The sequence below is a fragment of the Papaver somniferum genome, chromosome 1 (assembly GCF_003573695.1).
Source record: "Papaver somniferum cultivar HN1 chromosome 1, ASM357369v1, whole genome shotgun sequence".
NCBI lineage: Eukaryota > Viridiplantae > Streptophyta > Magnoliopsida > Ranunculales > Papaveraceae > Papaver > Papaver somniferum.
The window spans coordinates 242,980,497-243,039,341 of record NC_039358.1 but is presented as its reverse complement, the minus strand read 5'-3'; the positions used below and the strand labels follow the sequence as shown (position 1 = coordinate 243,039,341).

The 58,845-nt window shown below is 37.5% G+C and overlaps 8 protein-coding genes across 8 annotated transcripts; 3 read left to right on the top strand and 5 right to left on the bottom strand.

Moving 5' to 3' along the window:
* The first annotated feature begins 12,275 nt into the window (after positions 1-12,275).
* LOC113275104 (putative uncharacterized protein DDB_G0271606) lies at positions 12,276-21,166 on the top strand. Its single transcript, XM_026524544.1, has 3 exons — positions 12,276-12,692; positions 18,270-18,632; positions 20,738-21,166. The coding sequence occupies exons 1-3, from the start codon at positions 12,276-12,278 to the stop codon at positions 21,164-21,166; spliced, it is 1,209 nt and encodes a 402-aa protein (XP_026380329.1).
* Positions 21,167-21,191: 25 nt separating this feature from the next.
* LOC113275094 lies at positions 21,192-21,812 on the top strand. Its single transcript, XM_026524534.1, has one exon. The coding sequence runs from the start codon at positions 21,192-21,194 to the stop codon at positions 21,810-21,812; it is 621 nt and encodes a 206-aa protein (XP_026380319.1).
* An 8,956-nt stretch (positions 21,813-30,768) lies between these two features.
* On the bottom strand, positions 30,769-31,244 carry LOC113275087 (major latex protein 15-like). Its single transcript, XM_026524526.1, has 2 exons — positions 31,059-31,244; positions 30,769-30,939 (listed from the first exon to the last, which is right to left on the bottom strand). Exons 1-2 carry the CDS (start codon positions 31,242-31,244, stop codon positions 30,769-30,771), a joined length of 357 nt encoding a protein of 118 aa, XP_026380311.1.
* Positions 31,245-32,127: 883 nt separating this feature from the next.
* On the bottom strand, positions 32,128-33,263 carry LOC113322264 (major latex protein 15-like). The gene is made up of 2 exons (XM_026570328.1): positions 32,940-33,263; positions 32,128-32,843 (listed from the first exon to the last, which is right to left on the bottom strand). The coding sequence occupies exons 1-2, from the start codon at positions 33,142-33,144 to the stop codon at positions 32,320-32,322; spliced, it is 729 nt and encodes a 242-aa protein (XP_026426113.1). The 5' UTR covers positions 33,145-33,263; the 3' UTR covers positions 32,128-32,319.
* Positions 33,264-33,626: 363 nt separating this feature from the next.
* Positions 33,627-34,946, bottom strand: LOC113322257 (major latex protein 15-like). Its single transcript, XM_026570317.1, has 2 exons — positions 34,554-34,946; positions 33,627-34,472 (listed from the first exon to the last, which is right to left on the bottom strand). Exons 1-2 carry the CDS (start codon positions 34,756-34,758, stop codon positions 33,904-33,906), a joined length of 774 nt encoding a protein of 257 aa, XP_026426102.1. The 5' UTR covers positions 34,759-34,946; the 3' UTR covers positions 33,627-33,903.
* A 7,455-nt stretch (positions 34,947-42,401) lies between these two features.
* LOC113339644 (major latex protein 15-like) lies at positions 42,402-43,270 on the bottom strand. The gene is made up of 2 exons (XM_026584886.1): positions 42,999-43,270; positions 42,402-42,903 (listed from the first exon to the last, which is right to left on the bottom strand). Exons 1-2 carry the CDS (start codon positions 43,201-43,203, stop codon positions 42,629-42,631), a joined length of 480 nt encoding a protein of 159 aa, XP_026440671.1. The 5' UTR covers positions 43,204-43,270; the 3' UTR covers positions 42,402-42,628.
* Positions 43,271-44,342: 1,072 nt separating this feature from the next.
* Positions 44,343-45,668, bottom strand: LOC113339636 (major latex protein 146-like). Its single transcript, XM_026584879.1, has 2 exons — positions 44,963-45,668; positions 44,343-44,842 (listed from the first exon to the last, which is right to left on the bottom strand). The coding sequence occupies exons 1-2, from the start codon at positions 45,165-45,167 to the stop codon at positions 44,568-44,570; spliced, it is 480 nt and encodes a 159-aa protein (XP_026440664.1). The 5' UTR covers positions 45,168-45,668; the 3' UTR covers positions 44,343-44,567.
* A 2,588-nt stretch (positions 45,669-48,256) lies between these two features.
* LOC113339628 (major latex protein 146-like) lies at positions 48,257-49,107 on the top strand. Its single transcript, XM_026584872.1, has 2 exons — positions 48,257-48,502; positions 48,629-49,107. Exons 1-2 carry the CDS (start codon positions 48,298-48,300, stop codon positions 48,901-48,903), a joined length of 480 nt encoding a protein of 159 aa, XP_026440657.1. The 5' UTR covers positions 48,257-48,297; the 3' UTR covers positions 48,904-49,107.
* The last annotated feature ends 9,738 nt before the right edge of the window (positions 49,108-58,845 follow it).

Genomic DNA, 58,845 nt, shown 5'->3' with positions numbered 1-58,845 from the left:
ATCAACAACACTGGATGATCTACAACGTGTCCGATTTTGATCACATACTCTGAGGAGTGTTTGCACGACATCTCAATTTTACCATTTGATTCCATTTTGATAGTTACATATGAGGGATGAGAATTCTTAACATGCGTGGGAGCAGGAGACTCGTAGTTAATTATTTAACCGATCGAGTGAAAATGCCAAATTAACACGATACAAAGTGATGTTTCGTATGGTTATCTTGCAGATCTTTTATCCCTAGTCGTTAATTTGAAGGGTCGCAATAGTATTCGGCACATGCACACACCAGTTTGCTATAGCTTTATGGGTTGGATGAGAACAAATATGGGACATATACAGTATCAAGGTGGGGTAAAGATGTAGTACTACGTACCACCTGAGTTAATCTATATGAAACAGGCAAAGGGTAAAGGATGCAAGCGATTAAGGGAAATATATCTAACAGTCAAACAGAAGCACAGGCGCGTTCATTTTTGTTAGCGCCATTTCCTTGTAGACTCGATACTTTTTGTACATCGACTTACGAGGAATACACGTCGGTGGTAGGTAGTATTAGAATTTTCCTGCATACATAACCTGGGCAACCTGTCGTTAATAGGCCATCTATTTCCAACTCAAGGCACCTGCACTTGCCCGCACAATCCCCATCAAATGTACTGGTAATTTAATGAGTGCATATCCAGCGTTAGCCAGATTTGCAGATGCAAACAGATCTTCGGTTCGAGAAGTGGTACTTGTATTCTCTTCGTTAATGCAAAAGCATGTTGAAAATACATCATTTTCTTATTAAGTCCTCTTCGAGAAGCTGATTATTCCTTGGGCGGGTTAAGACCATGGACTTGCTTACCCGTACCTGACCGGGTTAAAGTATATATTATGAGGAAGGGGATTGAGAAGAATTGAACCTTTGACCTTTGGGCTGGGGAAACCATAGCCCTTTCTGTGTGCCTCATTATGATATTGAAATTGTGGAAACAATAGCCCTTTCGTCGTGCCTCATTATGATATTGAATCATGTTAGCTAGCTTAAGTCATTATTATTTAGGAAAATGGTTCATTTGTCCAAATATATTTAAAACATGATTCAAATGGACGAGTAAAAATTTGTATGGGTGAAATGGACACACAAAAAAATAGCAAGGATAAAACTGAATTCATCCTGACTTAAACTTAAAAAATAGTAAGGATGAAACTGGATGCATCTTGATGTAAATTAAAAATAAGAAAAATATTTGAAAATGGGTAGGATAAAATTGTTTACATCCGGACTATTTTTAAATTTTTGTCCATTTAAACAGTATCAAAATCTAAATATCCTTTTCGTTTTCACCAAGAAATTGTTGATTTTGATCTTTTTATCCAATTTTATGTTATTATTTCCATTTTCGAATTGTAAAAACAGCAATGCAATTTTTAGTGCGTATTACTAATAAGATTTAAAGGAGTTCTTTTCCTTCTGGAGGCCTGTTGGTGATTGTGTCACACATGCATTGCACCCATTTGAACCTTAGCTATTTGTGTTGCATAAAAAACACAAAATGATACAATTTTTTTTTCTTTTGAACTACCTCTGGTAGTTGCTCCTGTAAATTCTTCTATTATCAAATACAATTTTCTCTTCTAAAAAAAAAGAAAGAAAGAAAAAGAAACACACAAAATGATTTCAAATTACGAACAGCTTTGGAATGGACTTAACTGAGCAATTACAAAGGCATATTGTTAGCGATATATCTGTAGTCTACTAGGTTTACTAGGTTTCCCTGTTTCCCAGTTTACTAGTTCTTTACTAGTTTTAGTCTTACGTAAATATAGTCATATTCCTAGAATATCTTTATTTGTTGTAACTTCTTAGTTAATTCCTATGTAACGTAATTCACTATATATATCAATGAGAATAAACAAAATATTCACAGTTGTGAATTCATTAAACTCTGTCTCCTAAAATCTAATATGGTATCTTCGTGCTAGGTATTTCTCTACAAACAAAAAAAACAAAAACAAAAAAAAACCGAGTTTTTTTTTTCTTTCCAGAAACAAGTTCTCTTCACAACTGCCGTGAAATTTCTTCTCCAGGGCTAAGACTCTCCCGGCATCAGCTGTCTTCCAAGCCGATATTGCTTCAACAACATCAATTGATTTTCTCTATTCATCGCTTCCAATGGGTGATATCTCTGATCCAACAGTAAACACCAACAACACAAACACTGGTATTGTTGATTCTAACCCTCACCTTCATCCTTCTAGTCCTTACTATGTTCATCCGGCAGACAATCCTACTACTATTCTCTATCAACCAGTTCTCACAAGTGAAAACTATGCCACTTGGGTTCGTGGTTTCCGTAAGGCTTTGAGTGCCAAGGCCAAACTAGGCTACATCGATGGCACAATTGTTAAGCCAGACATTCCAGCTGATATACCGTACTGGCAACGCTGTGATGATCTTGTTGGCAGTTGGGTTTGTAATTCCTGTGAACCAGAAATTGGTCGTAGTGTAATGTCTTTCGACACTGCTCATGAGATGTGGATGGACTTGAAGAGTCGTTTTGCTCAGTCCAATGCCACAAAATTATATACAATCAAGCAATCGATTTCCATCTTGAAACAAGAGCATCATTCGGTTGCTCAATACTACACCCAGCTCAAAACTCTTTGGGATCAATTGGATTCTTTTCGGCCTCCAACACCATGTATTTGCCATGCTGGTAAGTCTATTATTGAACACCATAATCAAGATCGTGCTATGGAGTTTTTACAGGGGATTCAAGATCGATTCTCTGCCTTGCGAAGCCAACTCCTAGTCACTGAACCATTGCCATCAGATGCTAAGTTGTACAACCTTGTACGCCAAGAAGAAGAGCAACAAGGAATAAATTCCGCTGCTGTTCCACTAATTGAATCGGATGCTTTGAATGCTTCTCACATAGACGCAAGACCACAGCGTCATTCCTCGCACTTCCGTCCAGTCCCTGGCAATCCATCCTATGGCAACAAACGACCTCGACCCTTTTGTGATCACTGTAATCGACATGGTCACACACGCCAGGTCTGTTGGAAGCTTCACGGCTATCCGAATGGCCCTTCCAACGCTGCTGCCCACAAATCTCACGTTGCTGCTGCTGTCCACACTGCTGCTCCCAATGCTCTAGCCTCCGTTGCTGTACCTTCCCAGCTTTCCATGGCCCCATCGATCACTCCTGAGTAGTACGCTCAGCTGCTTCACCTACTGAACCCGAAAAGCAACAGTGATGTGTCTTCTCCAGCAGCAAATTGTGCAGGTACGGTCTCTACTGCCCTGTTTCCTTCCTTCCCATGTGTGTTTACTTGTTCTTTGTCTACCTGGATTGTCGACAGTGGTGCTACGCACCATATATGCTCTTCTATATCATCTTTCACCACTTATGAGGTGGTTGATAAACTAATTGAAGTACAATTTCCAGATGGATCGTTTACCTCTGTGAGCCATATTGACAATATTGATTTATCCCCAACAATCAAAGTAGTTGATGTTCTTCATGTTCGCAGTTTTAAATTCAATCTCATATCGGTTAGTCAACTAACCAAAACAACCAAGTGTTGTATTAAATTTTCTCATGACTCATGTGTCTTCCAGGACCTTCAAACGAACAAGGAGATTGGATGGAGTAGGCGCATTGCGGGCCTATATCATTTTAGCTTCCGTCCTTCTGTTTTCTCTTTTATTGCAAATAAGAATCCAATGGATATATGGCATTGCCGATTAGGCCATCCCAGCGAGGATTGTTTTCGATTCTTATCTCGTACTTCTGATTGCATTGACTCCAAAAATACTCACTCTTGTATTGTGTGTCCCTTGTCTAAACAAACAAGGTTACCATTTAATAAAAGTAGTTCTACATCTTCTTATGCTTTCCAGCTAATTCATGCTGATATTTGGGGGCCATTTTCCGTAGCATCTTCTACGGGTGCCAGATATTTTCTCACTTTAGTTGATGATTACACTCGATGCACTTGGGTTTATCTCATGGTTGTAAAATCCGAGTCTCTCACATGTCTACAAATTTTTTTCCAATTTGGAATCCGACAATATGGACACAAGATTGCTACCATAACTTCTGGGAATCATACTACATTCATTCCTCAACTTCAAACTTTTCGTTCGGATAATGGTTCTGAATTTAAATTTGAAACACTACAATCTTGATCATCAGAATGGTATTTTGCATCAAACAAGTTGTGTCTACACGCCCCAACAAAATGGCATTGTCGAACGTAAACATAGACATCTTCTCAATGTAGCTCGTGCCTTACGTTTTCAGTCTAATGTTCCTTTGAGTTTTTGGGGTGAATGCATATTAACTGCGGCATATTTAATCAACAAAATGCCAACCCCAGTTTTATCACATAAATCTCCTCATGAAATGTTATTATCCACATTACCATCTTATTCTCATTTACGGATTTTTGGTTGTCTTTGTTTTGGACGCAACCCACGTCCATCTCACAAATTTGACGCTCGTGCTAGATCGGGCATTTTTGTTGGCTATCCTTATAATCAGAAAGGCTATAAAATATATGACCTTGAATCCAAGACAATTTACACATCCAGAGATGTTGTATTTCATGAAACTATTTTTCCATTTCATGATATCAGTTCTCTTCCGCAATCAACTATCACTCACCATGATCGCGACTCTGATATTGCTTTCTATGACTCCATTTTACTTACACATGGAGATAACTCTACACAACAATTTGTTATTTCAACGCCATCACCTGTCCCAATGGCACAGGATTCTTCTATAAATCCTCGGCCTATCTTCACTAATGTCGAGATGACATCCTCTCATTTGCAAACTGGAAATAATTCTTCTGACCTTTCCCATTGCACCTCATCTTCACCAATTTCCCTGCTACGGATATATCATCATCACGGCCAATTCGCACAAAGTCCACTCCTTCGTACTTGAAGGATTATCACTGCACTATTCCAAAATGCAATTCCACTTCAGTTTATCCAATGACTGAATATTTGTCATTTTGATTAATTTTCTCCTGCTCATAAAGCTTTCCTAGTTAATGTAATTCTTACGGAGGAACCCAAAACATACTCACAGGCAAAGCTATGCCCTAAAAGGAGAGCAGCTATGGCCAAAGAAATTCTTGCTCTACAAGCCAATGACACTTGGATTCAGGTTGATCTTCCACCGGGTAAAGTGGCAATAGGCTGTAAATGGGTGTTTAAAATTAAATTTAATGCAGATGGTTCAATAGAACGATATAAAGCTCGCTTAGTGGCAAAAGGATATACCCAACAAGAAGGAATTGATTTTTATGATACTTTTGCTCCTGTTGCTAAACTAGTCACAATGCGTGTGCTATTATCCATTGCTGCCATTCGAGCCTGGTCTCTGCATCAACTTGATGTCAATAATGCATTTCTTCAAGGAGATCTTGATGAAGAAATATACATGAAATTACCACCTGGTTTAGGTTCTGAGGGCCACTCCAAAGTTCTTTGATTAAAAAAATCTTTATATGGGATGAAGCAAGCTTCTAGGCGATGGTTTGCCAAATTTTCTTCGGTGTTACTTGCTGAAGGTTTTCAAAAATCATTATGTGATAATTCTCTCTTCACATATCATAAAGGCAACACATCCATTTTTGTCCTTATTTATGTATATGATATAATTATCACTGGTACTGATAATATTTTCATCACCTCTCTCAAATCAAGACTTGCGTCCTATTTCTCAACCAAAGATTTAGGAAAATTACAATACTTCTTGGGCATAGAAGTTTCTCGTTCTTTCAAAGGAATTTTCCTATGTCAAAGGAAGTACATTCTGGATATCCTAAAGGGTTCTGGACTCACTGGATCGCGCACCTCTTCGTTTCCTATGGATGCGCACCTGAAATTGACATCCGAGGCGGGTACACCTTTGCTAGATCCTAGTATTTATCGGAGCTTAATTGGTCGTCTATTATATCTTACAGTCACACGACCGGATATCACTTATGCAGTGAATTATTTAAGTCAATTTATACAACGTCCCCATTCTTCTCATCTGGATGCTGCTAATCATGTTTTACGATACCTTAAAGGTACTATTGGTCATTGAATTTTTTTGGCCTCTTCCACTCCCTTGATACTCAAAGGATATACCGACTCTGATTGGGCAGGATGTCCAATGACCCGACGATCCACTACTGGCTATCTTGTTACTATAGGTAACAGCCCAGTTTCCTGGAAATCTAAAAAGCAACCAACTGTTGCTCGTTCCTCTGCTGAGGCTGAATATCGGGCCCTTGCACATTTAACTGCAGAACTACAATGGCTTCGTTATTTGTTTCAGGATTTAAGAATTCCTTGCATTCTTCCTATAATTGTTTCCTGTGACAGTCAAGCAGCTATTCACATTGCTCAAAATCCAACGTTCCACGAGCGGACGAAGCACATCGAAATTGATTGTTATTTTGTCCGAGAAAAACTGCTCAACGGCTTAATCAAACCACAACATCTACAGTCTTCTGAACAGCTTGCAGATTTATTCATAAAACCTTTAGGTGTCAAGCAATTTCAGCATTTGGTTAGCAAGCTGGGTATTCGATGTGGATCGACTCCTCCAACTTGAGGGGGGGTGTTAGCGATATATCTGTAGTCTACTAGGTTTACTAGGGTTCCCAGTTTACTAGTTCTTTACTAGTTTTAGTCTTACGTAAATATAGTCATATTCCTAGAATATCTCTATTTGTTGTAACTTCTTAGTTAATTCCCATGTAACCTAATTCACTATATATATCAATGAGAATAAACAAAATATTCACAGTTGTGAATTCATTAAACTCTGTCTCCTAAAATCTAATACATATGATGGGAAGTTTTCAAGAAGAAAGAAGCGATCAAATGACTTACATACTTCACTTATTCATTCGTACCCCTTGATTATAATGAAACAACCCGCACATATACGCAAGTAATAAGTAAGCCTTCATTAGGTCGATTTTTTTTTATAGATTTTTGCAAGTCCACGTTTTACGTTTATATATAGTTTTATCATTGCACAAATACCGTACGCAAGACACTCAGATTGTCGTTGAATATATTCTATATATTATATTATATATATATATACTTCTTAATATGAAGGGGAATGATAATGCTGTGCCGCAACCAAATTCAATTTTGAGTTTTGTTAAAGTTTAGAAAGCCATGTGGCAGCATCGTCAGAAATTAACTGGCCAAAGGAATTGACGCGTGTTATCGTTACAGACTCATCGTTGCATAACTGAATATATGAAGAGATTCAACCATACGACTGTCAGTTTGCAGAGTGTATGGGAAGATGGGTTTTACCGACACGACTCTTCACGGTGGATAAATAAGTATGCGACCAAATTGATACCATCGCAAGAAAAAAAGAAGAAGCAGTTCTTCTTCACGTCCATAGTGGTTGAATAGAAAGTACTTAAATGAATTGTTTTGTCAATAACAATCAGTTGAAAAAACTAGGAGATAGAAATTCGACAATCAGTTGGTAGAAAAAAAGAAAAAGCTCCTTTGAAGCGGTGGCATTCCAAACACGGACATTTAAAGTCGTCAATAGAGTCAAGTCTCCTTTTGATCAGATTATTTTCTTACCCCAACTTTGGAAACCCGTTTGTTTTTTTCGCATTTCGTTTTTTCCTTTTCAGTCACACAATGATAAATTATCCATTGCCAAGATGAAACCCAAGTACGTGGTGCGAAACTAAAATGTTATTCTTCAATTTTGTAATTGTGATGATAATGTTGTAGTATTAATTTTGCGGTAAATAAGAATTCGTTGCTCGGACTTGAATAGATTTAAAAACAAAAATATATACAAAATTTTCACAGGATCAAGAGATACTAGGACTCAGGATTTCACCAATTCTTATACTCATGCGATTCATGTATTTATTCTAAACAGTTATAGCTTCTAAACATCGACTCTTTATTTGCCAAAATAGATTTTAAAAATATTAAGTGTAAATCTTAAGCATGGCCTATCAAAAGGATTAGTCCCAAGCATAAACCATCAAATGAAATCACAAATAATTAAGAAAAAATCATAATTCAATTCATAATAATGCAAATAGTCATAAAAGAATTAAATAAAAAATTATTCATGCATAAAGAATGGTTTCCTCCATCATCCCAGTATTGGGGTTTAGCTATTCATATCAATCACACACTCAACATATTAATTCAAAGCTCAAAGTGTGATTAGAAGAGTCAAAAGTTATAAAATAGTAGTTCCGAGGAACTCACAAAATTCGTCCAGAAAAAAACGATAGTACTCTGCTGCTGTTCTACAACGACAAATTGCTGTTGCTGCTTGCACTGTTGTTTTAAGACCTACAGAACAAGTCGTTGTCACTGTTGATAAACGACTGTCTTCTGGAGTCTGTTCTTCGTGTTCTTCGTGCTCTTTAATTGCAGCAGCAGCAGAACTCCTCCTTCCTGCAGCTCCCGTTCTTCGCTCCTCTAGCCTCTTTATGGTCTCTGATCGACCCCAAAACTCTTCATCCCCCTTCTCTGACATAAAACCAACTATTTATAGGCTTTAAATCCCCTTGAAACTCGATCAAACCCCTTGGAAATCTCCATTATTCTTTACGGGTTGTTTGAAGAATAATCTTCTTCTTGTTGCGTTACAGGCTGTTTCTAGCTATTCTCTCGTCTCAAATATCTTCTAGGACTTTTACCCAACTGTTTTGATGTATATCCCACGCAAGATATCCCATAAATCTCTCAAACTAATCTCAAACCCTAAACAGAAACCGTGTGCACTGTCTTGACTTTGTGTGGATTTTCTGACTTATCTAGCCCAATTAGATGGGTCTAATCGCTTCTAACAGGTCCCTTATGTCTTGTAGAGTCCGTGGGTACCAAATTTGCCCATTGAATCTCCTCCTAGGTCGCTCAAATCCTTGATCCAAAACTGTTGACGCTGCTGCCTTTTTTTCCGCCAAAATCCAGTTTTGAAACTTTGAAGATGACCTCCCCCTATCCAGTTCCGGTGTCCCTTTAGTACATGCCCTGAAATGGGGTGCCCCTTAGTAATTAGGTTACCCCTTATCCAAAGTGAGAGTCCGTATAGTAATTTTCTCCCACGAGCGCAAAAACCACTTTTTAGCCAATTTCGCCGCAAAAGCTTATTTCTCCAAAAACACCTATAAAGACATAAAATAACCAAATAAGTACAAAATCGAGCACTAACAATATAAACAATTGGGACAAATTAGACACATAAATGCGTCTATCAGATAACAAAGTAGAGAAATCCTAACCATGAAAAAAATCCGCTTCTCAGAAAAATCAAATTTGTATTTTTCATATTGTGTGTTTTGCATTTAATTCATAGCGTTCAATTTTAAAATGGTTTTAGCAACTATTGCTTTGTATCTAGAGAACAGTATTCTTTGTATAGCTTTACCAAACAAAATAAGATCGTCTTCTTTCATACGTTGGTATAAAGTTTTTGTTACTCGGTGAGAATTTGATTACATGTTTCTTACATATATGTTACAATTGCATGTGACGGTTATGGTGCGATTACTAATTTACGATGCATTTTTATGTTGTTTGTTGTGTTAGATTTTGCAAGAACCTTGGCCAGTACTTTGGATTTGGATCTGAAACACATGAACCACCACGCACGTCCCAGATCCTTATGGGATGGAGGTTGCAAATCCTCCAGAAATCCCTGATTGCTATGGGGAGAGATGGTTGTTAATTATGGTACCCGCCTACAGGCTATTGATACACGAAGGGTGGAAGATCGATTTGGATTCACGGAGTGTAAGTGTAATCTGTATAATGTTACAAAATACAAAGGATGAACGTTGAGGCTAGGTTATACTTGAGGCTTGAATTTCTTCTATGATGAGATGCAATGCAGAGTAGGAGAAGGCTTCAAAAGCATCAAAAGAGGCGCCTATCTTAGATATACAGTGAACTGAGTAGACCGGGAAGAAACTATTGTGCCTGTCAAAATTACGTTTTTGATGTCACCTATACTGCGAAAAGATGGAACGGTTCGGATAACTCCTGTAAAGGTAATGCATATACACTCTTATATTTGTTACAAAGTAGTATGTTTAACTTTGTATCCTATCGAAAACATTTAGCAAAATTAAACCAGAACATCAAAGATACTTTGCTTATGTATTGGGGGTTTCATGACCAGCACATTTTGGTAGTGCGGGTGTGTAAATAACAAAAAGACAAGTATGGTTCTGACCAATGGTGGTTATGTTATCTATGTTGATCATCAACACTATACTGGGATCGGTTCAACACTTTATAAAGAGGTAACTCTGACCATTTAGAACTCCGTTGATAATTCGCCAGTTTCTTCTACTTTATGTTATGTGCCTTCTGTGCTGTTCTCTGTTGATAATTCGTCAGTTATCTATGGTGTTGTTCAAGTCACCCACATATATTCTTTTGTGTACAGTTCATCCGGCATATATATCTCAATATGACTGCCTATGCCGAGGCCTCTCCCTACGATGTATTTAATCATAATCAACATACCATATTTTAGATTGAACGTGATCTTATATTGTTTATATGATTTTCATAATAGCATAGTTTATTTTTTAATTGCAACAATGATTGCCCCTCTTTTTGCTCATTTTTGTATGCAATTTTAAGTCTTATTTTATAAAGAGTCTTTCAACAAATCATTGGCAAATAATATAACGATGTAGAGATGCATTTCCGCAGGCGCAAGTAGCCAGCCACTGCCACACTTCTAATTTGTACGCTGCTAAAATCATTCGATTTTGGTATCTTCTCGCACTCGATGACAGTACCATGTATGAAGGAAACAATGTTCTTAGCCATCAAAGATGAATAAAGTACCCGAGGTTCGCAAGAGCATAAATAACAAAATATGCATTCGTTAACATCGAAATCTTGCTTTTGACTTTCAGCAATCTTGCTTTTACCTAATTGTTCATCGGGGCTTTCACCATGAGTAGTCAACATCGAATCCTGGCTCTATGTTATTGCGGTTAGGGGATATGTCCTTAGCTTATGTGTATGTATGTATGTATAAATGAGTCAACCCTTATGAATTACACTTATCACTTCTTCTATTTTTTGAGTTAGCTAATGAACTAGCCCGTGCATTTGCATTGGTTTACAGAATTTGTATATATATATATATCGACAATTTAATAAGAAGCACAGAAGTGAGAGTTGAAGTCTAGAATGATCCGATGGAAGAAAGCTAGATAAGAAACAGGAACTGGAGTATCCTTATTCATCTTCTCATAATTTATGATCCACATCACAGTGTTCCCATGAAAGGACGGAGCCACGTACGTAGGAACGGGTGGACTAAAATCTTGCCGACGCGTTTCACAGTCACAGCCGGCCAGGTTGTGCAAAATCGTCTTAAGGCTAAAATGATGCTTGCGATCATCCCGCTTACCAAAGCTAATATGAGTCTTGTGTGCCAGCTTATTAAGGCCGGAATGAGACTTATGGCCCAGCCTACAAAGGCTAGAATGATGGATGAGAGCCGGTTGTGGTGAGTGTAGGAGTAAAATATCGCACCTCTATTCGATATGCGAAGTAATGACCATCAAGACTGAGCGAAGATAACCGCATACATCATATCTGAAATGACGCATCAGATGACGTCAGCTTAATCACGAGTAAAGTGTGAAGAGCTATGCGATATTAAGAGAACGTGCGAGAAGAGTCAATGTAAGCGTGTGTTAATGACGCACGCCAAATCCGAAAATAAAGGCTTTATTAGCTGTCATCCACTATGTAAACTCCTATATAAGGAGTTAAGCGACCTTGTATGAAGGGAGATATTTTTTGGAGAGCTTAGACAGGATTTTAGGAGAGAGAAAGATTGTTTGGAGAGCAAGTTAGAATTCTTTATCTTTTGTATTCAATTTAAAGATTTTAATGAATGTTCTTGTGATTCTTATGGAGATTACTTAGATTGTTCTATACATTTCATCTAGGGTGTGGTTGTGAGATTTATCACAACTACATATTGGCGCTAGAAATCGGCTCGGAATGATATACCATGTTGGTGAATTTCTGTAGAAATAAGTTTTGGATTCTTCATACTTTATCAGTTTTTCTTTAGAAATCTTTGAGAGTTTTAGAAATTTAGATCTAAAGAGGTTCCACAAAAAGTTTTAATCTCAGAAAAATAATCTTCATCGGTCCAGTTTTTAGTTCTTTGAAGAGTAATTTTTATCTTCAAAAGGTGAAACAATTGTTATAAACTAACAAGATGGTGAGACAAACAAATGCAGCGGAAAAAACAATAACAGTCAGGAGGAGAAAAAGGATCGCTGAAAGAAGAAGAAGTGAAATCGTTGAATCCTCAAGGATGGGAGAAATAAACAATAAAGGAAATCAAGTTCAAACTCAGATCCAACAAGAACCAATGGAGAACAATACCATAGACTACGATAGAGTGAGTGTTCATACCGCAAATACAGATTCAACAGAAGAGGAAGACGAAAGAACCAGAGTTCCGGGATCAATAGAAGGGAATGAAGAAAACATGACAACCGAGGAACTCCGACAGAGGTTGATTGCAGAAAGAAGGAGGGAAGATGAAGAACATGCGAATTTGATGCGTCAGAATCATGAGTTGAGAGAGGAGAATATAAGATTACAAGAGCGGAGATCAAGAAGTACCATGGTAGGCTTTTAAGAGTGTAAAATAAGAGCAAGAAGAGAAGCCTACAGTTAACTGCAAGTGCACAGTTGTTGTTGTAGCTTGTGCAAGAACAGGTCGATCCACAGAGACCGGTGTGTGTGATTGAAGGTTTCCTAAGCTAATTTGAATAGAGAGAAACAACAAGGGTTTTGTTTTGTCGATATTGCTAGATGATGATAGTGACTGAAATAACAAAAGCGAAAGCAAAGAGTAACCTACAAGCAGATAGATAAGGTGCTGGGGAAGTCGAATCCACCGCTTAACCTATACTAAGTCAATTCAATCTCAATGATGTTCTTGTCCCTTGTATAGATATCAGTGAGCTTCTAGGCTCAACTGACTAACTAGATGTCAGTGGAGGTTCTATGCCTGCTGCTCATCAAAGGGTGGTTTCAGGAGGAAGGTTTAGTATCACTAAGATAACTATCTAATCCTAGTATTAGCTGCCCTTCTCACAAAACAACTAACCACAGATCAATTACTTAGGTGAGTAAACAATCCTAAGGGATATCCTTATCACATCTAAAATATCAATCCTAGGCACTAACTGTCTAGCTAAAGCACAATTAGTCAGAGAATTGGCAATGATCACTAAGGCATGAGCTGCAACACAATCACACAGTGGTGTTCTAACTACAATGCATACATGACATGCACTGTGAGAGCAAAATGTAAAGTGCTCAAGATAATTTATCCACAACATTATAGCACAACAAGACCAATATCAGAACTTAAATGAAACTTAGCAATAGATTAATGGTTTCATCTAAACCCTAACTATGAAATTAGAACATCATCATGAAGATAAAATCAAACATGAACTACTGCTTGGTGCACCGGCTAATCCGGGTATACCCTCTACAACACAACATACATCCTATTTATACCCAAATTTTAGGGTTTACAATTTTCCCCCAAATTGGCAGTTGAAATTAGGGTTCGACTTTACCTAATTTGATGGCACAATCTCTCCCCCATGCGTCGACCCATTCTTCCTCTGACTCTCCTGCTCCATTCCCATGTGTCAATTGCTACTCTAGACTCGCCTAATCGATTGATTTTTCTTCTAGGGTTTCAGAGAAAAGTGAGAAGAAATATCAATCAAATAGGGGGCTAGAAAGAGGTGGTGATGATGGTAGTGATGGGTTCTAGTGTTTGGGGATTTGACGGCTCGTGGAGGGGAGTGGTGGTGGTTGAGGCGACGGAGAGGATGGAGTTGGCAGGAGCAGAGCTCGACTGCTCGAAGGAGGAAGATGAGAATTTGGGTAAGGTGCGTTTGGCTGAAGGGTATAGGTGTTAGGTGTTTGGGTGTTGAGCGGATGCATCAAGTCTCGATGATTCGCAAAGTTGAGCCGTGGGATGCGGAAATGATAGATTGATCTAACGGCTACAAGTGAAGAGGATGGTATCGACCGTCGGATGCCTGATACAACGAAACTGACGGCTCAAGATGGAGTTAGGTGCTGTAGTGTTAGACAGGAGCTTCAGACTTTGATGTACTGGCGATGCTGCGACCATTGGATGCTGAGATGATCCAATCTGACGGCTAGAAAGGGAAACGGGTATGGATATAGGAAATGGATTTGGGTGAGGGTTTTGGGCCTTGGGTATGCCAAGCCCATATCTTCTTTAAGAAAAATTATTCCTCTTCAAGCCCACTTCTAGCCTTTTGGTCTTGTGCACAATATTCTTCGCGGCTTCCTTGCGTAACTCCTCCCGGCTTTTCACTACTTTTCTGCTCTTTTCGTTCCGCAATTCATCCAAACTTTATTTATTACCTAAAAATGCAAAATTAATTAAGAAAAATATTTATTCTTGAAAACAATGAAAATACAGAATATGGGATAAAATGTAGAATTAATGCACAAAAGATGAGTTAAATGCCAACAAAAATATATAGAAATATGCACTTTTTAGCACTCATCAAATACCCCCAAACCTGAATTTTACTTGTCCTCAAGTAAAACAAAAATAAGGAAATCCTACCTATACCACTGTCGTTGGTCTCTCGAATGCATTTAGCGTATGCACTAAGCCTTTTAAACCACTAAGTGTCCCTAGTGGACGAGTTGAAGTCTCGTGAAGGTTTGCTTAGAACGTACCTACAAAGTTCTAGGTCAAAATATAAGCTCAGATTCCATCAAATGTGACATGTGCAAGTCAGTTTAAGCTCACAGCAAAATGGAGATGTCAATCTAGCTATCAAAGGCACAATCCTAGCACTGATAACAAATAAAGACATGTGATAAGAGTGTAAAGTGTATCTACACATGTGTAAAGAAAGATCTGAAGTTATGACTACTAATCACCAAGAGATAGTTTCTCAGGCTAAGAACCAAGGTCGAAATCTAGCTAGCTGTCCGGACTTTACGAGAATTGTGAATGAGTTGGAGGTATTTCACAATTACTCGTGTTGTACATCAATGGCATACACCCTCCTTGCTTATTACAATGAGACAACAAAATGACTATTTACATGACTCTGATTTACATTGACTACTCTCTTTTTATTTTTGGAACAAGAGATGATGGAATTGATAAATACTTGATTTTTTTGTATTTTTCTGATATTTTTTTTTTCTGAATATATACATCGTTTTTTTTTTTTTTTTTTTTTTTTTTTTTTTCAAAAAGCGGGAGTTCTGTTTTCAATTATGGCATATTATCAAAGTATCTACTTTTACCCCCAAACCTAAACTAAACATTGTCCTCAATGTTTCAAAATATGAACAAAATTATAATACAACATATGAAGAGGGTCATGTTGAGTAGAGAAAAAGGAAAGAGAATACCCGATTTCGGCGAAAGCAATATTAGAACTCCGTTATTCAAGGCAAGAACAAAAAAGGTTTTTTAAGAAATTTTATGTACTGGATTATATACAAAAAACAAAAGGTAATTATCTACTGGATTATATACAAAAAATTCACCATACACTAACAATCTAAAGAGTTGAGGATCAACCCAAAAGACGAAGTGTAGACATTTCAACAGCTTCACACAATAATAATATGATAGAAACGCAAGTGAAACTGTGAAACAAAATGAGCTACCCCCAAACCTGGATTTTTCAACGGATAAAATTTTTGAAACAAAATCGCGCAGTTTCGGGGGTTCATCATGCACAAGGTCTAGCTCGAAATGAACTGTGCTAGGGACGGGCAAACATGCTAATTCCAACTGTGGTTCCTCAAATGTATTATACTTAGAAGCAAAATAGTCCAAGAGGACTTGGGAAGCACACAGTTCCAAACCTAGATTAGGGACTCTCAGAAAAGTCGGTTTGACAATATGGGTACAAACCAAATCTAGGTTGGGTGGAAGGCCATCAGATTGTGACTTATGTAGGACGATAGGCACATCATTATTAATCACATCAACATCTCCTAAGTCTTCTACACGTGTCACAACATGCTCACAATCATCAAACAAATTGGCAAGATCACAATCAGAGTCATCAACATCATTAACAAATTCATTCTCATGCATCGGCAAATCAGGAGAAATATCACAATGTGACCTAGGTAGAGAATCAGACACATCACTTATATTTTCATGCATAATAACATTAGTGTCTACAGAAGATTCAACTATTCCTATGTCATGCTCATCTTCACAGAATAATTGTACGAATCCCATGTCAATATCAAAATCATATGAATTACAATGAGTATTAGAAAAAACAACATTCATGAAGGTCGAGGGCGAGAAGCCATATGTTATTGAACCAACAGGTTCCACAATATTTTCATGTTCTTCTAACACATCATCATAATCATCATCATGGTAGCATGCATATTGGTCCTTATTAAAAGTGGTGGTGTCATTAGTCGATTCATGTTCCTCTAAATTAGGTTCGTATTCAACATTATTTACATGAATGGGACTAGACACTTCATTAGGGACAACATACATTTCCTCATGAATTTCCTCCTTTTGTAGGTGAAGCAAAATCTGATCTAAATATGCCTGAATTCGTGATGTAGATCTGTCGAAGTTTTGCTCACTGAGTCTGAAAGCTTCTGTGGTGGAGTCTAAATTCATGGGAGTACAAAATTCTTCATGTTCAAATTGTGGTGATTGGTACATGTGTGCATGGTCATTAGGGTTTATAAAAGATTGATCGCAACCCTCAAAGGATTGATTATGGTCCCAATGACTACCATTCTCACAATTTATGGGCATTTTGGATTTTCTCTAGATTTCCTAAAATTATGCAAAATATGACAATTCTCAACAGGTTGGTCTAAACTACCACATGCGGGACATGCATAGATTTCAGGTTGCCTAAGAAAATTAGATGTGACAGATTCCTCATGTGATTGCATTTCTAAAGCTGCGATTCGAGCTTCTAATTGATCCACAAGAGATGATTTTGTGAGTGAGGTATTAGCAAAATGTTCATTTTCACGTTGTGGCGAATGATGCATGTGTGAATAGTCATTAGGGTTCATGTATTGAGGCTCGGGACTTTGAAAATGTCCATAATAATTCCTATGACTATTGACATCATGGTTTATGGGAGGTTCATAACGTGGCACATGCCCATAAGCAAGTTCTCTAAGAGTTTTATTTCCATCCCCAGGAGCAGACCAAAATCCAGACATGATTGGCTCAAAAGCTAAGTAACTATGTTACAAAGCCCAAAATTTGGTTTTTAATGGGTTTGGATTTTTGGAAAAATTTGGTTTTTAGGGAAACATTTGGAAAACTTTGGTTTTTATGGGAAAAAACATTAATTCCTTGTTGTTTTTTGAATGGGAGACATTTTTTTGGTTTTTTAAAATTTGGGAGCAAGTTTGGTTTTAATGGGATAAAGAAGAAAAAAAAATTTGGTTGTTAAAATGGGAGCAAGTAAAATTTGGTTTTTGAATGGGAGAAAAGTAATTTTTTTTTTTTTTTTTTTTTTTTTTTTTTTTTTAAAGAAAATAAAATTTGGTTTTTGAATGGGAGCAAGCCCACTGTTGGTTTTGTGTTTGCTTTGGCTCAGCTGGTTTGAAAACGTTTGGTGAAACTGAGTCCAAAATCTCGGCCTAGAATTTGGGTACTCGGCCCACTAACGAGTTAACCTAGCGTGATCGGTTACAAGCTCAGCTGGGTTTAAAAACCCAGAATACAAAATACAAGTCCAAATTAAACAAGCTCACAAAAATTAAATACAAGCCCACAAATTAAACAAACAAGCCCACAAAAATTAAATACAAACCCAACAGAAAATAAAAAGCCCAAAAATTGGCTTTAATATTACAAGCCCACAATTAAAAATGGAAGCCCACAGGTTGGGTTCTCTTAATGAGTTTAGGCTTACTTGCTTAAGCACAGCCCAGCTGCTCAGTTAGGTTGCAAAAGCCCAGTTGGGCTTTGGATCATCCTAAGCTTTGGCTTTTCTGAGGCCCAGTTGGGTATTTCAGTTACAAAGCCCAGTTGGGCTTTGTTCTTTTTCAGGTGCTTGGAATCAGCACAGTTGGGCTTTGATGGCTCAATTTAACCACAAGGAAGCAGGGGTTGTAGCAGATTTGGCCTGGCACCAGCAGGAGCAGCACCACAACACAGCAACAGCAACAGCAACAACAAAAACACAGCACAGCTCCAGCAACAGAAGCAGCACTAGCAGCAGTTCAGTTCAGCAGCAGAGCAACAGGAACAACTTCAGCAACAGCAGCCCAGCAGCTCCAGCAAGGGCAGCTGCAACAACAGCAGGGGAAACAGCTTCAGCAACAGCAGCTGCACCAGGGTCAGGCAGCTTCTCCTAGCACCAGCTCCAACAGCACCTGCAAGCAAGAGAAACAACACCAGTTCAGTGCAGCAACAATGCCTAACAGTAACAGCCCAACAGGAGTTTCAGCAAGCAGCAAGGCAGTGCACCTGTTGGTTTCAGAAGAGAAGAATCAACAAGCAAGAGCAAAAGCAAAGAAAGAAAAAGCAATTTCGCCGCTACCGAGTCCCCGGCAGCGGCGCCAAAAACTTGGTAGGCTTTTAAGAGTGTAAAATAAGAGCAAGAAGAGAAGCCTACAGTTAACTGCAATTGCACAGTTTTTGTTGTAGCTTGTGCAAGAACAGGTCGATCCACAGAGACCGGTGTGTGTGATTGAAGGTTTCCTAAGCTAATTTGAATAGAGAGAAACAACAAGGGTTTTGTTTTGTCGATATTGCTAGATGATGATAGTGACTGAAATAACAAAAGCGAAAGCAAAGAGTAACCTACAAGCAGATAGATAAGGTGCTGGGGAAGTCGAATCCACCGCTTAACCTATACTAAGTCAATTCAATCTCAATGATGTTCTTGTCCCTTGTATAGATATCAGTGAGCTTCTAGGCTCAGCTGACTAACTAGATGGCAGTGGAGGTTCTATGCCTGCTGCTCATCAAAGGGTGGTTTCAGGAGGAAGGTTTAGTATCACTAAGATAACTATCTAATCCTAGTATTAGCTGCCCTTCTCACAAAACAACTAACCACAGATCAATTACTTAGGTGAGTAAACAATCCTAAGGGATATCCTTATCACAGCTAAAATATCAATCCTAGGCACTAACTGTCTAGCTAAAGCACAATTAGTCAGAGAATTGGCAATGATCACTAAGGCATGAGCTGCAGCACAATCACACAGTGCTGTTCTAACTACAATGCATACATGACATGCACTGTGAGATCAAAATGTAAAGTGCTCAAGATAATTTATCCACAACATTATAGCACAACAAGACCAATATCAGAACTTAAATGAAACTTAGCAATAGATTAATGGTTTCATCTAAACCCTAACTATGAAATTAGATCATCATGAAGATAAAATCAAACATGAACTACTGCTTGGTGCACCGGCTAATCCGGGCATACCCTCTACAACACAACATACATCCTATTTATACCCAAATTTTAGGGTTTACAATTTTCCCCCAAATTGGCAGTTGAAATTAGGGTTCGACTTTACCTAATTTGATGGAACAATCTCTCCCCCATGCGTCGACCCATTCTTCCTCTGACTCTCCTGCTCCATTCCCATGTGTCAATTGCTACTCTAGACTCGCCTAATCGATTGATTTTTCTTCTAGGGTTTCAGAGAAAAGTGAGAAGAAATATCAATCAAATAGGGGGCTAGAAAGAGGTGGTGATGATGGTAGTGATGGGTTCTAGTGTTTGGGGATTTGACGGCTCGTGGAGGGGAGTGGTGGTGGTTGAGGAGACGGAGAGGATGGAGTTAGCAGGAGCAGAGCTCGACTGCTCGAAGGAGGAAGATGAGAATTTGGGTAAGGTGCGTTTGGCTGAAGGGTATAGGTGTTAGGTGTTTGGGTGTTGAGAGGATGCATCAAGTCTCGATGGTTCGCAAAGTTGAGCCGTGGGATGCGGAAATGATAGATTGATCTAACGGCTACAAGTGAAGAGGATGGTATCGACCGTCGGATGCCTGATACAACGAAACTGACGGCTCAAGATGGAGTTAGGTGATGTAGTGTTAGACAGGAGCTTCAGACTTTGATGTACTGGCGATGCTGCGACCATAGGATGCTGAGATGATCCAATCTGACGGCTAGAAAGGGAAACGGGTATGGATATAGGAAATGGATTTGGGTGAGGGTTTTGGGCCTTGGGTATGCCAAGCCCATATCTTCTTTAAGAACAATTCTTCCTCTTCAAGCCCACTTCTAGCCTTTTGGTCTTGTGCACAACATTCTTCGCGTCTTCCTTGCGTAACTCCTCCCGGCTTTTCACTACTTTTCTGCTCTTTTCGTTCCGCAATTCATCCAAACTTTATTTATTACCTAAAAATACAAAATTAATTAAGAAAAATATTTATTCTTGAAAACAATGAAAATACAGAATATGGGATAAAATGTAGAATTAATGCACAAAAGATGAGTTAAATGCCAACAAAAATATATAGAAATATGCACTTTTTAGCACTCATCATACCACACGTGCAAGCTCAAGGTCAAGGACAATCAGGAGCTCGTCAAGACGTAGCCAATCTAGGCGAAGAGATGCCAGACGAGAACAACCTCTAGACAACATCGCTGAAAACTTTCAGATAGATGACAATTTACAAGATCAACGCGATAAAGAACGCATAGAGCAACAACCAGCTGATGACAAATACATACATCAACGCGAACATTATCGCATTCAAGAAGGTCAAAGAGGCAATAGATCTGAACAGGCAAACGAACATCATCACACACATCATGATTATGATAGTGAAGAAAATGAAGAACAAGGAAGAATTATATTCCAAGGTAGAGAAATGCTGAGAAATCAATACGACCGCGAAGAGGAAGCTGAAAGGCATAATGTCGCGCAGATATATGCAAGAGACGAAGAGAAAGACGCAAAAGAAGGAGAGAGGAGGTTGAAGAGAGAGAGATACAAGAGGTTGTGCGTCAAAACAGGGATGATACAGAGTAAGACAGACAAGGTTGAAAAGACCAATGCAGCAAGATGCAGACCAAATCATGAATAGAGACATACGCAGAGAACTAGCAGAGATGAGAGAAATGATGAAGGGGCGAAGAGATAGTGGTAGGCGACAACTGGATGAAGCAATAGGGGAAGCGGGAAGAACACCGTTTGCAAGACAGATACAACTAGCAGTAATACCACCTAAATGCAACCTGCCTGTATTCACTAACATCTTTAATGGAAGCACATGTGCAGTACACCATATAAGGGCATATAGCCGGTCTTTATTAAATTGGGAAGAAAATGATGCAGTGTTATGTAAATATTTCCCTGCAAGTCTGACAGGAGAAGCCTTGCAATGGTTTGAAGGATTTCCAGTAGGAACCATTCAATCATTTCATCACTTACAAAACATCTTCTTAGGACAGTACATCAGCAATAACATGCTCAGACCAGGTATTGAAAAAGTGTTCGGCTTACGTAGAAGAATCAATGAGACCTTGCGAAGTTTAACCAAGCGTTGGAGAAGCATGTGTACTGAGATGACAGGACGAGTAGATGAGAGAAATCTTATATTAGCCTTCATCAATGCACTTTTCCCTACATATTTATTGTATACACAGATCTTCAGAACAAAAGATACAATAACTATGGCGGAGTTACGTGAGTTTCAAGAAGAATACATAACTCTTGAAGAAAAACAATAACTATGGTGGAGTTACGTGAGTTTCAAGAAGAATACATAACTCTTGAAGAAATGGAGTCTTACCCAGTGGCGATAGAAAACGCAAATGAGCGGAATGCTAGCTTACTCCCAATGAAAACAAATATTGTTGCAAGTATTTCCCAAGGAAGTCACGGAAAGAAGGTAATGAAAGAAGGACAAAAGTTAGTATCCATGGGTAGTAGGGACCAAGAAGAGTTTGAAAGAGAATACCAAGAAAAGTAGTTCACCAATCATGGAGGAAATAATAAGATTCAAAGGATTGATAACCAACCAGAAGGTTATGGAGGGAAAAAGCAATATTACAACCAAGGACCAGGAGGTAGCAAAGTGGTTTGGGAGCAGATAAAGATGCCGCATCTGAATACTGCGAAGACAAAATTTGGGAAGCTATAATCTTAATGGAAGACATTACTGAGCCACCAAATGTGGGAAATGAACCACCACCAGGGATGAGAAGTGGAGAATTCTGTGCATATCACCGTTTCCATGGTCACACAACAAACAATTGTAGAAATGTGAAGAAAATCATACTAAAAACGATTGATCAGGGAAAACTCAGCCATTTCCAAGTACAGCATCCAAAGAATCTACCACTACCTTCACCAGAAGGACATGCACAAAGTACAGAGACATGAAGGAATATATATTTGATAAAGGTGGGAGCAAAGGCGAAAATTTTATATTGTAATTCGATAATACACTCATTTAAAAGCATATAAGATTTTCACGATAATGTCCTGAGTCGAGTTTATGCAAGAGATAGTGATGGGAGAGAGATACTCAACCTTGCGAAGATATCACCATTGAAGGATTGACAGAAGCAACCTATTTCATTTAGCGCAGAAGAAGTACCAGGAGGAGGAGAACCGCACGAGAGCCCATTAGTGGTAAAGTTAGGAATCAATCCAAAAGCCAAAGCTGATGAAGATGAAGAGGATGACGCGAATACATGGGCAATAAATAGGATACTGATAGATCCTGGCAGTTCGGTTGATATTCTGTTTTATCACACATACAAGACTATGGGAGGCAAAGATGACGAACTTATTCCCTCAACTTATAAAATCTATGGTTTTAACGGAACATGCAACAAACCAAAGGGAGAAGTAACGATGTGAATTCATTTGAAGAGCATATCAATAGCAATAGTATTTTGCGTCATTGACGTAGAATCACCCTATAATGCTCTGATAGGAAGACCCTGGTTACATGGTATTCTAGGAGTGGTCTCAATTTTCCACCAATGCATCAAATTCCCTCTACCTCAGGGTGTTGGAATAATAAGAGGAGATCTGAATGAAGGTAAAACTTTTCAGGAGATTGATGTTGATAAGTGTGAAGAACGCTCAAGCAAGCGAACAAATTGGAAAAAGCAGATACAAGAAAGCCAGCGAGGTGAAAGATTAATGGTATATGTTGTACACAAGGAGAATCGAGTACAAAGAGATTCTTTAAAAGCGACAACAGTCGCACAAGAGAAAAAAATACAACAAATTCCTTAGCGAGAACGAATTCCAAGAAGGAGAATTGGTGTTAAGACAGAAAACGCACTATCAGAAAAATGGTAAAGGAAGCATGGAGAACATATGGGATGGGCCATATCATATCAAGAAGGTCGTTGGAAATAGAATGTATGAGATGGAAGATGAAAAAGAAGAACAACCATCTAATGAACTTTGGAACCAAATGTATCTGAGGAAATATACTCCATGCGACAGTCATAGCACATCAGAAGAAACAGAACGTTTGCGAGCACAAATATTGGAAAACATACGCGAACTCAATAAAGCATAGAAGGCGAAAGAAATAAACAAGTTATCTCAGATAAAAAATTCTTTAAGCGGTAGTTATTCTGTAGAAGAATAAATGAAACTAGAAGGCATCAGATTTGTACAAATCAAAAGTATGAATGAAAATTAGAAAGTTCTTCTTCTTTATCAAAATCAATCATTTCATATTAGAAAAAGGCAAAAGTAATACCTTACAATAAGACCTTAATAGAAGGCAACAGGAGTAAAGACTCCAACTAGGGAAGCTAGGCATCCAATTGTGGCGTGCACCCTTGTTCGCATATAGCAAGAGGCAATGATAAGATCTACCAAATGCACGTCATAATTGGGGAAAACCTGGTAGCATGACTTGGGGGAAGGCTACATCGACCCTGAAACCCGAGTCATGGAGATTTGGGGTGAAGTAAAAGCCCATCCAGGAGAGGAACCTATATCGAAATATTAAGGTGACAAGGTCTCTCCTAAGGAGTACAAAAACCCCACGAGTCGACAGTGCATGGGGCGTCTAGAGCGTACCTGGCCGCTCTTCACGAGTCTTGACTATGATGCACTCGGTCCGAATAAACCCCACATGGGGTGCGGTCTTGTAACCATAAGCCATATCGGCGGAGGGATACGAGGTCGCGAAAACAATTGATTGTTGCATCACTGGACGGGAAGATCCCTGATAGACACATTTTTGTGTCTAATTTGTCTCGATTCTATATACTGATAGTGCTCATTTTTGTACTTATTATGGTGTTTTATGTGTGTGTAGGTATTTTTGGCCAATAAACATTTTTGGAAAAATCGGCTCGAAAAGTTGCGCGGGGCACCCCGGAGGACACTTGCTATTCGGACCCCTCAAAAGGATAAGGGGAAGGTCATCTTCTTCATTTGAATTTTGAATTTTGGAGGGAAAATAGGCACCAAATTAGGGTTGAAGAATTGAAGCTGTTCTAGGGAGATTCAATGGCTGAAATCAAATGGGTTTATTCCTAAAGACTAAACAGGGCTGGTAATGGTCTTAGTTTCGCCCAGAATTGGTTGGATAATCGGCAAGAGATGAATCAAGTTTTATGGTTTTTGGCGGGAAAATTGTTCTTCACGTACAGAATTAGGGTTCGATTATTAAACGTGTTCCAGGGAGATTCAATCACCAGAATTACTTTGAACGGGCCTGTTTGGGATAAACAGGGATGGTATATGTCTTCTCATCGATCAGAATTGGCTGGATCATCGAGATGATGCAAAACAGGCCCATGGACTTTCATGGGAATTTCAGGCGAGACTAGGGCAAGTTTATGTCGGGTTTCTTCGTTGATTTGGAGTAGTAACAACCTGTTACGACAAAACAGGAGGGGTATATACATCAGAATCGAAAAGGGAAGGGTATTGATTGTTTTTCGATAAAACAGAGGAGGTGGAAACATTTTAGGGTCTGCTGATAACTTGGGAAGATACGTGAACTATTAAGAGAGTATATGGACGTCTAGGATCATCTCCTATATTTACTTAAGAGAGGTTTAATCAATACAGGGAAGACATATTCGGAAATATTCTATCTTAATTATGGAAGATACGTGACCAACATGAAGGAAAATATCTCTTTGCAGATTTACTATATCAATGAGAGAGATATCTACAGCAACAAACGGACGGACAGCAAGGTAAGAAGTTATCCCAGAGAGTTATTTTACGTGGAAAAGAAGAAAAATATCCCGTGGATTGTGGGTGAAGAAAACGGAGATTAACTCGAGTGATTTGGGGAACTGTTGAGTATATAAGGAGTTGGGATAGGTCGGAGAAGGGGTCGAGAGTTTGGTAACCTGAGGAGGGCCAGAGAAGAAGAAATCATAGTTCGATCAAACTCTGTTTCTGCTGCTGCTGAAGAACACGAAGAACGGACGTCTGAAGACAGTCGTTCTTCAACAGTGTTTACGACAAAGTTGTGGGGGTCGCAGCTGCAGTCTCAACAACACTTCATATATATCGTTCTTCTTGTAACAGTGAAAAACGCCTTTGCAATAGTTATTTCTGTTGCGATTTTTCTGTTCAATTGTTTTACTCCCTTTTAATCAACTTTTGAGCTTTATACATGTATTTTGAGATCATGATTAATATAAGGAGCTAAACCCCAACACTGGGATGACGGAGGAAACCCTATTTCACGCATGTGGTAATTTTAATAATTCTTTATGACTTTTTGCACTTATTTTAATTGATTCATGATTTTCACTAATTAGTTGTGATTTCGTTTGATGGTGTATGCTTAGACGTAAGAGCTTTTGATACACCATGCTTGTGATTTACATCTAAAGTTTTAAAAATCTATTTTTGGCAAAGAATAAGAGTCCATATTTTTAATATTTGAGCTATAATTGATTGGAGTTATTAATTGAGTCACATGAATGGAATTTGGTGGAATCTTGAATCTCAGTACCTCTCGATACTATGACAGCTTTCCTTGTACATATTATATTAAGTCTAAAATCGAATCTCAACAAGTCCGAGAAACGAACCACTTTTATCACTATCTACAATCACATCAATCCCACCCCAACCCGGTAGGGGTAAGTTTTCTTGAAGGGGCAGTCAGGGGGGATATAATCACGACACCCTCCATTAGGGAGCTGAATTGTGTCAAAAGACACAAATATCATGAGGATTTTTACTCATGGGAGTATTAAGACTTGTCGTATTTGTGCAACAATAAAACCTACAGAGGCAATAATACAAGAAGATGATAAGGCGAGATCAATGGGTCATTACATGAAAATTCGAGGACTTCCTGCGATCTCGTCGCACAGAAACAAAGTCATATACCAGGAAAAATAAGACCTTTAATTAGGAAGGCTAAATAAGACCTCATGAGAAAAATAAAATAGAAGTTAACAATGTTTTGCAGGAAATATTGAGACAGCATATAACTTGTGAATATAATCGCACCATGAAAAGACAAAGGATATTTCTCACAATAAGAAATAAATAGATGCATAGAATCAAAGCAACAAAAAAAAACATAACTGACGCAGAAAACAAAGAAATCTTCGTAAGGTAAGGTAAGGTAAGGAAGCAATTTGGATATCATATTATTATGATTTAGTTATATAATCGGCATATGTGAATAAATACACCATATATCATGGCATAAAGAAATATTACACAAGTTAGATACACGCATGAATGATAGCATCACATTTATCAATTCCCATCTATTAATTCCCATTTACTACATAATATTTGCATAACTCAATCATCTTGTGACGACTAACAGAGGCAAGTATGGGAATGCAATCATATAGAAGAGTGTTACTCGCCCCCATATGATAGACTCATGCACATGTTATACAATCAAATATATGTTATTATCATTAGATTGACTCCAATTGTTGTAAAGAGCAATATTTTTCCTTTTATAGATGCAGGTATATACCAAGGAGAATTTACATTAAAGAAACCTCAAATATTTGAAGAATTTACATTGAAGAAGAAATTTCAAAGACTATGAAGTATCTGATATACAAAAGGTTGAAAAGGGATTTATAAGCGAGAAGAATAACTAATTTCCGCCCATATCATCTTCATTGTCATCATCAGCTTCAGAATTACCAACTTCTTCTTCAATCTCCTCATATTCTTCATATTCTCATTCGCTATCAGAGATATCAGATTCTTCTTCGTTAGGAGAAACTTCAGCAAGATTATAGTTTGATAGAGGAATGCTATTATCAACACAAATTTTCTTAATTTCCGCATCACGAATACGAATAACATCCTTACTATTATTGGAAACAGTGACAGTCATCTTTTTCTTGAGTCTGCGATATTTAGAGTAACGAGCGGATAAGTTCGCCTCTAGATTCTCAATTTTCTCAAGATATTTCTTGTCATCCTTTGCGAAAGAAAATCAGAAGGTTAATGCCGCATAAAGGTATTTTTCAAAAAATAACAAGTACAAAAGAATTATAAACAACCTTCTTTTTTAGAAATAACATCCCTAACGGCATGATCATATTCAAGGCTAACATTCAAAGCTAAATGTTTTGTAGCATTATCTAATACCCTAGCAGCCCAATCAAATTCAATATCATTTTCTATAAGAAGACGAGAACGAATCAAGTTCCCATGATTAATAAGTGTGTTCTTTTCGCTCAAAGCTAGATCTCGTTCAATTTGTGGAGGATAGTTTCTTGAAACTCTTTTAAAGCTTTAGCACCCTTGAGAGCAACCTGATCCTTCTCATTGATAAGAGAGCTAATTCTTGCTTCTAAAAACTTAATCCTTTCTTTGGATTCACAAAATTTGCGTCTAAAGCTATTTACGGTAGATAATGCACTCCTATGATCACGATTGAGAAGTTGATATTTCATCTTGAGTTCCTTCAAAGAAAAGTTTCTTAATTTGTCATCAGAAATATTATTTAGGGAAATATTAAGATGCTCAAGGAGAGAATCATCATCGACAGGAGGATGAAGGGACCGAAATAGAGAAGCTACTTCGTCAGATAGATTGTAAATTTCTGCAAGAATATGCAATTAAAAGGGAGCGAAAAACAAGCAAACAAGAAGGCGGAAGAAATACAAAATTAACGCACCATCTAGTTGATTATTTTTCTTGCGAAGCCTAGAAATATCATCCTCATAAGTGAAAACTTGGGTCTTGAGTTTATTATTCTCTGCATTAAACTTCTGAAGTCTTCTTCGATAGTCTGAAGAAACAACATAAGACATACGAGCCATCTGCGAAGAAAAGAAGGGAATATTAATCATATTCAAAATATAAGCATTAAAGACATCGAAGCATCATCATTAAAGATAAGAGAGCGAAAGTATAGAGATTACCAAAGAGCCAAGTGAAAATTGAAAACTTGGACTTAACGCTGAGGCAACTCCGCGAAGGGACTCATGATCTAGAGAAACGGCATCGCGTATCTTCGAAATCGTTCCACAAGTACGAGTTAATTCCGCATCACCATCTGCTGACATGGAGTCAGAGAAGATACTAGATAACTGCCCCATGGAAGATGTGATTGAGGGGTCTTCAGTGAGAAGAATGTCATCATCACTGGAGTGCGAACTTTAAGAAGAGGGATAAAATTCCTTTCGCTTCTTGGATAGACTCTTGGGAGAGGATTTAGAAGCGGTTTTCTTATATCTGAGCTTACCCTTACCCTTGCCTTTAGTACCCACATCTTCCACCTACGCGAATAACGAGAGATAAGAAACATAGGCAAAAATATTGTTAAAATTAAACAAAGAGTATTTCTTACTTCATTATCGTGCGACAACAATATTGTTAAAATTATACAAAGAGTATTTCTTACTTCATTATTGTGTGAAGGTGACATATGAGGCAAGTTTCTAGCCTTCTTTGCCTGTTGGGAAATCTGAAACCAAGGGAAGTAATAAGAGAAATGAAAGAGAAAATAATTAAAAAAAAAGGAAGAGAAAGAGATGAAGGTAACATACCACTTTAGCTTCTTCGGGCCATCTGAATACCCAAGGATCATAAGAAGGAAATCCCGCAGGAAGGGGAAGAGTTGAGCCATCTTCACTTCTTCCAGTTATGTAGGGGCCCACTAAAATGATGGGGAAATCCAACCATCGCGTATCATTTGACATACGAGCGGTGTTATTCGTAGTGTCATGTAAGTCAACATCTCGCATGATTCTTTCATCTTCCGAGAGACCATCTTTTCTTGACAAGCTAACGCCCCACTTAGATGACCCATTCTTCATAATAACAACATCATAGTTCTTGAATTTTTTTTCAAGAGTATAATCAGCAGGATTGATTTGCTTGTGCGCATGTTCTGGTTTTCGCATATCTACTGGATAAAGAGATTTTAATCCTGCCGCGCGACGAGCATATTCCATGGCTATTCTAATGCAGTCACCACTCAATTGAAAGATACGTCGCGAGAACTTCGCATGTGATAAAATTTCATAAAACAAGGGAATCCGAGGATTATAAAGGGGAATAGGAAGAACAACGAGAAGTTGTCCTACTGAAATGATGATCTTCTGGTCATTCCATTCTTCAAGAAAAAACCATTCAGGCCCGAGCGTAGACCAAGGTTTTGATCCAAGAGGGACAGATAGTGAGAAACCTCTTTCACCAAATTCTCTTTTCAATCTTTTAAACTCTTTTTCGTTCTTCCAACCGGCTGGAGGCATTTTTAGTATGGGAATGAGGAATGATGGAAAAATAATCACAGAGGCTGATCAGGATGATGATGGAAAAATAATCACAGAGGATGATCTGGATGATCAATTTACGAGAAATAAGAAATAAAACGCGAGGAAAGAAGGATGAGAATGATGAAACAGGAGAGAATGATAATCAACCTGAAGATTTGATCAAATCAGAGGAACCATAGTAGAAGAAAATAAGAATAAGGAGAGAGAGTAAAAAGAGAAAAGGAGAAGACGATCGAGAGTAAATAAAAGATTTACTCCTGATTCCCAAGATAATTACCCCATTAATGCGATGATTGAAAGTGAACGGATAAGAAGAGGCGGCTACGAAAGACATGTCAGATAATGAATGGTTGAGAAGACGCGTGTAAGTTGTCATGCCTAAATCAGGAGAATATGTCGGCAGAAAAGAATACGAAAAGGTGAACGGGTGAAAAAGAATAGATCAGGGTTTCTCATATCGCTGTTTCTCTAAAAATAACGGTATGAGAAGAGGTAAAATGTAGGAGTAAATATTGCATCCCTATTCGATATGCGAAGTAATGACCATCAAGACTGAGCGAAGATAACCGCATACAACATATCTGAAATGACGCATCAGATGACGTCAGCTTAATCACGAGTAAAGTGTGAAGAGCTGTGCGGTATTAAGAGAACGTGCGAGAAGAGTCAATGTAAGCGTGCGTTAATGATGCACGCCAAATCCGAAAATAAAGGCTTTATTAGCTATCATCCACTAAATAAACTCCTATAAAAGGAGTTAAGCGACCTCGTATGAAGGGAGAAATCTTTTGGAGAGCTTAGACAAGATTTTAGGAGAGAAAGATTGTTTGGATAGCAAGTTAGAATTCTTTATTTTTTTGTATTCAATTTAAAGATTTTAATGAATGTTCTTATGATTCTTATGGAAATTACTTAGATTGTTGTATACATTTCATATATGGTGTGGTTGTGAGATTTCTCACAACTACAGTGGGTGGGCAATTACAGCCACTTGACTACTAAAGTTTCCCTTAACCAGAAGTGTGGCATTGAATATCTTGTAATGATTTGCAATATCTCCTCCTACAACGCTGTGACATATCATCCTTGTTTCATCGTTATATGTCGTGCTCTCCTTGAGAATCAGTGTTTTACCCTCTAGATGCACAAAAACATAATATTTAAGGTTACAACATGAAGAGATTTAAGAATTTAAAGAAGACAATTTTTGCGTATAGCTATATTTAAGATGTAAGCATACAATGAATATAGCACCTTCTTACAACCGGAAGTCTTTCCATGTCCCTCAAGAACTTTTGTGCTCCTGTAAATATGAGGTATTGCTCTTGAAACCTCTTCCCGGTTCTTAAATATTTGGTAATACTTGTCGGCGTTGTAGGTAACCTCCAACTCAGTAACAAGTTTCCTAACTAGACATGAAGTGGTATGGCCATGTGCCATTGATGGTAGTTGATTCTGATTCTGACGAAAATTGATTTTAGCTAAATGAGTTTATATAGAAACAATTAGCAGCAACTACAAGATTAATGAATTGATTAAAGGGTGATGACTCGATAATGAGCTGATTTTGGGGCAAGCCAGAGTATCTAAGGGGTAATTCTAATATGTGTTTGTGCTATGGTGGTGATAAGACAAAGTTAGTGGGTTATACATATTCATATTGGCCAGGTGTTCAAGACAATCTCAAATCTACATCGAGTTACTTATTTACCTATGCAGGGGGGTGTGTTTTGGCAGTCCAAGTTACATAGATGTGTGGCATTGTCTACTACAGAGGAAGAATACATTGCCGCTACGGAGAGTTGCAAGGAGATGATATGGATGAAGAGGCTTGTTACAGAACTCGGTGTGAAGCAAAAAAGGTTCATCGTTTATTGTGTCAACCAGAGTGCCATTCATCTCATCAAGAATTCGATTTTTCACTCGAGGACCGAGCACATCAATATTAGGTATCCGTGGATACAACGTGTTTTGTTAGCATGTTGTGCCGTGCTGTACCACGTGATGTGTTGTGCCACTGTGCTGATTATCCAGGCCCAGCACAACACATTAAGCTAACATGCTGTGCCGTGCTGGGAAAATTCACATGTTATGCTTATGCCCGTGCTGGCACAACCCAATTTATCTGCATTTTTTTTTTTTTTAGAATTCTGAAGCAGAATTATATTGCTTTGAGCCTATCGGGAATGTACACTGCACCCATTGAACCTTAGCTATTCTTTTTGCATAAAAAACACAAAATGATTAAAATGAAGAACACCTTTGGAATGTGCGGAACTGATCAATTACGAAAGGAATACATACTATGAGAATTTATAAACAGAAAGAAAGGATCCAAATGACTTGTACGGTTTACTTATTCATATTTCTTAATTATTTTGTAAACAAACCACACATACACGTGCAATAAGTAAGCCCTCATTAGGCAGAAAATAGATTTTTTGCCAAGTCCACATTTATATATAGTTTTTATATATATATAACCGCACAAATACCATACGCAAGACAGTGATAATTAACCATAAGCACAGAAGTGAGAGTTCAAGTCTAGAATGATCCGATGGAAGAAAGCTAGATAAGAAACAGGAACTGGTGTATCCTTATTCATCTTCTCATAATCTATGATCCACATCACAGTGTTTCCATGAAAGGACGGAGCCACGTACGTAGGAACGGGTGGACTAAACTCTTGCCTTCGCGTGTCACAGTCACAGCCGGCCAGGTTGTGCAAAATCGGCTTAAGGCTAAAATGATGCTTGTGCTCCCGCTTGCCAAAGCTAAGATGAGACTTCTCAGCCAGCTTACTAAGGCTAACGTGAGACTTATGAGCCAGCCTACAAAGGCTAGAATGATGGATGAGAGTCGGCTGGGGTGGGTGGGCAATTGCAACAACTTGACTACTAAAATTTCCCTTAACCAGAAGTGTTGCATTGAACATCTTGTAATCATTTGCAATATCTCCTCCTACAACGCTGTGACATATCATCCTTGTTTCATCGTTATATGTTGTGCTCTCCTTGAGAATCAGTGTTTTACCCTCTGGATGCACACAGACATAATATTTAAGGTTACGATATGAAGAGATTTATGAAATTAAAGAATTTTGTGTAGCTAGTGATTAAGATGTAAGCATACCATGAATATAGCACCATTCCTTGATACAACCGGAAGTCTTTCCATGTCCCTCAAGAACTTTTATGCTCCTGTAAATATGAGGTATTGCTCTTGAAACCTCTTCATGGTTCTTAAATATTTGGTAATACTTGTCGGCGTTGTAGTTAACATCCAACTCAGTAACAAGTTTCCCAACTAAACATGAAGTGCTATGGCCATGTGCCATTGATGGTAGCTGATGCTGATTCTGATGAAAATGGATCTTAGCTAATTGAGTTTATATAGAAAAAATTAGCAGCAACTACAAGATCAATGGATTGATTAAAGGGTGATGACTCGATAATGAGCTGTGTTTGGGGCAACGATCATTCAACTGGATCTATCGAGAAGAAATAAGAGATAGAATCATAGAAAAGATTTTGTGCCGACACTGTAGTTATAAATTGACCTAGAACCACTAGTATTGTGATGACTATCCCGAAAATGTCTGTTTTGAGGACCTTTTGAGCCAAATCAAAGCTACACAAGTACTGTTCAGTTAGCGGCTTTATTTTTTTAATCACAAATTTTTTATTAATAAGAAAAAGGAAAATGAAACGTGGATAAATCTAGAATCTCTTGAAGAGAAAAGATAGAGAAAGAAGTACAACTTTTTGATCTAACAGTCGTACTTAGTGATGCACTGTCGCGGCCCATACGATGCCGACATTATTCTGAATGTTTGTTTTTTATCTTATTATAACATGAAAGAATCAATCCAAATGACTTACATAATTCATTCACTTATTCATATGCCCTAGTATTATGAAACAAACCACTCATACACATGCAATAAGTAAAGCCTTGATTAGGCCGAAAATAGATTTTTGGCATGTCCACGTTTATATATAGTTTTTTATTTCCACACATATATCGTACACAAGACACTGTGATTGTCGTTGCATACATATATATAAATCCGTGGGCATGCATATCTATCCATAATTTAATAAGAAGCGGAGAAGTGAGAGTTCAAGTCTACAATGATCTGATGGAAGAAAGCCAGATAAGGAACGGGGATTGGAGAATCCTTATTGATCTTCTCATAATCTATAATCCACATCACAGTGCTTCCATGCATGGGCGGAGCCACGTATGTAGGAACTGGCGGAGCCACGTAGGTAGGAGCAGGTGGGGAAGAATCTTGCACACCCAAGACACGGCCGGTCAGTGGGCAGTGTGAAATGGTCTTGCAAAGGTTTAAATGAGGCCTATGAAGACTAAGATGATGCTTGGAATCTGGCTGTGCTGGTTGGTTTAAATGAGGCCTATGAAGGCTAAAATGATGATGCTTGGATGCCGGCTGGGCTGGTTGGCTAAAATGTTGCTTGGGAGCTGGCTGCGCTGGCGGAGCCAGGTACGTAGTTCCATGACCCATAGGCTTAACCTTAACCAGAAGTGTCGCACTGAAGTTCTTGTAATCATTCAACAAGTCACCTCCTATAACGCTGTGACATATCGTCCTTTCTTCATCGTTATATGTCGTGGTCTCCTTGAATTTGAGTGCTTTGCCCTCTGGATGCACAGACATAAATATAAACTTAAATAAAATTTTAGCCTACGATATCAAGACATTCAGAAATAACACATGCATACCATGAAGATAGTGCCATTCCTTGATACAACCGGAAGTAAGTCCATGTCCCTCAAGAACTTTCATGCTCGTAAAAATATGAGGTATTGCTTTTGGAACGCCTTCATGCTGCTTAAATATTTGGTAATAGTTTTCGGCGTTGCAGTTAACCTCCATTTCAGTAACAAGTTTCCCAACTAGACCTGAAGTGGAATTGTGATGTGCCATTGCTGATAGTTGATACTGATTCTTGCCTTAGATGAATACTGATATTTCATGAGCTTATATAGAATTAAACAACCTGCAACTACAGGAATGAATTGATGAAATTGTGCTGAACTACTGATGACTCAATAGTGAGCTGTAATTGGCGGCAACGATCGTTCAACTAGATATATCCAGAAGAAATAAGATATTTTGAGACAAGAAAGTCATAAATTGACCTTTGAACCACTAGTATTGCGATAAGATATACAAGGCCCAAAACGTCTATTTTGAGGACTCCTTGATCTAACAGTCGTACTTTCTGAATCCCCTTTAGGAGAATCCTATCAACAGTCTTATTCACAATTTTCACCTGGAATACACTGTCCTGACCTATACGATGCGACATTTGGAAACACGGTTGAAGTTTTGAATGGATCACTGATTATTCTTAAAGCGGAGACGTGAATTTCTGATTTCAAGGATGAAAGTGAGGTTTGATTGCACTTCCTACGTCGAATAGTTGGTAACACCCTCAGCATGTATCTCTCTGCTGAATTTTCTTCTTTAAGGTGGAAATGTAACTTGCATGTTTTGATACGGCACAGTTGGATCCAACTCTCCTCCGCAGAAACAGTGACGAAACAGCTCCCTGCTGATAGTTAATACTGATTGTGATGAAAAATTATCTTGTGTGAATGAGTTTATATAGAAACAACCAGCAACTACAGGAATGAATTCATTAAAGGATTATGTCCCAAGGATTATGTCCTAATAATGAGTTCTGTATTTGGGGCAACGATCATTCAACTAAATCTATCCGGAAAAGAATAAGAGATTTTGAGACAAGAATAGATTTTGTGACGTTGTAGTTATAAATTGACCTTTAACCACTAGTATTGTGATGTGATACTAGGCTGAAAATGTTGAAATTAATTACGAAAGCATGTTGAAATTAAATACATCATTTAACTTATCCTTGAAGCCTAACAGGAACATTAGCCCATACGTCGTACCTCAATATGATATTGATGTTAGCTAGCTTGAGTCATGATTATAATTTCCGTTTTCAAATCGATGTCATTGTTGAGGTTTACCAGTGAAAACAGTTCAATTCGTGGGCAATTTTTAGTTGCTTACTTCAAAGCGAGCTCGAGTTCAACTTTCAGGGAGTTCTTTTTCTTCTATCGTGAATACAGATACAAAGTATGTTTAAATGAAGAGGTTTATCACTTTTTCATTATGTACAGGGAGAACGAGCCTAGCCAATTATAGATAGTAGTATCAATCCAAATGACTTAATTAGAAATTACAGAAACTGGGTAGACGAAAAACACTCAATGAAAAGAGATGAAACAAACCTACGTGCAAGTAAGCACGCATTTAATAAGTTGAAAATAGGTCTAGCCATTTACAAAACGTTGGATATGTTTCCGGTTTACATATCCATTAATAATTTAATCAGAAGCGCAGAGGTGAGACTTGAAGTCTTCAATTGTCTGATGGGACAAAGCTAGATAAGGAATGGGAACTGGAGGATCCTCATTAATCTTCCATGACCACTAGGCTTTGGATTAACTATCCTTTTGTAATCATTGGGAATGTTTTGCTCCTCCTACTACGCTATGACTTATCGTCCTTGCTTCATTGTTATATGTCGTTTTCTCCTTGACAGTCATTTCTTTACCCTCTGGATGCACACAAAAATAAATTGATGTAATAAGAACATAAATAAAATAATTTTGTGTATTGGCTAAGGAATATGCCTACCACACAGCTGTCTGATCAAACAAAAAAAAAAGCCTACCATGTTGATACCCGGAAGTAATTCCATGTCCCTCAATAAAATTCATGCTCTTTATGGTGCTTATATATTTTGTAATACTTGTAGCCGTTGCAGTTAACCTCCAATCCAACTAGACATCAAATACCATGAAGATAGCCCCATTCCTTGATACACCTTCACGCTCGTGTAAATATGAGGCGTCGCTTTGGGAGTTCGTCTATTTGGTGCTTATATATCATGTGATACTTTTAGGCGTTGCAGTTAACCTCCGATTAAGTAATAACCAGTTTTCCCGACTAGACCTCGAATACCAGGAGGATGAGGCATTGCTGACAGTTGATAATTTTCTTTGCCTTAGGGCTTGATTTTAGGGTGAATGTGATGAAAATTGATGTGAGCTAATGAGTTTATTATATAGAAACAACCAGCAAGCACTAATGAATTGATTGAAAAGGGTTCTGATGACTCAATAATGAGCTGTATTTACTATTTTTGGCAACTATCATTCAACTAGATCTAACCGGAAAGAATAATAGATTTTGAGACAAGAAAAGATTTTGTGGGATAATTAATAGTAGAATGGACAACCCTTCTAATCTACCGCGAGTCCAATTCTGTGGACATTCTTTAACATGTGTTCGTGTAAAATCTCAATTTACAGGATGTATAGTAAATAAAACCGTAGATGATCGATATGCATCAACACTGAATAAACCTTAACATGAATTTGCGAGAGAAATGATAAGTAATTTGTAGGATCGAGCAAGAGAGAGCACACGGGAAGCAATAAAATGATAACATTGATAGTTAGTTTGGTGTATAATTCTTATGGCTCAATAGTCTATTTATAGTCTCACAAACTTGACGATCACTCAAAGTACTTACCTAATAAAAACAAACTCTAAATAAAGCACACTTCTAGAAACACAAAGAAACTCTAAACATAGTAAAACTCTAAACACAGCAACATCATATGTTGATCCAACTTGACTGCGTCAACTGCAGCAGTTGATCCACTTGGACTGGATCAACATCATATGTTGATCCACAAACCAAATCACCATATCTTGGTTTAACTTCCAACATCCTCCCTTAAATCAAGATATCATTTAACGAGAATTCCATAACCTTCTTCTTCCATTGATCGATGTTTGCACGTCCTTGTCTTTTCTCATTTTACATTCCTCTTCTTTCATTGATAAACGTCAACACGTTCTTGTCTTTTCTCATACCGGAATTCCGTCATCACTATAAGATCAGCGAATAAAAATTCACAAACCTCTTTTCTTCCTTCACATTCTTCTGCATCGCAGCGGAACACAAAAACAAATTTTGTTAACTTATCACCGAGCATTGTAGACCATCTTCATCTCTTGATCTTCTCTTCACATGTTACTTTAACAAGAGTCAAAACTGTCAGTTAGTGATGTCTAGAACATATCTTCTCAAAGTTCACAAACCTTTCTTCTCTTCTAAAGTACACATGATGCCATATCTTCACGATCACAACCTTGTAAATTGTTGTGATGTTCTTCTAAACTCATAGGTATTATAACCTCCTTTTGTTGATCACCCTCTTCTCAAATTCCACACTGGAATTGCTTCACTTCTCTATTCAAATCCCCATTGGGATTGCTTCACACAACTCTAGCCAAATCCCCACACTGGGATTGCTTCACTTCTCACGATCACAACCTTGCGACGTCTCTTCTTTTCACTCTCTCATCACCTCATGGTGATTACTCCTCTCTTTCTTCACAACCAAACTGTTGTTTCTTCTTCTATTTTATTCTTTGTTCTAGTCACGCTTGATAGAGTCGAAACTTTCACACTTCTTTATTTCACAAGATTCTCTCACAATCTTTCTCTTGTTATGCCTCTGCCACAAGCAATAATTATCACAAAGTCTTCCACACTTTGTAAGATTTCCAAGTTTCTGCCACAAACTCTTCAACCACACCTTTGTTTCAACATGTTTGAGCTTAAACTCCAACATGTTGTCTTACTCCCTTAAGCTCAAACATCACCAACATTCCTTGTCATTCTAAGTCCTTGAATTTGATCACCTTAATCAAACTGTACGAATCCTTCTTGACTGCAATACCAACTTTGATCTTCTATTGAGTTTATTTCGAATCCATAACTTAACCCTTCTGAAACAACCACTCACCCAAAGCTTCTTCTTCTTCCAAAAAAAAAAAAAACTTTAATGCTCTGCCGCAGCAACCCAAGTTCACTTCACCATCAACAATAATCACATCATACTATCACCTTTCACAAAACTGCTTTTAGCAACCCCTGTTAAGACTGACACCTATTGTTTAACCTATCATCACACTTATTATCACAAACTGCGACCTTTTCTTCTGTCACGCTTCTGTTCAACTGTAACAATTCTTCTATAACAATTCTCTGAATGTTATTGTTCTTTGTAACACCTTATATATTGTTACTAACTTTCTATAATTCATTTTTTTTAACGTCGCTCACTTATTCCTGGTGAACAGCGTAATGTTGGGTTCTTCTTTTTACGTTACTAACAGAATCCACAGTTCTGTGATCAACACCAACTCGAACTCCACCTAGCAAAAACTCCTTGTTTTCTTCAACATTCCATCACCAACAGCGCCATCTGCTTCTCTATCTTCTCGGAAAAATTCAGAGATGTACCCCATCGAAATAGAACACACTACATCGTGATAAACCTGATGAACGTTTACCCAAACATTTTATAATTTTAATCTCCATCTTCCCTTCAGATCAGAGATAAAAATTCAGGTGTTTTCTCGGAACCCTTATCAAACTCGAGCTCAGATTCTCACAAACCCTAGTTTCCAAAGCTTCACTAATCAAACACCGATATTCCAACAAATCAACAGCAACAACTTAACCTTTATGGTATCTATCTTATACTTCTGTGAATGGATGAACACAAATACCAAAAACTCATATTCTTCTTGTCTTATACTTCATCTCGGGCTCTTTATCAGTCACCATCGCGATCACCACCAGCATACCATGTTTGCTTTCCAATCTCCAGTATTCTTTCTCTGACTCCATCATCGTTAACAACATCAACAGAAAAACAGTCACGTCTCTGTTTCCAAATCTAAGGAAGAAACATCTTTTCCTTCTTTATAAAATTCTTCATCTTGCTCCAAGTTCTTTCTCTGGCAGCAACAATCTTTTTCTTTTAACTCGTCAAATACTTTGCGCAACTACTTCTTTTAACAATTCTTTACCACCTGAAAAACTAAAAAAAAATCTTCTCGAACTCTATCTCCAACCAAACACAGCTTCAATCTTTCTTTCCTTCTCCTCTCCCTTCCTCTCACCTTGCTCTGATACCAAATGTAGGATCGAGCAAGAGATAGGAGAGCACACGCGGAAGCAATAAAACCATTACATTGATAATCAGTTTGGTGTACAATTCTTGTAGTTGCAGTAAATCCTACACTAAACCCATCATATGATTTCATTGTTAATCAACTCATTTTTAGGTTTACACTCTTAATTTTATTGATTAATCTTTGAAGGTTCTTACAAGAAAAGATAAAGAAATCAAGAATGATCTCTTCTCTGAACTTTCTCTCTCCTATTTACTTGTTTCTTACTCAAAAAATATCTCTCTCTTCTTTACAACTCGAACGACTATTTATAAGGAAATACGTAGTGGATAAGAGCTAATATGTCCTTTATTTTCGGGTATGGTATGCAACATTCTCGCAACCTTCCAAATGTTAATTTTGCAAACTCTCTAATTTTCGCAGGACTATCATATCTTTCTCGTGATCTTAGTTGACGTCATTTATTTTATCATTTCTGAAATTGTTCTGTGACGCTGTTGTGCTGTGTCATTGATAATTTCACTGAAACGTTGTCATTGCGAGATTCTGATCCTACATCTTTCCTCTTCTCATATCTTCTCTGCAAAGTAGAGAATGATGTGAGAAATTCCGCAGCTGCTTATCTTTTCATATTCTGCATTTATCACACTTTCTTCCATTTATTTCTCGACACGTCTTTTGTAACCGTTACTTTTTAACCTCTTATATCTTTCCGTATTAATCGTGTTTATTTTCTCGAGGAGAAATTCCCTCTATATATATTCCTTTTCATTCTCTTCTTCTTTCTTTTTATCTTCTCTGCAACTTCATCGTTCTTCTGCAAATTCCATTATTGCAAATCTTCATAGTTCACAATTTTCTTCGAAACAATCTCCCTGCTATTATCTTCCATGGATTCATCAAGGTTAGTTTTCTTTTTTCTTCTTTATGAGTTTTGCTGAAATTGATCTTGTTTATTGCCTTATTTGATGTTGTTTATGTGATTCCCATACTCTTGTTATTTCAGCAAAAGCGCTTCCAACACTAGATTTACAGTTCAGAACCCTAACATTCCCAAGTCGCAACATAAGGTTGTTGCGCATAAAAGAAAGTCTGCGAATGAGAAGGTAGTAAGAAACACTATCCTTTTATAATAACAATATTGTTGCCTTTGTTTCTTATCTGGATTATAATTCGCAGGGTGATAAAGATGTTAATAAACCAATCAAGAACCTTTATCTCCCAACGGTCCATTGCGTCATCAAATTTATCTCCACCTTAAAACTGTTCCAACTTTTGTTCCCTTCCACTTACTCATCTCTTCTAAATCTTCTGCGACATCTTCGCAAGATAAACCTTTATCTCCAATTCGCGAAAAAGCTGCCTCAGACTTCATTTCTTCAGCTGACCTCTCAATGATTGAAACTCCCCTTGTCGATCCTGCTGTGAATGAAACTTCTTCTCTTCCCATTGAGAATGTTTCTTAACCTTCTATCTCTACCAGTTCTTTACCTAAGTCTCTTCTTATTTCGAAAGAAAGTGGAAGGGATAGATATTGCCTTCAAAGTTTATCTGAAGTTCTGGATGATGTCAAGAAGTCTTCTATTGATCCTATCAAGTCTAATGTTTGCGAAATTCTGAGCAAGCATTTGGGTTCTGACAGAGCTGCTTCGCAGACAGCTTTAGAAAAAGAATGTAATGCTCTTCGTCTCGAAAATCAGAAGCTTCAGAATGATTTACTGGATCGTGAAAATTTTCGCAAGAAGAATGATGAATTAAGAGGTATAATTTACTTATCCGTGTCTTTAATTTGCCTTTTTAATGGTTTTATCCTTCCCATATTTAATTATCCTTGAAATCCCTCTTTCGCATGTTAAGCTTTAAACCAGAAACAAATAATGGAGAGATATCAATTTTAATCTGCTGTTGAAGAAGCCCATATTGATAAAGAAATCTTGATGGATCAATATAACCAATTAGATAACCTCTACTCATATTCTCTTGATCATATAATTAATCTTACCAATGAAAATAACCAATTAATTCAAAGATAAGATTTATTAAGTAATCAAGTATCTCGTCTTTCTTATTCTTTAACTAAAGCTAATTTAGGGATGGAAACTTTATCAGATGAGAATAAAACCTTGTCCCAAGAGAAGAGAACTTATTTAAACAAGATGGCGATATCTTCGCAACAACTTAGTATTCTTCAAAAAGTATGTGATGACCAAGAGCAATCTCTTCGATCTTTGAGAAATGAACTTAAAGAAGTAACAAAGTCATCTATCGCTGAAAGAGATACACCCATAAACCTTATAACATGAGCCATAAGAAAAAGTTTTTAGGTCTAACTGCAAGTCCAGGGAGACTAGAATAAGTGAGTATTAAAAGTGGTAGCATTCACATTGAAGCAAATACGTGAGCCGATCAAAAAAATAAGTGTCATGTGAACTGAACGGCGCTCACTTAACTGTGAATCCATACAGAACTTGCCACATGGCTTTCTTTTCTTTTGCAACAAATCATAAACCTTTTTCTTTCAAAAGAAACTTCTCTACAGGCCAATGATATGAAATTCATAGACAGTAGAAACAACCAAATGAATTTGATATGTATACCTTATTATTTATAACAAAAATAAAAATAAAATTAAAAACATTCGATATAATCCCTTCATGATACAGTCGACCATAGATTTTGGGCATGTCCAGGCTTATATTAGCTTATTACCAAACACGGTACGCAGTACATATACCGGTGGACATGCATAACCATCAATCAGTTAACCAGAAGCGCAGAGGTAAGCGTCCAAGCCTTCAATGACCCGAGAGAACATAGTTACATAATCAAAGGGAACCGGAGAATCCTTATTAATCAATTCATAATCCACAGTCCAGCTCACAATGCTTCCATAACCAATAGGCTTAACCTTAACCATAAGAGTTCCATTAAACCTCTTGTAAACATTCATCAAGTCTCCTTCTATAACGCTGTGACATATCGTTCTTGTTTCATCGGTATATGTCGTTGACTCCTTGGCAAACAGTTCTTTACCCTCTGAAAGCACACAAACATAAATATCACTGTAAGGTGCAGAGATTTGAAAATATAAATAAGACAATTTTTATGTAATGATTAAGATGTATGCATACCGCAATGAAAGCCCCATTCCTTGATACAACCGGATTTAGTACCATCTCCCTCAACAACTTTCACATACCTGAAAATATGAGGTATCGCTTTTGGAACATCTACATGCTGCTTATATATTTGGTAAAAGCTGTTGGCATCGCAGTCAACATGTGATTCAGTTGTAAGTTTCCCAGATAGAATTGAAATACCATGAGGATGAGCCATTGCTGATTGTTGCCTTAGCGCTGAATATTTTGTATGATTTTTATTGTGATGAAAATTGCTGTTAGCTGACTGAGTTTATATAGGAGAAACCAGCAAGTACAGGAATGAACAGCCATTAGGACAACAATCATTCAACTCATTATTGGTAGTTAAACTTTTTCATCTAACAGTCGTACTTAATACACAGTCGTACGTGGCCGATAGATGATGATGCGATCATGCGATATTAATCTGAGTGCTCTGCTTTCTTTTGTCTCTTTGTTGTTTGGAAAATCAGGAAGCAGTTGAAGTCTTGAAGAGATCACTAATCCGTAAAGCCGGGACGACTTCTAATCTTAAGATTAAACATTTGGAATTTTCTTGAAATAGAACTTCGCATGGTACTCCCTTCACGGGTGTCACTTTACCACACAGTGGTAAAGTCATTGGGTGATAATATTACAACTGACATGAATTCGAAACTCACCAGCACCAAATTTTTTACCGACCAAAAAACTTATACTTCCCTTCATTCCCAAATTAGTACTCATCTTTCTTTTTATTTTCGTCCCAAATTAAGTGATACTTTTCTAATATGCATTTAATGTCGCAACCCTTAGTGTGCACTTACTTTTCTGTTCTTTTTCTTTTTATTACAGTAATAAACTCTGATCTTCTAACTTCAAGAAAAAAATCAAGAACCAAGAATGCTTGAGCATAGCCAAAAAAATTCATAATCGTGCCGTCTCAAATGCATATATATCAACCCAAAATTGAAGTGTCCATGTTACTCAACATTGTCTAGGAGTATGCGCCCACATTCGTAGGACCGTGCATGCGCCCACATTCGTAGGACCGTAAGTTCTTTTGTTTTTGAACTCATAGGAGCCCGCCCAGCAACATCTCTTAATTTCTTATGAATCCCTTGTCTAAACAGTAAATTACGAGCTATTCTATCATTCTTTGGCGTCACAGAGTGGCACATTCAGAAATTGGCTGTGATTGATGTCACTCTCTTGAACTATGAATCTACCAGGAGCGTGTTGCATATTTTCTTTTCTTCTTTAATAAAATCATAAACCTTTCTCCCTTGGCAAATAAATTTCTTAAACGAGTTAATGATGAGAATTTAATAAACAAAAACAAACAATTCAAACGACTTAGATAAATCACTTGTTCATTATAAACAGTAGAAACACTCCAAACGACTTGGATAATTAACTTATTCATTTAATACGAAACAAACCACGCAGACATGCAATATGTAAGCCTTGATGATAAGGTAGAAGGTAGAATCTTGGCAAGTCCACGCTTATTTATAGTTTTATTACCATCTGCAGGACCCTAGGATTCTCCCATGATATATATGCAAACCCATCGATAATTTAAGCATAAGCGCAGAGGTAGGAGTCCAAGCCTTCAATGACCCGAGCGAACAGAGCTATATAAGGAATAGGAATTGGAGAATCCTTATTAATCTTCTCGTAATCAACAGTCCAACTCACAATGCTTCCATTACCACAAGGCTTTGGATTAACCACAAGAATTGCATAAAATTTCTTGTACTCATTTGCTATGTCTCCTCCTACTACGCAGTGACATATCGTCCTTGTTTCATCGGTGTATGTCGTTTTCTCCTTGACAATCAGTTCCTTACCCTCTGGGAGCGAACAGACATAAACATAATCGTAAGTAAAATTTAAGCTTACAATATCGAGAGATTAAGAATATTAATAAGACAATTTTTGTGTATTAATAATGAAGATTGATTTATGCATACCACAATGGTATCCCCATTCCTTGATACAACCGGAAGTAGTTCCATCTCCCTCAACAACTTTCACGCACTTGTAAATTTGAGGTATCGCTTTCGGAACATCTACATGCTGCTTAAAAATTGTGTAAAAATCGTTGGCACCGCAGTTAACATTTGATTTAGTCACAAGTTTCCCAGATAGACCTGAAATACATTGAGGCTGAGCCATTGCTGATAGTGATATAGTGATTGATACTGAATTATAATTGTTGGCTTAGCTAAATATTTGGATGATCGTGATTGTGATGAAAACTGATGTTATAGCTGAATGAGTTTATATAGAAACAACCAGCAACTACAGGAATGTATTGATTAATCGATGGACAAGACCCGTAAAGCACAGTATTAAGGACAACAATCGTTCAACTCATCAACTGTGTATCTGGAAAGAATAAGACAACCTTTTGAGACAAGAAAAGATTTTGTGAGATTGTACTAAGTGATGACTTTTACCCCCTAGTACTATGATGAGATATACTAGGATTAAGTGACCTAACATTACATAAAAGGATAGACAACGTAGTTCAGCTTTTTCATCTAACAGTCGTACTAGGAAAATCCTAAGAACAGTATCTTTAAAAACTCTCTCGTGAAGATAGACTGCTGCGCTCCATACGGTGATGCGACATTAATCCGTATGCTTAGCTTTTCTGCTTTCATGTTCTTCTAGAAACACTAGTGGAGATATGAAGAGATCACTAATTCTCAAAGCCCAGACTTGGAATTTCTGAAGTTGAACTTCTGATTTCAAGTAAGAAAGTCAGGTTTCTAGCTATCTTATTTAGCTAGACTGGCCGTGTCGGTTTGATTGAGCTTCCTATGTCTATCATCTTCAATTTAACGTGTGGAATTTTGTTAGATTGTTAAACATAGGGATATATAGAAAAAAAAATCATCATCTTTTATGTTTTCTAAATTCTTGTTTCCTTAAGAATTGTGCAATATGAAAAAACTCATTAATTTGCGGACGAAGGGAGTACTGCATACGTCAGGGTAAAGGTGTAACCTGGGACGGCCAGCACGTTCACAACACGGCACAACACGTGATCGGCCCAGTACGGGCACAACACGTTTGTTTAATATGTTGTGTTGTGCCATACATATAGGCATATCAGCAAGACACAACACGTGTGAGCACGCGGTACAGCACAGCACGCGAAGAAAGCACACCACATCATGCATAAAATACTACACAATACATCACATTTGATGCAGATTTCACAAAATAATCTTTATTTTAGCCAATTTTTGACATTTTATTTTAGTTGTGCTAATTTATTTCTGTAATAATACATGTACTAACTAAAATATCTCAACAATATTTATTTTAGAAAACATAAAATAAGTGTGCTAGCTAGCACAACACAGCACGGCACAACATGTTTATTTTTATGGCACGACACATCACGTCTGAATCTCTGGCACACTCCAGCACAGCACGCAACACGTGACTTCGTGGGCAGGGCTGTGCGGGGCCCGCATGTTTTACACCTCTACTCAGGCTGTCGACCATTTTAAAAGATATATTTGTCTTGCACGACATACATCAAAATAACAAAATCCTACGTCTGAATTTTAGATACTAACACCAAAACTCTAGCCCTGAGATGAATGCAGGAAGCATGATGAGAAAGTGCAATAACAGCATCATATTGAAGAAGAAGAAACAGAAGAAACAAGATATAACAGTTTGTCCAGTTGCGAGTCGGTGAATACTACTCCTATATTTGTAGGGTGTTTGTGCGAAAACATATATAACCTTAACCCGCCAATTGGTTGGTGACGCTGTTACACGCACTTGCCATAAACTGTCTACACTCCTTATAAAATGATTAACCCCCACACTGGCTATTAAATCGTGCAAGATAGCATAATCGTCTGCTTATTTATTAAAGGTGATGCCAATATTGTCTAGGCAAGAGATGGAAGCAAAGACCCCACGTCAAGGCGTGCACAAATTCTCAAATTTACGTGTAACCGTGTACGAGGCTTTTTCATGGGCCAGCAAGTATCACGATGGAAGAGTCAGTGTCAGATACCTAAGCATATTATCACGATAAAGAGAGACAAAAAAAAAAAAATCTCCATTCTATGATCTTCAGAGCTGTCTTGTGTAGAAATTGAACATTTCATATATTAAATTTCTATTTTATTTTTATGTTGTCAATATAGCTTGAACAACCTTATTGAAAAGAAATCCCCTGATAGATATCTGAATAGACCATTTTTTTTTATAAAAAATATGAATGGGCCATGACTGTTGATAAGTTGGCTCTCCGGCTAAGTACAATTATCCTTTGACAATACAGATTGGTTGTTTTCCTTTGACAATTTGATGTGTGTTGTTTAACCCACTCTTGGGTCCTTGGACTGTTTGATGCAGACTACTCGACGACTAAGTACAATTATCCCCACTGTAGAAAAATCGAAAATGCTCCCATACGGGTCCAGGCAATTTGCCTAATTCTTAGATATAATTATATACTTGTCAATGCACTACAAAACAGGTGGCTTCTACGGTCATTTTTTCAAAACCGTCCCTAGAGACGGTTATTTGGGACGTTCATGGTCTGACCGTCCCTATAGGTCACGGGATAATTAATTTAAGGCTATTTTTAGGCCGTTTCTAAAAGAAAATATGACAAAAAAGTATTAGTGACGGTAGAATAGGGGACGGACACAAAACCGTCACAAATGCTTCTTGGGACGGGGTTTAGGGCTTCTTGGGACACTTTTTGGCCGTCCCAAGAGACCTTCTATTTTGTAGTGATGCTATGAGGATCCGTTGACATGTTTATCCTCACATCATTTCACGTTTTCGATGTCAATTTTCTAACATAACCAAACTATAGGAAACTTGAAAATAGTTTTTAAAACATGGTTAAAATGGACGAGTAAAAATTAGTATGAGTGAAATGGACACCAAAAATATAGTAATGAAGAAACTGGATTCGTCCTGGCTTAAACTTAAAAAATAGCGAGGATGAAACTGGATGCATCCTGATGTAAACTAAAAATAAGAAAAAATATTTGAAAAATGTGTAGATAGAAACTGTTTACATGCTGGCTATTTTTACATTTTTGTCCATTTAAACGGTATCAAAATCTAGATGTCTTTTTCACCCAAAAATTGTTGATTCTGATCTTTTTAACCAATTTTGTGTATTAATGAAGTCATCATTTTTAATCAATTTATTCCAACACTTAGTTTCCTATATAAACTTACTAAACTAAAATCAATTTTATCGAACAAGCTTAAGCGAGCTATCATTCAAGTGTAGCAACAAGCAAACTCAACAATGGCTCATCATCATACCATCTCAGGTCTAGTTGGGAAACTGGTGACCGAATTGGAGGTTAACTGCAACGCTGACAAATATTACACAATTTTTAAGCACCACGAAGACATTCCAGATGCAATATCTCATATTTACACAAGCGTCAAAGTTGTCGAGGGACATGGAATTACTTCTGGTTGTGTCAAGGAATGGGGTTATCTTCATGGTATGCATATACGTATAAATTGACACACAAAATAACCTCTTTGATTTATATTCATATTTTCACTTCAAATCATGCACTTAAATCCTGTTTAACGTATATTTAGTATGTTCTTGCTTGTGGTTTCAGAGGGTAAAGAACTGATTGTCAAGGAAACAACAACATACACTGATGAAACAAGGACAATACATCACAGCGTTGTAGGAGGAGATTTGGCTAATGATTACAAGAAATTTGATGCAACACTTGTAGTTAATCCAAAGCCTAGTGGTCAGGGAAGCATTGTGAGTTGGACTATTGATTATGAGAAGATTAACGAGGATTCTCCGGTTCCTATTCCATATCTAGCTTTGTTCCATCAAATCATTGAAGACCTGAACTCTCACCTTTGCGCTTCTGACTAAACTACCTTAATTGATGGCCCATTTCAGTGTTTGGTGTGATAATTATGGCAGTACTGCGCGTATGCATATAAATAAGCCAGTACTCAAGTCTTTTGAGTTGTTTGATTTGTGTGAAATATTTGTAAAAGAGTACTCATCATGAGCTATTCGTATAACAACCATTTTATGAGTGCAATTATATAAGAGCTTTGTGTTACTTCTTTACAGGATCATATCCAAATTCATGCTTTAAAAGACGCAAAGATGTTTTCTATAGTGCTTTTTCTGCATCGGGGTCTTGTTTGAAATGGAAGTTAGGAAAATAATGAAGGTGTAATACAGAAATTTTCGCTTAGTAATTGTTTTGGAGGGGCCAGATACACGAAGTTAGAAAATCTAAGATTGAGAGTATACGTGTGGACAGTGTAGTTGTATAAGGTTTTGAAAATCTTGGGGATGCCTTGGCCACCCCTAAGAAACATGTGGCTCGGCCACTTCTATGCTCTGGCTTTTGAGTTTGGCTCTGTTGTTTTGGGCATCCGAGATGCATACTGTTAATATTTGGAGATATGAATATTTGTACATATATTGTATACATGGTTAGGAAGTATGTTGGTTAGGAAAGATATTATTTTCAGTCTAAATCTTTTTTTGGGTTTCTTCTTTATTTTAGATTTAGAGCACCCGATTGTAATGGTGGAAGCTTTTTGATAATACAAAACCTTCATCTTCTCTATTTGTCATTTCATGAAATCTGAGCCGTGAAAGACTTATTTTTTTTAATTTAAAATTAGAAATTTGTGTTTAAGATTAATAACATGATTGTTGTAGCTAATGTAGCAATCACAACCACTAACTCTGGTGGATGATTTCTATGGTCACAAGATTGATTGGGTCTTGCTATTTTTCTTACTGATACACAATGGAAAACCATTGTGCAAATACTTAAAACTTCGTATAATGATTCGAAGGAGAAGCTTTCTGGTAAATGGATGCTTGATACAGGGGCTTCAAGACATATGACAGGATGTAAATAATTTTTATTTAACACTCATGAAATAGGTTTTGTTTCCGTAAAGCTTCCCAATGGCACATACTCCCATGCCTCATACGAAGGCACTGTGGTGTTTGTAAACAATATGAAATTATTCCTTGTTTTATTGGTTCTCGATCTTCAATGCAATTTGATTTCGTTAGCATGTTTAATTAAAGATTTGAAATGTATTGTCACTTTGACTGATAAATTGTGTGTGATACTGGACCGCACTACGAGGACGGTGATTGGTGTAGGTGAGGAAAGAGACGGGGTCTATATCTTCCACAGTGGAGCGCAGATTATGGAAAATCGAGTTACTATTGGTGAAGATTATTACTTATGACATCGGCGTTTGGGTCATCATTCTAATAAGATTACTTATTTACTTCCTGGTATGAATAAAGTCGATTGTCAGAAGTTTCTCAATGAAGCTAAACAAACTCGTACTCCTTTTCCTATTAGTGCGAATAAAGCTGATGACATCTTCAATTTAATTCATTGTGATGTATGGGGTCCGTATCGTACTTTGTCTTCCTGTGGTGCACACTATTTTCTTACTATTGTTGATGATTATTCTCGCTGTGTTTGGGTTTATTTGATGGCATATAAAACTAAGGTGGTGCAGAATGTTCAGAATTTTTGTGTTATGGCGAGGACACAATTTGATAGACAAATTAAGCAGGTTCGCAGTGATAATGGTACGGAATTTCGTCCATTGATTCTATTTTTTTCTGAAAATGGAATAGAATTTCAAACTTCATGTGTAGATACACCACAACAAAATGGGCGAGTAGAACGCAAACATCATCATATATTTAATGTGGCGCGTGCTTTGCAATTTCAAGCAAATTTACCTCTTCGGTTTTGGGGTGAATGCATTCTAAGTGCGGCTTACATTATTAATCGGAAGCCTACTATCTTGCTTAATGGTAAAACTCTTATGAACTTTTACATAGAAAGCCTCCTATTTATTCTCTTATTCAAGTATTTGGATGCTTGTGCTATGCAAGTGTCGTGCCCCGTGATCGTAACAAGTTTAATCTACGAAGTCGTGATGTATCTTTGTTGGTTATCCTATGAAAAAAAGGTTGGAGGTTGCTTGATTTGGAAACGAAACAATCTTTTTGTGTCTCGTGATGTAGTTTTCTTTGAAAATAAATTTCCTTACACAGCTGTTTCAGTAGACAACAGTAATGGAAACTACCAGATTGAGTTGAATGAAAGTCCGGCGACTTCTACGCTACAGTAAGAATTATTCCCATCTGACCTAAATTGTGACATGACCACTGAGAGTCCGGACGGCAGGGGAAGCACCATAATCACTGGAGACTCAGCAGCGGACACTTCTGGCGATGGTTTACAGAACGTGTCAGGGAACATTAATGCAAATGTTTCAGGGAATACACGGAATGTCTCAAGTGAAGCTTTGGATGGTTTTGTCTCATCTCATTGACATTAATAGACACTAGCCAAGACGCACGCGCGATGCGGCTGCCATTATGTTTCAACTATGATCGAAGTTTTCAATCAAAAATATCTATTTAGATAAAAAGTAATTCCAACTAAAATCAAAATTTTCATTTACATCAAGAATTTCGGTAAACACTACGATCATTTTCCCGTCTTATTCTCTTTTCTGCAGAACTTTGCAACTCTTGATGTTTAGCCTGCTAAATGATGCTCGAGATTCTAAGGAGGCCTAAACAGAAGTTTTGTTTTCCCACTGCTGCTATGTATACAGTTGCAAAAGATAGTCATTTAATTTCATCACATTTATACATAATTAAACAGGGAGAAAAAACTCTGAAATAAAAAGGAAGACATGACCTTTTTCATTTTCTGATTGGACCAGTTCGTGACATTGAGCATGGTCGATGAGTCTTGGATTTTTGTGGTTCTGGAGCTAGACGCCTGGTTGCACTCCACTGAAGCATCAATGGGAGAAAAAAATTGCTTGCAAAACAGAATAGTGTGTCCATGCCCATTGTGCAATGCAGATAGGGTTTCACTGTAGTGCTTAGTGTTCTCAGTTGAAAGATTAAGGGGTAAGCAGAATTGTATTAGAAGTAAGCATGTGACAGGAAATGGAGCAAACATCGATGGTGTTTATGTGCAATCTAAACACAACTTTAGCCTGAATTCATCAAACGTGACTCGCCAATACATCATTCATTTTGATTTTCTTTAACATCAGAGATGACATGCTTCCATCTATTTTTACTCTATGTTCACATCAATACATTTAAATATGTCATAGACTTTGTTTACTCACATCATGTTTTGTAAATTTAACCTCTTCTCTATAATCACAGGCAACGATTACAGTTTATCGATCTAGACATTTTTTTTTTGCAGTGGATGTGACTTGATGTAGGGCATACTACAATTCCAGAAGATTCCGCTTAGAGTTTTGGCTTCCATGGTTTCCTAGTTTCAGTCTTTCTTATTTTTAGGATTCTTTTAGATTTCCTTTTAGTTTTTTGTTTCCTAGTTTAGTTATTCTTCAAGCCTATATAAAGGCTAGATTAAGTCTTGTAAGAGCTATCTATTACTCAATCAAATTATTAAACACAAAACTTATCTTTCTCTTCTTGCTTGAATTCTCTTCTCTTCTTGTTTATAGCAATCTAGTATTGGTTTCTTTTACCTTGTTCCACATTAGTTGGTATCAGAGCTTAGTTTTAGGTTTTTCATCCTATCACTTGATCCTTCACTTCGCTTCCGCAACACCTTTTCATTCCTTTTAAGTACACAAAAAAAAAACAAAAAAAAAAATATGACTGCTCAACCAGTTACTCTAGCAGCAATCGAAGCTCTCATCAAATCTCATACCGAGATTTTGGCAAAAAACATTACTGAAACTCTTGAGAAGTCCATGGAGGAAAAATTAGGGTTAAGAGATAACAAGCTTGAAGCAATGCAGAATCAGCTTTTCAAGGTTGCAAAACACATAACTATAGATTTGGATATGCCTGAGCTTGTAGACTTAGAAGACAAAACTAAAAACGATACACTTCAGTTTTTACAGAATGATGAAGTACCTAACGATGTATTGCGTACTTTAAACATTAAGAAACCGTAAGAAGGGTTCATAGGTCATTCAAAGAAGAAGCTAGTTTCTCCTACACTCGACAGTGATGATGAAGATGAACGTGAGAACGATCTAGAGAAGAATTGGATTGAAGAACGATGTTTAAAAACTGGTCACAACCCTTACAGTTCTTTACCCGAATATAAGCTAAAAGCTGATATTCCCAACTTCTCTGGAAATTTTCGTATTGAAGAACTAACTGATTGGTTCTTTGAGGTAGAAGCTTTTTTTGAATTTATGGAAGTCCCTGAAGATTCTAAGGTCAAACTTGTGACTTACAAGCTCAAAGGAGGAGCTGCAGCCTGGTGGGATAAGATCTGTGATGATCGTAGAAACACTAACAAACCGAAAATACGTACTTGGACACGTATGAAAACTTTGATCAGGGATAAGTTCTTACCTAGAGACTTTATGCAGCAACTTTTCATCAAATTGCAGAACATTCAGCAGGGGGCACGCACTGTTGAAGAATATGTGTCCGATTTTTATTATTTGGTGGCACGAAATCAACTCAAAGAATCTGAAGAACAGTTAGTTGCAAGATTCATTGAGGGGCTGAATAGATTAATACAAAATGGTATGACTCATTCAGTTTTTACTATGGTCGAAGCGGTGCAGCAAGCTATTAAGATAGAAAATCGCCTTCTTCGTTCTTCTAGGACTTCTCCATCCAGACAAGGGCATTATCAAAATAATTCCAGGGGTACCAATTCATCTCAAAACTTTTCTCCAGATGCTATTTTGACTATTCCCAGGCCTCCTTATGATGATGTTAGCCATTCACATCGACAACCTAGCCATATTGTGCCTTATACTCCACCTCTGGCTACACCTATCTTAGCCAATCCAGTTGATCTTCAGCCGGGTCAGCAGTCTCACTCTCTGCAACCAACTCCTCCTACTACAGGGAATCGGTTTCATAACAGGCAACAACAATTTCCACCGCAACAGAGAACTACTAATACTTATGCAAAATTTCGTGGAGATAAGTGCAATAAATGCAGCAATCGGGGCACACGTTAGTGATTGTCGGAAATTCAATGCTTTGATTGGTGAACCTCAGTTCATTAATGAAGTCACTGGTGCGCTTAATGAGTTCGAAGATGAAGACTCACCTGGTGATGACGATGAGTTTGTTGGGATGATTCGTCCATTATTTCTTACTCAACAATGCAAGTCTCAGAGACACAGTATCTTTAAATCCAGATATTATATTGGGGGTAAAATCTGCAAGATGATAATTGATAGTGGCAGTGTGGATAATTATATTGCTGATCACGTAGTTAAGAAGCTTGAACTACCAGTAACTTCTCATCCAGAACCTTACACTGTAGGATGGGTTAATGCCTCTAGCACACAGAAGATTACTCTTCAGTGTTATGTGTCATTCTCTTTTGAGGGTTATGAAGACACAGTTCTATGTGATGTCATTAATATGACGGAAACCCATCTTCTTCTTGGCAGACCTTGGCAATACGATCTTCACGCGGTTCACAATGGATTCGCGAATACTTACACTTTTGTTCATAATGGTAAAACCAAGGTTCTTAGTCCATCCAATTCCACTTCAAACTCTTGTGCGCAGACTGATGCTGTCGTAGCCACTGTTATTCGTTCTTTGCACCCACAACATTCCTTACATTCCCATGAAGATTCTAAGCCTATGATTGAGTTGCCTGCAAAGGTGAAGACCTTATTATTTCAATATAATGTTTTATTTCCAGATGAACTACCAACTGCATTACCTCCTTTACGGAATATTCAACACTGCATCGATTTTATTCCTGGAGCCTCTTTACCAAACCAAGCACACTATCGCTTGAGTCCTGCTGAGCATGAGATATTACAGAGACAGGTAAATGATTTGCTTACAAAGGGTTTGATACAACCTAGCAACAGTCCTTGTGCCAGTCCTTCCTTCTTGGTTAGTAAAAAAGACAATGGATGGAGGATGTGTATCGATTGCAGAGCATTAAATCGCATCACCATTCCTTATAGATTTCCGATCCCGCGTATTGATGATATGATTGATTTACTGTCGGTCTCTATTATTTTTACTAAGTTGGATTTATGCAGTGGTTACCACCAAATACGCATTCGAGGTGGAGATGAGTGGAAAATAACATTCAAGACACGTGAAGGTTTATATGAATGGCTGGTCATGCCATTTGGGTTATCTAATGCACCTAGTACTTTTATGCGACTTATGAATCAGGTTCTCCAACCCTTTCTCAGTAAATTTGTTATTGTCTATTTTGATGACATACTAATTTTTAGTCGCAGTGAGCCAGAACACCTCCAACATCTTTCACAAGTGTTTCAAGTTCTTTCTGACAACTCTTTATATGTTAATTTGAAAAAGTGTACCTTCATGGCTTCTTCAGTAACATTTTTGGGATATGTGATTTCTACTGATGGAATTCATGTCGATCCTTCTAAAGTTCAAGCAATTGAAGATTGGCCAGTTCCTACTTCTATTCGTGATGTTCGTAGTTTTCATGGTTTGGCTTCTTTCTATCGAAGATTTGTGAAGAACTTTAGCTCTATTTCTGCACCTTTGACTGACTGTCTCAATAAGGAGAAGTTTGAGTGGACGGAAGCAATGCATAAAAGCTTTATTCTTCTTAAAGAAAAGCTTTGTACGGCACCAATTCTTGCACTTCCGAATTTCAACAAGCCTTTTGAAATAGATTGTGATGCATCTGTTGTTGGTATTGGTGCAGTATTATCACAAGAGGGTCATCCAATTGCATATTACAGTGAGAAGAATTCAGATGCACAAAAGAAATGGTCTACATATGAATTAGAGTTATTGGATCTTGTTCAATCTCTTAAGCAGTGGCATACTTATCTTATACATAGGGAATTTGTTGTCAACACTGACAACCATGCTTTGAAGTTTTTGAATACTTCTGCTAAAGTTAACAGAATGCATGATCGATGGCTTTCCACACTCAACAAATACACTTTCTCCGTGAGACATAAAAGTGGCAAATTGAATCAAGTTGCTGATGCCTTAAGTAGAAGAAGTCATCTATTAACAACAATTCGTAATGAGAGTTATGCATTTGACTATATTAAAGACATTTATCCAGAAGATGAGGATTTTGGCAAACTATGGGATCAATGCAGTTCTCAAACTCATGGGGTTGATGATTTTCTTATACAAGAAGGTTTTCTTTTTAAAGGGAATCGATTATGTATTCCTCAAGGGTCTTTACGTTTACATCTTATGCGAGAATTATATGGCAGTGGTCTTGGTGGTCATTTTGGGAGAGATAAAACCATTGCCCTGATTGAAGAAAGATATTTCTGGCCATCTTTGAAACGTGATGTACAAAAGTTCGTACAAAAATGCATGGTCTGTCAGAGGGAAAAGGGTACAATTCAAAATACCGGGTTGTATACTCCTTTACCATTTCCTGATGCACCTTGGGTTGATATAAGTATGAATTTTATACTTGGTTTACCTCGTACTGCTAGAGGTAATGATTCTGTTATGGTCGTAGTTGATCGTACTCTAAAATGGCTCACTTCGTAGCTTGTAAGAAATCAATTGACGCTTCTAATGTTGCTTCTTTGTTCTTTAAAGAAGTAGTAAGATTGCATGGGGTTCCAAAGTCTATCACTTCTGACAGAGATACAAAATTTTTGAGTTATTTCTGGAAAAGTTTATGGATGCGCTTAGGCACAGTTTTACAATTCAGCACAACTTCACATCCGCAAACTGATGGACAGACTGAGGTTGTTAATAGATCACTTGGGAATTTGATTAGAGCTAAGTGCCTGGATAATTGTAAGCAGTGGGATGTGTTATTGCCACATATGGAATTCGCTTTCAACACTTCTGTGAATCGTTCTACTGGGAAAACTCCATTTGAGATTGTGTACTCTAAAGTACCTAATCATACTCTTGATTTGGTAGCCTTACCCACCACACAGAGTACAAACACTGCAGCCGACTCTTTTGTAGACAAAGCAACTGAATTACATAATGAAGTAAAATCTAAACTGGAGAAGTCCAATTCTAAATATAAAGAGGATGCTGATAAACACAAGAGGTTTAAAACCTTCAAGGAAGGGGAGCTCGTAATGATACATCTAAGAAAAGAGAGATTTCCAGTGGGTACTTATAACAAAACCAAGATGAAGAAATATGGTCCTTTCAAGGTTTTAAAGAAGATCAATGATAATGCTTATGTTATTGATCTACCAAATGATTGGAATATCTCCAACACATTTAATGTTCAAGAGATTTTTACGTTTCATGGTGACAATGAACTTCTGGTTTGTTTGGACAACTCGAGGACGAGCTTTACTCTAGAAGGGGGGACTGATGCAGGGCATACTACAATTCCAGAAGATTCCGCTTAGAGTTTTGGCTTCCATGGTTTCCTAGTTTCAGTCTTTCTTATTTTTAGGATTCTTTTAGATTTCCTTTTAGTTTTCTGTTTCCTTGTTTAGTTATTCTTCAAGCCTATATAAAGGCTAGATTAAGTCTTGTAAGAGCTATCTATTACTCAATCAAATTATTAAACACAAAACTTATCTTTCTCTTCTTGCTTGAATTCTCTTCTCTTCTTGTTTATAGCAATCTAGTATTGGTTTCTTTTACCTTGTTCCACATTAGTTGGTATCAGAGCTTAGTTTTAGGTTTTTCATCCTATCACTTGATCCTTCACTTCGCTTCCGCAACACCTTTTCATTCCTTTTAAGTACACAAAAAAAAAACAAAAAAAAAAATATGACTGCTCAACCAGTTACTCTAGCAGCAATCGAAGCTCTCATCAAATCTCATACCGAGATTTTGGCAAAAAACATTACTGAAACTCTTGAGAAGTCCATGGAGGAAAAATTAGGGTTAAGAGATAACAAGCTTGAAGCAATGCAGAATCAGCTTTTCAAGGTTGCAAAACACATAACTATAGATTTGGATATGCCTGAGCTTGTAGACTTAGAAGACAAAACTAAAAACGATACACTTCAGTTTTTACAGAATGATGAAGTACCTAACGATGTATTGCGTACTTTAAACATTAAGAAACCGTAAGAAGGGTTCATAGGTCATTCAAAGAAGAAGCTAGTTTCTCCTACACTCGACAGTGATGATGAAGATGAACGTGAGAACGATCTAGAGAAGAATTGGATTGAAGAACGATGTTTAAAAACTGGTCACAACCCTTACAGTTCTTTACCCGAATATAAGCTAAAAGCTGATATTCCCAACTTCTCTGGAAATTTTCGTATTGAATAACTAACTGATTGGTTCTTTGAGGTAGAAGCTTTTTTTGAATTTATGGAAGTCCCTGAAGATTCTAAGGTCAAACTTGTGACTACAAGCTCAAAGGAGGAGCTGCAGCTGGTGGGATAAGATCTGTGATGATCGTAGAAACGCTAACAAACCGAAAATACGTACTTGGACACGTATGAAAACTTTGATCAGGGATAAGTTCTTACCTAGAGACTTTATGCAGCAACTTTTCATCAAATTCAAACATTCAGCAGGGGGCACGCTGTTGAAGAATATGTGTCAGATTTTTATAATTTGGTGCACGAAATCAACTCAAAGAATCTGAAGAACAGTTAGTTGCAAGATTCATTGAGGGGCTGAATAGATTAATACAAAATGGTATGACTCATTCAGTTTTTACTATGGTCGAAGCGGTGCAGCAAGCTATTAAGATAGAAAATCGCCTTCTTCGTTCTTCTAGGATTTCCATCCAGACAAGGGCGTTATCAAAATAATTCCAGGGGTACCAATTCATCTCAAAACTTTTCTCCAGATACTTTTTGACTATTCCCAGGCCTCCTTATGATGATGTTAGCCATTCACATC

Bases quoted from the DNA above. Each gene is read 5' to 3' on its own strand.
- LOC113275104 (XM_026524544.1), top strand. From the start codon at position 12,276: ATGGTGAGACAAACAAATGCAGCGGAAAAAACAATAACAGTCAGGAGG. The intron at 12,693-18,269 runs GTAGGCTTTTAA...ACACAGCAACAG, and splicing joins GGAGATCAAGAAGTACCATG to CAACAGCAACAACAAAAACA. The intron at 18,633-20,737 runs GCAATTTCGCCG...GAAAACTTTCAG, and splicing joins CAAAAGCAAAGAAAGAAAAA to ATAGATGACAATTTACAAGA.
- LOC113275094 (XM_026524534.1), top strand. From the start codon at position 21,192: ATGAGAGAAATGATGAAGGGGCGAAGAGATAGTGGTAGGCGACAACTG.
- LOC113275087 (XM_026524526.1), bottom strand. From the start codon at position 31,244: ATGGCACATGGCCATACCACTTCATGTCTAGTTAGGAAACTTGTTACT. The intron at 30,940-31,058 runs GTGCTATATTCA...GTGCATCTAGAG, and splicing joins AGACTTCCGGTTGTAAGAAG to GGTAAAACACTGATTCTCAA.
- LOC113322264 (XM_026570328.1), bottom strand. From the start codon at position 33,144: ATGGCACATGGCCATAGCACTTCATGTTTAGTTGGGAAACTTGTTACT. The intron at 32,844-32,939 runs GTATGCTTACAT...GTGTGCATCCAG, and splicing joins GGAATGGTGCTATATTCATG to AGGGTAAAACACTGATTCTC.
- LOC113322257 (XM_026570317.1), bottom strand. From the start codon at position 34,758: ATGGCACATCACAATTCCACTTCAGGTCTAGTTGGGAAACTTGTTACT. The intron at 34,473-34,553 runs GTATGCATGTGT...CTGTGCATCCAG, and splicing joins GGAATGGCACTATCTTCATG to AGGGCAAAGCACTCAAATTC.
- LOC113339644 (XM_026584886.1), bottom strand. From the start codon at position 43,203: ATGGCTCATCCTCATGGTATTTCAATTCTATCTGGGAAACTTACAACT. The intron at 42,904-42,998 runs GTATGCATACAT...GTGTGCTTTCAG, and splicing joins GGAATGGGGCTTTCATTGCG to AGGGTAAAGAACTGTTTGCC.
- LOC113339636 (XM_026584879.1), bottom strand. From the start codon at position 45,167: ATGGCTCAGCCTCAATGTATTTCAGGTCTATCTGGGAAACTTGTGACT. The intron at 44,843-44,962 runs GTATGCATAAAT...GTTCGCTCCCAG, and splicing joins GGAATGGGGATACCATTGTG to AGGGTAAGGAACTGATTGTC.
- LOC113339628 (XM_026584872.1), top strand. From the start codon at position 48,298: ATGGCTCATCATCATACCATCTCAGGTCTAGTTGGGAAACTGGTGACC. The intron at 48,503-48,628 runs GTATGCATATAC...TTGTGGTTTCAG, and splicing joins GGAATGGGGTTATCTTCATG to AGGGTAAAGAACTGATTGTC.